The sequence below is a fragment of the Melanerpes formicivorus genome, unplaced genomic scaffold (assembly GCF_026170545.1).
Source record: "Melanerpes formicivorus ecotype bairdi unplaced genomic scaffold, bMelFor1.0.p_v2 SCAF_18, whole genome shotgun sequence".
NCBI lineage: Eukaryota > Metazoa > Chordata > Aves > Piciformes > Picidae > Melanerpes > Melanerpes formicivorus.
Window position 1 is genome coordinate 14,111,909 of NW_027142370.1, and position 71,323 is coordinate 14,183,231.

Here is a 71,323-nt window from a genome sequence, read left to right on the forward strand (position 1 = left end):
CCTCCTCTTTTCTCCCTTCCTCCCTCCCTCCCTATCTCCCTCCCTCCTTCCCTCTCTCCCTCCCTCCCTCCCTCCTCTCTCTTTTCTTCTTTCCTCCCTCCTCTCTCTTTTCTTCTTTCCTCCCTCCTCTTTTATCCCTCCCTCCCTCTCTCCTCTCTCCTCTTTTCCTCTTTCCTCCCTCCTCTTATCTCCCTCCCTCCCTCCTCTCTCCTCTTTTCCTCTTTCCTCCCTCCTCTTTTCTCCCTCCCCCCCCCTTTTCCTCTTTCCTCCCTCCTTCCCTCCCTCTTCTCTCCTCTTTTCCTCTTCCCTCCTTCTTCTCTCCTCTTTTCCTCTTCCCTCCCTCCCTCCCTCTTCTCTCCTCTTTTCCTCTTCCCTCCCTCTTCTCTCCTCTTTTCCTCTTCCCTCCCTCCCTCCTCTTTTCCTCTTCCCTCCCTCCTCTTTTATCCCTCCCTCCTCTCTCCTCTTTTCTTCCTCCCTCCCTCCCTCCCTCCCTCCATCCCTCATTCCCTCCGACCCTTTCCCCCCAGCCCCAGACGCAGGAGGGACTCACAGCAGCCTCGAGGCCAGGTCTGTGCATGTATTTGGTACAAAGAAACAAAAACCTGTGCATCCTGCTCCACAGAGCTTACATCAACCTGACAGGACTGGCATCACGAAACAGAAATACTCTGGCTAATAAATACATCTGGGGTGGGGAAAGGGGAGGGGGGAGGGGAAGGTGGGGGGCAGTAGGAGGAAGGGGATGAAAAATAAACCTCTATACATAAAAAATTCCCATGTCTGCTAAAGAAAATGTACACTTATATACACACTGTAAACAATAGTAATGCCCCCCAGCTGCAGCCCCGGGCAGCCTGGCAGGGACCTTCCTTCCCCCTTGCCCAGGGGACCTGCTGACACCAGCGCTGCTCTTCAGCACCCTCCGCGCCCGGCTCGTCGAAGCAGCCAGCTCTGACGGTGCAAAAGTGACACGGAGCCAGCGCAGGGGAGGTGCAGAGCCCTGGGGAACCCAGGCCCAGCTGCTTTGGGAAATGGTCTGCTTGGCACTGTTGGAGAAACGGGGCCATACCCTCAGCTGCTCACACCTGGTTGGTCCAAAGAAGTCAGTGGGGTCAGAGCAAGGTTACCTCCTGAAGGTCTGAACAGGCTTCTCCTGCCTTGGGAGAGCTTGGAGATTAAGAGACTCAGGGAGAAATGTGCAATTCTAGAGGCTTGGGTTGTAGTTCATACAACACTGCCCTTCCTCCCTGGCCGCCAAAGGCAGCCTGGGCTCCTCTGGTGATGCTCTACACAGAGAGACTCAGGGTCCAGTCCTGGCATTGCTGCTTCTGAGGCAAGATGCGAGGTGGAAGGGAGGGCCTTGCTGAGCTGAGAAACAAGCCTTTGGCCTGAGGGCTCTTCCAACCTTATTGATTCTATGACTGTATAATTCCCTGATCATCTACCCCAATCCCCTTGCTGTGGGCAGGGACACCTTCAGTGAGATCATGTTGCTCAGAGCCATGTCCAACACAGCTTTCAGCACTTTCAGAGCTCTTTGCCTCAAGCACAGCAGGGCTCAAGGCTTTCCTTCTGTGGTCTCCCTTGGGGCCCAGTCAAATGCAGCAAGGAAATGAGCCACAGTTTGGGCATCTAGGTGCCTGTATACACAGGCTCATACAATGCTTTGGGGTGGAGGAGACCTTGAAGAGCCATTTAGCACAAGTGCCCTGTAATCAGCAGTGACCATCTTCAACTACGTCCTTCTGCTGATCATCTACCATCAAACCTTCAGCTGCAGCAGGTTATACAGAGCCCCAACCAACCTGACCTGAAATGGTTCCAGGGATGGGACATCTGGAGGGTCCAAATGCAAACATTTCAAAGCTGGAGGGGGAAACAAAAATGAAAAGAAGAAGAAATAAATCTATTGAAAAGCTCAGGGAGAAACTGTGGGGGCCTCATCCCTGGAAGCATTCCAAGCCAGGCTGCATTAGGCTTGGAACAACCTGCTCTAGTGGAAGATGTCTTTGCCCATGGCAGGGAGGGTGCAACTAGGTGATCTTCACGGTGCCTTCCAACCCAAACCATTCTGTGGCTGTAAGTGTAGGCAATAATGTCAGCTCCTTTGTGGGAATGAACCCAGCAGCAGCTGCTAAAAGCCCCTGCACAGTCTGCACTGATAGGAGCATGCAGAATCATAGAATCAGCCAGCTTGGAAAAGACCTCAGAGATCATCAAGTCCAACCTGCTACCTAATACCTAACACCTCCTGACAACTAAACCACGGCTCCAAGTGCCACATCCAGGCCTTTTTGAACCCCTGCAGGGATGGTGACTCCACCACCTCCCTGGGCAGCACATCCCAGTGTCCAACTACTCTTTCTGGGAAGAACTTTCTCCTCACCTCCAGTCTAAACTTCCCCTGGCACAACTTGAGACTGTGTCCTCTTGTTCTGGTGCTGGCTGCCTGGGAGAAGAGACCAACCTTAACCTTGTCTCTAGTTGTGGTGCTGAGGGACATGTCCAAGTGGTGACCTGGCAGTGCTACTGGTTGGACTTGATGATCTTAGAGGACTCTCCTGACTAAAAGATTCCATGATTCCATGCCTAAGAGCCTTCCACCTTCCTCTGATAGCCACCCTGAGGAGGGTTAGCTAGATGTGCTGTAGGTACACTCAGGAAAGCCTTCTGGTGGGTTTGGGGGGCAGTGCTGATGTGGATGAGTTTCCATCCAGGACATGCTGAGTGTCATCTTTCCACCACTCCACTCCATGTTCCTGTTCTTTAGTCACCTGCCTTGAGACTCTCCACCTCAGACTTTGCCTCCATCACCTACAGGTCTCCTGTCTCTGCTCACAGCTTTATCTGATGGCCACTTCTTGTGGCCACTGCCTGTCTGAAACTTGACCAAACCTGCAGCACATGGCCAAGTAGAGTTTGGGTGACCATGGCCTCATCCCTGAAGGTGTTTGCAGCCAGGCTGGATGTGGCTGTGAGCAACCTGCTGCAGTGTGAGGTGTCCCTGCCCATGGCAGGGGGGTTGGAACTGGCTGAGCCTTGAGGTGCCTCCCAACCCTGACAATTCTATGATTGTTTGTTCTGAGCTGCAAAGCACAATCTGGGTGAGCCTAGCTGAGGTGTGCCTGCCATGGCTCCAACCTCCCTGAGCTCCCCAGAGGAGGCCATGGTGCCCTCCTGAGGGGAGCTCACCCTCTGGGGCTGTGAGCTGGGCAATAAAAAACCCCAACCCTCACTGACATTGCTGTTGACCATGCCAGCTGACACAGCTGAGCAAAATGGCAGCCACCCACCAAAGCCTTTGGTGTATCAGGTATGTGGAAAGCCACTGGGGAGAGTATTCATAGGTGTGACCCTGACTGGAAAGAAATTCCACCCAGCTCCATGTCAGCTCTGTTTCAGCTTTGGCTCCATGGGTAGTAGGAATGGGCCCCAAACAGCCATCCCACCTTCCCTGAGCCACAGCACAGGTTGACCATGGGCCTGAGTGAAGCTCCTGGGATGCATCTTTATTCTGTGTTGTTTGAGGGAGAGAACACCAAGAGGAAGAAGGGGACAGGATAGGGTGGGGATGAGTGAGACCAAAAGGAGCTGCTTTCTCTCTGTCTCAGACAGATGCACGCTGGAGCAAGATGGGCTGCAAGTGCTTCACTGCAAAGTGAAATGAGAAACCCATCACAGGCTGGAAACAGAGAAGGGAGACCTGCACACCCATTGGCACCTGTGAATGCATCTGAACTGCTCCTTTAGCCTAAACCCAGGCTGTGTGGAAGGGACAAAGCTGTGGTCACCGCAGACTTGATGGCTGAGAGGCAGAATCCCCCCTGCCCTGCTTGGGAATACTGCACTCTGCTTGCTCTCCGAAGCAAAGGAGGTCCAGTCCAGCCCTGTAGAGCTGCAAGCTCCCAACCCATGAGGCAAAGGATCAGCTGCCAGCTCCTGCTTGGCAGTATCCTTGCTGGCTGCTGCCTCTGGATGGGAAGATGAGCACAGGTACTAAGGCAGGCTCGGCACCTTTCAGGGCTTGACCTTTCCGTTAAGATTTGATGGCGGTCTTTTTAAGGCAAAGGAGACATCCTGGTTTCCCTTGGCTGCACAGCTCCTTCCCAAGGCAAACAGAGCCATCCACTGGAGGAAGCAGCTCTTGCCCTAGGGCCATATCCACCTCAGATCTTGCCCTGGTGCTGCAGCTCACTGAGATGGGGCTGTGCCGCTGGCTCTCACTTGCGGGACTCCCGATCCCACCGACGGGGCTGACCCTGGCGTAGGGCATGCTTGCCTGACCTTTGGGCAACTGCATTTTACACCTGCTCGCTGCTTCCAGCCTGCCTGCCCGCCCCCCAGCTGGCATCTCTTCCTGTTTCTGCTCAGACACCTCTGAGGGACCCCCAACAGCCCTCCCAGGGCCTTCAAATGTCGGTCTCGCGCAGCCTGCAGCAGTCTGTTAAGTCGTAGGTCTGATAGTCGATGGTCTCCGTGAAGTCCTGAGGGATCCCAATGGAGACAGACTCCACCTCAGTTTTGTAGGTGGCTGTCACCCCCCCTTTGCTGCCCCCCCCCCCGGATTTTGTTGGACAGGCTGTTCATCTTCTCCTTCAGCTGGCTGGACGCCGGCTTCTGGAAAGGAGTCAGCATTTTCCAGCCCTTGAAGCTGAGCGTTCTCCTCTTGCCGGCTCTCTCCTGGAAGGAGGAGTTAAATATGAAGGAGCTGTTCAGGGTGTTAATCCTGGGCCTCAGGTCTGTCTCAGAGTCTTGCACAGAGCTGCTCATGGAGGCACCTCTCCAGTGGTGGTCGTAGACACGCCAGAGGGGGCGTCTCCTGCGGTGGCACTGGCACTTGAGCAGCCTGATGAAGGCTCGCTTGAACTCCTTGCTGGAGCAGGGGTAGATGATGGGGTTCACGCAGCTGTTGAAGTATCCCAGCCAGAAGATCACCTTGAAGACGATTTCAGAGGGCTTCAGGGATGGGAAGAAAGAACCTTGGAAGAGATTAGAAGAAATAAGGTCAGAGGAAGGGACAGGGTATGGCGGCGCAGGGCAGCAAAGCAAAGGTGGCGGTCAGCTCAGTCTGCATGAGGCAAGACCTCCAGAACAGGCTGAAGGAGAGATTCTGCTGTTAGGTCACAGCATCACAGAAACATTCAGGTGTGAAAAGACCCTCAGGATCACCAACTCCAACCCAGAACCCTACTCTGTAAACTTCACCCCTAAACCATAGCCCCAAGCACCGCATCCAAACCACCTTCAAACACCTCCAGGGCTGGTGACTTCACCACCTCCCTGGGCAGCACATTCCAATGGGAGGTTCTCTTCCCTCTCTGTTCTGCCCTGGTGAGGATACATCTGGAGCATTTGGTCCAGTTCTGGGCTCCCCACTTCAAAAAGGAGACAGGGAATGAGAGAGGTACAGCAAAGTGTTGTGGAGATAATTAGGGGACTGGAACAAGAAAGATTTCTAGGTTTAGCCCTGGGGACTGACCTGAGCCAAACAGGATCTAAGGATCCCCCCTACTAACTCCTGACATTCCAAGCCTCCAAATTAAACAAGAAATAGCAAAGGGAATCAGTTCCAAAGGTGTACTCTGGGCTCAAACACTCCCACTGCCATTTATGTCCTTGAAAATACCTCCTCCCAAGATTCTAATCAGAATCACAGCATCACAGAAACACTCAGGTTGGAAAAGAGCCTCAGGATCACCAAGTCCAACCCAGATCCCTACTCTACAAGGTTCACCCCTAAACCAGAGCCCCAAGCACCGCATCCAAACCACCTTCAAACACCTCCAGGGCTGGTGACTCCACCACCTCCCTGGGCAGCACATTCCAGTCCCTGACCGCTCTTGCTGGGAACAAATTTTTTCCTACTGTCCAGTCTAAACCTCCCCAGTGGCAGCTTGAGGCCATTCCCTCTCGTTCTATCCCTAATAAACTGTAACTAATTAAATTGCATTTAATAATAGAGCCAAAGCCAAAGTTCCACGTGTAGGAACATGGGACACTTGCTGGCCTACCCCAACAGTTCTGCCTGAGCCCACTTCAAGGGTCCTCAGCAGCCCTTCGAAATCTGAACAGAGGATGTGCTGTGAGGATGATGAAGGGACCTGGAACGTCTTTGCAGGAGGTGTTCAAGAGGGGATTGGATGTGGCACTTGGTGCCATGGTTTAGTCATGAGGTCTGTGGTGACAGGTTGGACTTGATGAGCTTTGAGGTCTCTTCCAACCTTGGTGATTCTGTGTGATTCTGAGCCTCCTCTTCTCCAGGCTAAACAACCCCAGCTCTGTGTGATTCTGTGAAGAAAGGCTGAGAGCCCTGGGGCTGTTTAATCTGGAGAAGAGAAGGCTGAGAGGCATCTGATCAATGTCATAGAATCATAGGATCAACCAGGTTGGAAAATACCTCAGAGATCATCAAGTCCAACCTCTCACCCAACACCTCATGACTACTAAACCATGGCACCAAGTGCCACATCCAATCCCCTCTTGAACACCTCCAGGGACAGCGACTCCACCACCTCCCTGGGCAGCACATTCCAATGGCTAACAACTCTCTCTGGGAAGAACTTTCTCCTCACCTCCAGCCTAAACCTCCCCTGGCACAGCTTGAGACTGTGTCCTCTTGTTCTGGTGCTGGTTGCCTGGGAGAAGAGCCCAACTCCCACCTGGCTACAACCTCCCTTCAGGTAGTTGTAGAGAGCAATAAGGTCTCCCCTGCCCATGGCAGGGGGGTTGGAACTAGATGATCCTCGTGGTCCCTTCCAACCCTGACTGATTCTATGATACTACTATGGATTCCAGCTTGTACTTGTTGTTCCTTGTCCTATCACTGGGCACCACTGTAAAGAGCCTGGCACCTTCATCTTGACACCCACCCCTCAGATATTGATAGGACATTAAGACTCTTGAAGGTGTCCAGAGAAGGCCAACGAGGCTGGGGAGGGGTCTGGAGCACAGCCCTGTGAGGAGAGGCTGAGGGAGCTGGGGTTGCTTAGCCTGGAGAAGAGGAGGCTCAGAATCACACAGAATCACCAAGGTTGGAAGAGACCTCAAAGCTCATCAAGCTCACCTGTCACCCAACACCTCATGACTAAACCATGGCACCAAGTGCCACATCCAATCCCCTCTTGCACACCTCCTGCAAAGACGTTCCAAGTCCCTTCATCATCCTCGCAGCACATCCTCTGTTCAGATGTCGAAGGGCTGCTGAGGACCCTTGAAGTGGGCTCAGGCAGAACCCAGCCCTTTACCAGCTACCGGGAGACACTTTTGCCCGCCCCAACCCCTGCAGGCAAGTTTTCCTCAGGAGCCTCCCGAGGGTTTGTATGGTGAGAAAGCTCTCGGCAGCCAGGAGATGTCAGTGTTGCTCCCACGTGGCTTCGCCGCTCGGTGTTCCCCGCTCGGACCTGAAATAACTTTCTGACTCAGCCTTAATTTCTGTTAATTTTAGCTCCGGATGACAAATGCCGTCGCCATGTGAGTGAGCATTCATTTGTGTTTGAGTAAATATCATCAGCCCTGCAGAGCAGCATCATTCACCCTCTGCTCCACAGCCTGGTGTCAAAACACCACGACGGGTGCCAGAAGCCTGAGCTTTGGGGCTGACACGACAGAAAAAAACCTCCCCAGACTGTTTGCTGGAGGAAAACAAAACCCCCCCAAAGCCCATCAGCCAGGAACTCAGAGCCCTGGGGCCACCAGTGAAGCTTCCTTCCATCCTTCCCTCACATCTCCAGAAATCCCAGCCAGACTCAACATGAGGTACGTGGGATCCTCTGCCACGGGGACGTGGGAGAAGGCAGACAGAGCTCAGCCTAGTCTGATGGTTAGGCAGGGAAAGTACAGATGCAGCCTTGCAGCTTAAATACCAGCTGAAGGCCAGCCCAAGGCATAGGGCTGGAGTGGTGCTTGAGACCCCAGGATCCCAGTATGGAGGGGCTTGGAAGGGCCCTCTGGAGATCATCCAGTCCAAGCCCCCTGCTAAAGCACAGTCACCCACAGCAGCTTGCCTTGGATCACAGTGTCCAGGTGGGGTTGGGATCTCTCCACAGAAGGAGACTCCACAGCCTCTCTGAGCAGCCTGCTCCAGGGCTCCAGCACCCTCACACCAAAGAAATTCTTCCTCCTGTTCAGAAGGCCCCTCCTGGGTTGCAGTTTGTGCCTGTTACCCTATGCCTTGTACTGGGCACCAGTCACAAGAGTCTGGTCCAGCCTCTGGACTCCCACCTTGTAGATACTGATCAGCATTGATAAGATCCCCACACTGCCCACAGCAGCAGATGGTTCCTGTGGGTCCAAGGTTGGGGGCAGGGTGACCAGCTGTGGGTGAGCCTGGATTGGACTAGTGATGTGCACAGGGTCTCTTCCAACCCCCACCATGCTGGAATGTTGTGAATCTGTTATCCTGTGGGGCCGTGGTGGCTTTCCAGACCTGGTATCAATTCCTCTCCTCACTCTCAGGTCTCAGTGCATGGCTCTCTTTTCCTGCCCAGACGTCCACCTCTCCATTCTGCCTTCTACCCAGAGCCCTCCCTCTGTGCAAGACAATCCCTGGCTCTCAGCCCTAAGAGACTGCATCCAGCTGGACCCTGCCATAGCTCAGTGTGAACATCTGGGGCCAAGACAGGTGAAGGACTTCATTTAGCATCCAATCCAGCCCTGGCCCTTTGTGGGGAGAGGTTTGGTGCCTGAGTTTCACAGAATGCATCAGGTGGGAAGGGATCCTCAAAGGTCATCTTGTCCAGTCCCCTTGCAGTGAGCAGGCACAGCCCCAGCTAGATCAGATTGCTCAGAGCCCCATCAAGTTTGACCTTGAAGGTCTTCAGGGATGGGTCCTCTGCCCCATCTCTGGACAACCTGTTGCAGTATTTCACCACTGTCATTGTGAAGAGCTTCCTCCTTATGTTCAACCTAAACCTGTGAAATGTTGATGTTAGCACAAGCAGCCTTAGGTCTCCATTCAGTTCTTAGCACTGATGCTTTCATCCCTTCCCCTCTGGAGAAAAGGGGCTGATGACAGGCTCACAGGATGTCAGGGGTTGGAAGGGACCCAAAAAGATCATCCAGTCCAACCCCCCTGCCAGAGCAGGACCATACAATCTAGCTCAGGTCACACAGGAACACATCCAGACAGGCCTTGAAAGTATCCAGAGAAGGAGACTCCACAACCTCTCTGGGCAGCCTGTTCCAGTGCTCTGGGACCCTCACAGTAGAGAACTTCCCCCTTGTGTTGAAGTGGAATCTCCTGTGCTGCAGCTTGCATCCATTGCTGCTTGTCCTATCCCAGGGAGCAAGTGAGCAGAGCCTGTCCCCTCCCTCCTGACCCCCAGCCCTCAGATATTTATGAACATTGATTAAATCCCCTCTCAGTCTTCTCTTTTCCAGACTGAACAGCCCCAGGTCCCTCAGCCTCTCCTCCCCAGGCAGCGCTCCAGTCCTCTAATCATCCTGGTAGCCCTCCGCTGGACCCTCTCCAGCAGATCCCTGTCCCTCTTTCACAGTGTTGCTGGGAGCCCTGCTTGCAGTGGGTGTTGGGTTCTCAGCAGAGCTGCAGCTTTCTGTAGCATTTCAGAGAGAGGCAAAGAAGCCACAAAAGCTGTGGGAACAAAGCAAATCAAAGCAGGGTCTCTCAGAAATGAGCCTTGGCATCACTTCTTGAGCCAGGCTGCTTGATACCGGTGCCTGCACAAACAGCCTGAGGGCTGCTCAGCTCCTAGCCTCTATCCAGCGTGTCAGGGTTCATCACACCACCTCTGCACCACACACTTCATCTGTTCCATCCCATTAAAAGGAAAGTACAAATTGAAAGGAAAGAGAAGCTGTGAATTCCCCTGCTTTTCAGCGCTGGCTGGTTTTCACTCCCTAGAACCTTGTGTACATCTGAGGACAAGGGGCTCATTTCCATCCTCATTGCCATGCAAATGAGCCTGCCCCCCCTGGAAGAGCGCTGAGTGCAGCCATGGTTTCCTCATTTCATCACTCTGGGGTGAACAGAGCTAGGCAGGGAGTCCCCAGAGCAGGTCCTTGGCTGGCAACTTCCTGCATGCTAAAGCATCAGGCTCTCCTGGTAGCACAACAGAGAGAGTTGTTGGGACCTTGTGCAGAGAATGAGTAAAGGCTGAGAGAAATTAGCTCCTGCTTTCACACACACAAATGATCAGGGGGTTGGAGCACCTCTGCTATGAGGACAGGCTGAGGGAGCTGGGGGTGTGCAGCCTGGAGAAGAGGAGGCTCTGGGGAGACCTAATAGCAACTTTCCAGTATCTGAAAGAGGCCTAGAGGAAGGATGGGGAGAGTTTGTTTACAAAGGCCTGCAGTGACAGGATGAGGACCAATGGCTTCAAACTGGAGAAGAGCAGATTTAGATTGGATGTTAGAACCAAGTTCTTTACTATGAGGGTGGTGGAAGACTGGAACAGGTTGCCCAGGGAGGTGGTTGAGGCTCCTTCCCTGGAGATAGTCAAGGTAAGGCTCAGCAGGGCTCTGGGCAGCCTGATCTAGTTGAGGCTGTCCCTGCTGACTGCAGGGAGGTCAGAGTGGATGGCCTTTGAAGGTCCCTTCCAGCCTGGACCATTCCATGATTTTGAGAGAGGGAGAGTTTTGGGGCTGGGCTTTGTCTCAGCGACTGGACAGGATCATAGATCACAGTATCACACAGTATCACCAAGGTTGGAAGAGACCTCAAAGATCATCGAGTCCAACCTGTCACTAGACCATGGCACCAAGTGCCACATCCAATCCCCTCTTCAACACCTCCAGGGATGGTGACTCCACCACCTCCCTGGGCAGCACATTCCAATGGTGAATTACTCTCTCAGTGAAGAACTTTCTCCTCACCTCAAGCCCAAATGTTAGGAGGTGTAGGAGACAGTACACTTGAAGAACCATGGCAACACCTTCTGATGTGTCCAAGGTCAAGAAACAGAAAGTGGGAATAAACCATTAAATATAGCAAGAGAGACTGATGCACAAGGGCCTTTGCCCTGGGATCTCTGTGCAAAAGCAGTTTTTGATGCTCTGGCCCCAAAAGCATCAGAGCCAGAAGAGGGCAATATCAAAGCAGAGGAAGCCCAGGTGTTGTAGGACCTGTGGCATTGTTCAAGTTTGTGAAACCTGTTCTTGTTTGAAAGAGAAGCTCCTCTCACTTCAAATCAGCCCTCTGGCCACCTGTCTTGGGCATCCAGCTTCACACTTCATGGCAAAGCTTGCTGCATTTTCCACAGGGAGAGTTGCTGACACTCACCTTGAGGACACCCACCCATGGGATGGTCTTGGTGTGGTGAGTGGTGCAGTGTGTGTGCACTGTGATCCACTTATCCCTGCCATGATGGAGCACCTGAGACCCCAGACCCTCACCTAAAGAGTCAAGTGAAGACATGACTTGCCCTGCTTGGATGGGTCTGCTGCTCCTGGAGTAGTGCTCCCAGCAGGGAGGTCTCCATCCAACCCCACCCAATCCACTTGTGAAACACTGAGACAGCCTGGGGAGAAGTGACAAGCCTCTGAGGTGTCCCTTGTCCATCCTTACTGCCTACCCAGGGAGGTTCTTCCTCCTGGTGGATGGAGAATCCTGGGTGTGTCTCACTGTGGGATGCAGATGTGGAGGGATAGAGCTGCCTGACTGACAAGACTCTGCACTGGCTTATGAAGATCCTGCTGAGGACTTGGTCTTCTCCTAATAGGCACAGAGCTAATAATGATACTGCTGGGGGACTGAATGTCCTCTGGGGTCTTTATACCTTTCATCACTTAACAAAAGGCCATTCCACGTCTTGAAGAGTCTCAGTCTTGGTGATGGGGCTGAGTCTGAGCAAGCAGTGCAGGGCCTGTGTAACCCTAGAGAATTATCTTCAGGATCATTAAGAAATCATAGAATCATAGAATCAAAAAGGTTGGAAAAGACTTCAGAGATCATCAAGTCCAACCTGTCACCCAACACCTCCTGATTACTAAACCATGGCTCCAAGTGCCACATCCAATCCCCTCTTGAACACCTCCAGGGATGGTGACTCCACCACCTCCCTGGGCAGCACATTCCAATGGCCAGTCTCTCTCTCTGGGAAGAACTTTCTCCTCACCTCCAGCCTAAACCTCCCCTGGCACAGCTTGAGACTGTGTCCTCTTGTTCTGGTGCTGCTTGCCTGGGAGAAGAGACCAACCCCCACCTGGCTACAACCTCCCTTCAGGTAGTTGTAGACAGCACTAAGGTCTGCCCTGAGGCGTTTCTTCTCCAGGCTAAGCGACCCCAGCTCCCTCAGCCCCTTCTCTGGACAGGCTCAAGAGTCTCAATGTCCTTCTTAAACTGAGGGGCCCAGAACTGGACACAGGACTCAAGGTGTAGCCTAACCAGTTCTGAGTACAGGGGCAGAATGACTTCCCTGCTCCTGCTGGCCACACTGTTCCTGATGCAGGCCAGGATGCCATTGGCCTTCTTGGCCACAAATCAAGAAAGCTGCAGGCAAGCTCAGGGAAGATCTGTCCCCAAAGTGGCACTGTGTGTGCTACATGTTTCTCTCCTAAGTCATGTCATCCTGATCATATCTGGAGAAAAAAGCCCAGCTAGCTAAAAACTCCTGAAGCCATGACAGTGCTCCTCAAAGTGGTGACTCCCTCTATTGGGTGGCTAGTGGCTGCAATCACCCTTCTGCATATCCACACACATTGGGTTGCTCAGCCTGGAGAAGAGAAGGCTCTGGGGAGACATCAGAGCAGCATTTCAGTGTCTGAAGGAGTCCTATAAGAAGGCTGGGGAGGGAATGTTTAGAAGGGCAGGGGGTGATAGGGCAAGGGGTGATGGTTTGAACCTGGAGCAAGGGAGATTTAGGTTGGACATTAGGAGGAATTTCTTCACCATGAGGGTGATGAAATACTGGAACAGGTTGTCCAGAGAGGTGTTGGAGGCCCCATACCTGGAGGCAATCAAGGTCAGACTAGATGGGGTCCTGAGCAACTTGACCTAGTTGAAGATGTCCCTGCTAACTGCAAGGGGGTTAGACAAGATGACTTTTGAGGGCCCCTTCCAACCTGATGCATTCTGTGATTCTATGGTTCTGTGATTCTCTATTCCATTACTCTGAGGCTGTTTGAGAGAGCACAATCTCATGAGCTCTCCTTGCCTGCACTTCTCCACCCTGCCCTCTCCATGACTCACTGGAAGGTGATATCACTGAATTGTTAGGAGACTTGCTGGTCCCAGCATTCAGTACGCAACCACATAAATTAAAGCAAAACAAGGGGGGGGAAAAAAGAGGGAAAAGAAAAAAGAGAGAAAAAAAAAAAAAAGAGAGAAAAAATGAGGAAAAAAAGAGAAAGAAAAAAAAAGGAGAACTGCAGAACTGAAAGTGGACCCAGTCCAATCTACATTCTGGTCCTGCCTCCCAGTATGCAGGCAGAATCTGGGAGCAGCCTTGCTTTCTGCTGCAGTTGGCAGAGGCTTCTTTGCTTTAAAAGCATGTCCTGAATAGTCCCTTGCACAAGAAGTGCTGCAGATATGATAGCAGGTGGGGATAGAAAAGTGCCAGAGAATCATAGCATGGCTTAGCTTGGAAGGGATCTTAGAGACCATCTAATTTCAACCCCACTGCCACAGGCAGGGACACCTCTCAATTAGCCCGGGGTGCTGGAGGCCTCATCCAACCTGGCCTTGACCACCTGCAGGCAGGGGACATCCACAACCACTCTGAGCAACCTATTCCAGAGTCTCACCACCCTCAAACTGAAAAACTTCTTCCTAAGATCCAGTCTAACCCTGCTCTCACACACAGAATCACCAAGGTTGGAAGAGACTTCAAAGATCATCAAGTCCAGCCTGTCACCCAAGACCTCAGGACTAAACCATGGCACCAAGTGCCACCTCCAATCCCCTCTTGAACACCTCCAGGGATGGTGACTCCATCACCTCCCTGGGAATCACATTCCAATGGCCAATCTCTCTTGCTGGGAAGAATTTCTTCCTCACATCAAGCCTAAACCTCCCCTGGCACAGCTTGAGACTGTGTCCTCTTGTTCTGGTGCTGGTTGCCTGGGAGAAGAGACCAATCCCCACCTGGCCACAACCTCCCTTCAGGTAGTTATAGAGAGCAAGAAGGTCTCCCCTGAGCCTCCTCTTCTCCAGGCTACCCCAGCTCCCTCAGCCTCTCCTCACAGGGCTGTGCTCCAAACCCCTCCCCAGCTTTGTTGTCCTTCTCTGGACACCTTCCAGCAACTCAACCTCCTTCGTAAACTGAGGAGCCCAGAACTGGACACAGGGCTCAAGGTGTGGCCTAACCAGTGCAGTGTACAGGGGCACAATGACCTCCCTGCTCCTGCTGGCCACACTCTTCCTGATACAGGCCAGGATGCCATTGGCCTTCTTGACCATCTGGGCACACTGCTGGCTCCTGTTCAGCCTACCATCGACCAGTACCCCCAGGTCCCTCTCTGCCTGGCTGCTCTCAGCCACTCTGACCCCAGCCTGTAGCACTGCATGGGGTTGCTGTGGCCAATGTGCAGAACCTGGCACTTGGATGTGTTAAATCTCCTGCCCTTGGACTCTGCCCATCTGTCCGGCCTGGCAAGATCCCTCTGCAGAGCTCTCCAACCCTCTAACAGCTCAAGTCCTGCCCCCAGCTTGGTGTCATTTGCAAATTTACTGATGATGGGCTCCATTCCCTCACCCAGATCATCAATAAAGATATCAAAGAGCCTGGGGCGCAGCACTGACGCCTGGGGGACACCACTGGTGACGCGTCAGAGCAGCAAGCCAGGAGAATTCCAGCTGGTACAGAAAAACTGTGACACAGGAGGTACCACAGCTGCTGAAGCTCACTGTGGTCACTCCTGGCCAAGGAAAGAGTCAGTCTCTCTTTTTTTTTGTCTTTTTTTTCTGGCTCTCACAAAGCAAATTAATTAAACCTAGCCCAAAGCAATCAGGAGCTGCCATGTTCTGCTCATTGCTCAGCTTGCAGCCAGCCTTGACAGGCCCTTCCCAGGCTCCCTGAGATGGACAAACTGCCTGATGTGGCTGCCAAGCTTTGTGAAAGTGGGCTGGAGACCAGCAAGGGTTTCTGCTTATGTAGGAGAGTGAGTGTCTCAGCTTCTGACCAGTCTTTCCTGACCATCTCCTCCATCTGCTACCCACCATCTTCGGTGGGCCTTTGTTGGATGCCTAGAGGGTTAACACCTCCCTGCAGCTGGTGGTGTGCATTGGAGTGATGGAGGAGATCACTGCCATATGGCCCTGAGCACAGCCCTGTGAGGAGAGGCTGAGGGAGCTGGGGTTGTTTAGCCTGGAGAAGAGGAGGCTCAGGGGAGACCTCATTGTCCTCTACAACTACCTGAAGGGAGGTTGTAGCCAGGAAGGGGTTGGTCTCTTCTCCCAGGCAAGCAGCACCAGAACAAGAGGACACAGTCTCAAGCTGCACCAGGAGAGGTTTAGACTTGAGGTGAGGAGAAAGTTCTTCACCGAGCGAGTCATTCATCATTGGAATGTGCTGCCCAGGGAGGTGGTGGAGTCACCATCCCTGGAGGTGTTCAAGAGGGGATTGGATGTGGCACTTGGTGCCATGGTCTAGTCATGGGGTCTGTGTTGATAGGTTGGACTCGATGATCCTCGAGGTCTCTTCCAAGCTTAGTTATACTGTGATACTGTGATACTGTGACAGACCCAAGAGCTGCCAGGCACAGGCAGGAGGACACCATGTTCACAGTGGCTCCGGTGTCCTCCCTGGAGGATGATGGCACTGGGATATGGGATAAAATTCCTCATCAGGAGGAAGTTCTTCCCAGAGCGAGTTGTTAGCCATTGGAATGTGCTGCCCAGGGAGGTGGTGGATTCACCATCCCTGGAGGTGTTCAAGAGGGGATTGGACGTGGCACTTGAGGTCATGGTTTAGTTGTCATGAAGTCTTAGGTGACAGGTTGGACTTGAGGATCTTTGAGGCCTTTTTCAACCTTATTGATTCTATGATTCTATGATCATCTACTCCAATTCCTCTAGCCTAAACCTCCCCTGGTGCAGCTTGAGACTGTATCCTCTTGTTCTGGTGCTGGTTGCCTGGGAGAAGAGACCAACTCCCTCCTGGCCACAACTTCCCTTCAGGGAGTTGTAGAGAGCAAAAAGGTCTCCCCTGAGCCTCCTCTTCTCCAGGCTAAGCAACCCCAGCTCCCTCAGCCTCTCCTCACAGGGCTGTGCTCCAGACCCCTCCCCAGCTTTGTTGCCCTTCTCTGGACACCTTCCAGCAACTCAACCTCTTTCCTAAACTGAGGGGCCCAGAACTGGGCGCAGGACTCAAAGTGTAGTAGACACAGAATGTGGCTTCAGCTCACATCCAAGATAAAACTGTCCCTTTCTATCAAGCAGTGTCCTCCACTCTGCTCAGGCACATTTAGAGCGTAGATTTTTCCTCACTAAAAGCCCAGCTTGGGAAATCCTATAGAAAGGGAGTGGAGGGGATTGATTCTCAAGCAAATCATGTTGAGTCTTGGACAAACCACTGTGTTTGCTGGGTCAGAACTAAGGTTACTCTTTGTTTTTCCAACTCAGAACTTCTTTTCTCTGCACTTGGTCTCCTAAGCATGTGGACTCACCCACCCTGTCCTGTTTACAGGCCTGTAAATATGTAGATCAGATTTGGCTGCAGGGTAGGCCTTGGAAGGGCTGAATCCTGCCTGGAACACGTGGCATGCTATGCACACTCAGGCCAAACCTGAGCTGCACAAAGGAAGAAGGCAATTTTTCATGGGGGCCAACCCAACTCAAGGGTAAAAATGGTCTCCTAGAGCAAAATGCTTTAAAAGCATGTCCTGAATAGTCCCTTGCACAAGAAGTGCTGCAGATATGACAGCAGGTGGGGATAGAAAAGTGCCAGAGAATCACAGCATGGCTTAGCTGGGAAGGGATCTTAGAGACCATCTAATTTCAACCCCACTGCCACAGGCAGGGACACCTCTCAATTAGCCCAGGGTGCTGGAGGCCTCATCCAACCTGGCCTTGAACACCTGCAGGCAGGGGACATCCACAACCACTCTGAGCAACCTATTCCAGAGTCTCACCACCCTCAAACTGAAAAACTTCTTCCTAAGATCCAGTCTAACCCTGCTCTCACACACAGAATCACCAAGGTTGGAAGAGACCTCAAAGATCATCAAGTCCAACCTGTCACCCAAGACCTCATGACTAGGCTATGGCGCCAAGTGCCACCTCCAATCCCCTCTTGATCGCCTCCAGTGATGGTGACTCCATCACCTCCCTGGGAATCACATTTGATTTGCAGTGTGGGGGGAGCAGAACTCCCCTTGGGTAAGGGAGCAGAACTCCCCTTGGGTAGGTGAGCATCTCCTGGGTCCAAACAGAGATGGCCACATTGACATGGAAAGATGCTAGAGTGGAAGGTTAACTTCAGCTGGCTGCTGGCCGTGCTGGTGGCCCCAGGTCTGCAGGGCTTGCCAGTGGCGGGACGCCAGCGCTCAGAAAACACGCTCCCAAGGGGAGGTGTGGGAGCTTCCTCAGACTGTTTCCACCACACTGGTCCCCAGGACATTCTGTTTCTATCAGAACTGGGCAGACAGCACGTCACCAGCCAGGAGCCTGGCACCACAGCACCTCCCAGCCCCACTCCCAGGGTGGCTGGCTGCGAAGGATGCCGAACGGCATCCTCCAGAGCGCCGCGCCGCCGGACCCGGGCGCTGTGACGTCGCCGAGGAAAGGGTGGAGAAGAAAGGATGGGGGGAGGTTGATATTTGCAGTTCTGGTGAAAAATTGTGGCTGCCTTTGCGGGCTCAGGAGGGGTTATTCAAGACCAGCCAGCCAACTTCTTGTTCCTTTCCAGGCTGGGAGGGGAAAATCCTCCAACGCCTGCCCTGTTTCCGCCCCCAGCTCCAAGGCACAGCCCTTCTGGAAAAGTCTGCAGTGCCTAATCATTTGCCTTCTCTTCCCTTCTGAGAGGTTTTCGTGTGACAAGAAGGGAAGCTGGGGAAAAAATAATTAAAGAATATTTCCTTCTTCTCCCTCAGTGTGGAATTACTCAGGGGAGATAGCAGAGTGCTGCTGGGCCTCTCCCTGGCCCCTGAAGGGCAGCTTCCAGCTGATATCAAGCTCTAAAAACATTACAGTTCAGAAAGAGACCTTCCCCCCCTCACAGAAAACAATGGGTCAGTGTAACAGGGCTCCAAACATGCAAGAAGAATGGTGAGATAACAACATCCTCATCACTCTCAACAGTTCCTGAGGGCCTGAACTTGAAGGGATTGAGTCTCCTGTTTAATGCCACATCAGTTGCCTGCACAGGATCCCTCTTACTTGCTGCTTTCCCCTGCCTCCATGAGGAGAGTCTTGTCATGGCATGACATCCATTTCACACTATCAAATCACAGATTCAACCAGGCTGGAAGAGACCTCCAAGATCATCAAGGCCAACTGATCAGCCAGCCCCATCTAATCAACCAGACCATGGCACTAAGTGCCTCATCCAGGCTTTTCTTCACAGGATGTCAGGGGCTGCAAGGGACCTCTAGAGATCATCTCATCCAAACCCCCTGCAGAGCACACCTCCAGGGACCTCAACCCCACCACCTCCCTGGGCAGCACACTACCATGGCCGATCTCTCTTTCTGGGAAGAACTTCTTTCTAAGATCAGCCTAAACCTCCCCATGCACAGCTTGAGACTGTGTCCTCTTGTTCTGGTGCTGGGTGCCTGGGAGAAGAGACCAACCCCCTCCTGGCTACAACCTCCCTTCAGGTAGTTGTAGACAGCAAGAAGATCTCCCCTGATCTCCCCTGAGCCTCTTCTTCTCCAGGCTAAGCAACCCCAGCTCCCTCAGCCTCTCCTCACAGGGCTCTGCTCCAGACCCCTCCCCAGCCTCGTTGGCCTTCTCTGGACACCTTCCAGTGTCTCAATGTCCTTCTTAAATTGAGGAGCCCAGAAGTGGACACAGGACTCAAGGTGTGGCCTAACCAGTGCTGAGTACAGGGCACAATGACTTCCCTGCTCCTGCTGGCCACACTGCTCCTGATGCAGGCCAGGATGCCATTGGCTTCTTGGCCACCTGGACACACTGCTGGCTCATGTTCAGCCTACTATCAATCAGTACCCCCAGGTCCCTTTCTGCCTGGCTGCTCTCAGCCACTCTGACCCCAGCCTGTAACACTGCCTGGGGCTGTTGTGGCCAATGTATAGAACCTGGCACTTAGATTTTGGGCAGTGTGAGACTTGTGCAGGTTGCTCCAAGTTAGGAGAGGAGAGAGCTGGAGATATGTAGACTGGAACAGTCTCCAGCAGAGCTGGTGGCATGACAGACCCATGCAGAAGAGTTTTAGGACCTGTCAAAGGGCAGGGGTGACAAGCCCAGAAAACACAAACTGTTGATATATTTTTGTTGTTTGAGCAACCCCTCTGGATGTCATGGCTCAAGAGAAAGCAAAATAACCAAGGAGCAAAAACTGGTCTACCTGGTGGTCTTAGCCACAGGGACGACCCTGGGCCAAACAGGAAAGGACCAAGAAACAGATCAGAGTGGTTTTGTTTAGACTTGACAGCCACGTGGAGTTTCCAGGAGCTTATTTCAGGAGAGAGAGTGGAGGAAGCTTGCTGCCTTGCCTGGTTTAAATACCTGCACAAGGGCAATTGGATCTCTGCTGAGCTGAGTGTCTCAAAGTGCCTCATTATGGTGATGAGGCTCATTCTTCACTGACTTGCTTCCTGCTCCATTGCTGCCCTGCCTCTATTTCTGTTTTTTACCTCTCTGATCCTAGAGGGAAAAGATGGAAATTTGCATTTGATTTTCATGGCAGTTTGAGTGCAGCCCATGAGATACCTGCCTGCTCTCTCTCTCTCCTTTTCATTAGGTAAACAAGCCTTTTGCCTCCTGTGCTCTTCACTCACTGCTCAGAAGCAAAAGCCATGGGACAAGGTGCATTCCACCCTCCCTGTCCTGATGTGACCTTCACTCCTTATCAACTTTTGGATATGCTATCTTCACATCTTCCCTTCTCATTCCAGTGAAGTGACCCTAAGTCATTGTGCCCCTGTGCTCAGCACTGGTTAGGCCACACCTTGAGTCCTGTGTCCAGTTCTGGGCCACTCAGTTTAAGAAGGACATTGAGACTCTTGAATGTGTCCAGAGAAGGGCAACAAGGCTGGGGAGAGGCCTTGAGCACAGCCCTGTGAGGAGAGGCTGAGGGAGCTGGGGTTGTTTAGCCTGGAGAAGAGGAGGCTCAGGGGAGACCTCATTGCTCTCTACAACTACCTGAAGGGAGGTTGTAGCCTGGAGGAGGTTGGTCTCTTCTCCCAGGCAACCAGCACCAGAACAAGAGGACACAGTCTCAAGCTGTGCCAGGGGAGGTTTAGGCTGGATGTTAGGAAGAAATCCTTCCCAGAAAGAGAGATTGGCCATTGGAATGTGCTGCCCAGGGAGGTGGTGGAGTCACCATCACTGGAGGTGTTTGAGAAATGACTGGATGAGGCACTTGGTGCCATGGTTTACTTGATTAGACAGGTAGATTAGACAGGTAGGATGTGTTGCTCTCTGAGGTCTTTTTGCAGCCTTATTGCTTCTGTGATTGTCTGATTCAAAGTGGACTTTCCACCCCTCTTTAGGACTGTGCTGCTTTTGAGGACAGCTCCTGTGCAGACTGCTGTCAATCCACGTAACTGCTGTCTCCTCTTCTTCCATCTGGTGGTGGAATGTTTGATACTGATGGAGGCCCCAGCATTGGACACTTCTAAGCTTCAGCTGGACAGGGACTGAGCCATCTTGTCTAGACCATGCTTGTGCCAAGAAAGGTTGGAGCAGATAGAATAGAATAGAATAGAATAGAATAGAATAGAATAGAATAGAATAGAATAGAATAGAATAGAATAGAATAGAATAGAATAGAACTAGACTAGACTAGACTAGACTCAACCAGGTTGGAAAAGACCTTTGGGATCATTGAGTTCAACCTATTATCCAACACCATCTAATCAACTAAACCATGGCACTAAGTGCCTCATGCAGTCTCTTCCTAAACACCTCCAGTGATGGTGACTCCACCATCTCCCTGGGCAGCACATTCCAGTGGCCAGTCACCCTCTGTATGAAGACTTTCTTCCTCACCTCCAGCCTAAACCTCCCCTGGCACAGCTTGAGACTGTGTCCTCTTGTTCTGGTGCTGGTTACCTGGGAGAAGAGACCAACCCCCACCTGGCTACACCTTCCCTTCAGGTAGTTGTAGAGAGCAAGAAGGTCTCCCCTGAGCCTCCTCTTCTCCAGGCTAAGCAACCCCAACTCCCTCAGCCTCTCCTCATAGGTGATCATTAAGGTTCCTTCCAACTTGGGATTCTACAATTCTGTGATCTCTTTAGACAATTTCCAGCCCAAATGATCTCTATTTCTACAATGATTTCCGTGTGAGAAGATGGAATTGTCCAGGCTCAGTGCTCAGAGCGTGCTGATAGGTGGCTGGGAAGAGAGCTGCCTGCAGTCCAGAGGCCTGGGCTGTGGGAAATGTCAGTGTTTGGCTTTTTGTTTTCATTCAAACCCAGAGTGCAATAAAATAATTCATGAAAGTTTCCAATGGACTATAAATGTAAAGAGATGGATTCTAAGAACCTCCAGTGCACACTGCTGACTGAGAACTGATGTAACCCTGGAAACCTGACAACTGCCAGCTGATGTGGAAACACTGTTGATCCATGGAGAGAGCCATCACAAAGGTCAGCCCTCACTAGATGGATCTGTACTGTGAGGCATTTTCCTCCCTTGCCCTCTTCCCTCCCCAGTCACAGGATGCAGAAGATCACAGAATCACAGAACCACCAAGGTTGGAAGAGACCTCAGAGATCATCAAGTCCAACCTGTCAACCAACAGCTCATGACTACACCATGGCACCAAGTGCCACCTCCAGTCTCCTCTTGAACACCTCCAGGGATGGTGACTCCACCACCTCCCTGGGCAGCACATTCCAATGGCTAACAACTCTCTCTGGGAAGAACTTTCTCCTCACCTCCAGCCTAAACCTCCCCTGGCACAGCTTGAGACTGTTTCCTCTTTTTCTGGTGCTGGTTGCCTGAGAGAAGAGACCAACACCCTCCTGGCTACAACCTCCCTTCAGGGAGTTGTAGAGAGGAAGAAGGTCTCCCCTGAGCCTCCTCTTCTCCAGGCTAAACAACCCCAGATCCCTCAGCCTCTCCTCACAGGGCTGTGCTCAAGGCCTCTCCCCAGACTTGTTGCCCTTCTCTGGACACATTCAAGTGTCTCAATGTCCTTCTTAAACTGAGGAGCCCAGAACTGGACACAGGACTCAAGGTGTGGTTTAACCAGTGCTGAACACAGGGCACAATGACTTCCCTGCTCCTGCTGGCCACACTGTTCATTATACAGGCCAGGATGCCATTGGCCTTCTTGGCCACCTGGGCACACTGCTGGCTCATGTTTAGGCATCTGTCAATCAGCACCCCCAAGCCCTTAGCCAGCTACTTTTCTTGGGCTTTCATTGGGCTGAGCAGCAGAGGAGATCAGGCAATAGAAGTTCTAAGGTCCTTGGTATTTGTGAATCTCTGGGGCTGGAGTGTCTTGATGCCCCACAAATTAACAGCAGGAAGCCCTGGAGCATGAGCAAAGCCTTTCTGGAGCCAAGATGCTCAGGGCTTCCAGGTTACTTGCGGTGAATCCAGGAGGCAAACCCTGCCTTAGCACAGAGCTGCCAAGGTTTTGAAGCTGCTGGTTGCATGGCAAGAAAGCCATGGAAACTTGGCATGAAGGGGCTGCCTCAGAACTGTGAGCAGAGCTGAAGCAGAGGTTGTTAAACCTGGGACATTTCCGCTTGGTTTTCCAGCTGGGGTTTTCACCAGCCTCCAGACCTGCTACTGGGGAATCTTTGAAGCTCAGCATCTGCTTAAATACTTCACTTTGGGCCACTGCACCCAAGACTAGCACAAGTGACAGCTGGCTGAACATGAGCCTGCAGTGTGCCCAGGTGGCCAAGAAGGCCAATGGCATCCTGGTCTGCATCAGGAAGAGTGTGGCCAGCAGGAGCAGGGAGGTCATTGAGCCCTGTACTCAGCACTGGTTAGGCCACACCTTGAGTCCTGTGTCCAGTTCTGGGCCCCTCAGTTTAGGAAAGATGTTGAGTTGCTGGAAGGTGTCCAAAGAAGGGCAACAAGGCTGGGGAGAGGCCTTGAGCACAGCCCTGTGAGGAGAGGCTGAGGGAGCTGGGCTTGCTTAGCCTGGAGAAGAGGAGGCTCAGGGGAGACCTCATTGCCCTCTACAACTACCTGAAGGGAGGTTGTAGCCAGGTGAGGGTTGGTCTCTTCTCCCAGGTAACCAGCACCAGAACAAGAGGACACAGTCTCAAGCTGTGCCAGGGGAGGTTTAGGCTGGAGGTGAGGAGAAAGTTCTTCCCAGAGAGAGTTGTTAGCCATTGGAATGTGCTGCCCAGGGAGGTGGTGGAGTCACCATCCCTGGAAGTGTTCAAGAGGGGATTGGATGTGGCACTTGGTGCCATGGTATAGTAGTCATGAGGTGTTGGGTGACAGGTTGGACTTGATGATCTTTGAGGTCTCTCCCAACCTTGGTGATTCTGTGAGTCATCCCCCAGCCTGTACTGACCTCCTGTCCTGCCCTTGCACGAGGCTATTTAAAAATGAAGAGGGTGAAGTTGGGTGACATGAGACATTCCCTGGGGCTCTGGGTGACAAATGAGTCCAGATTCCAGTGTTGGACTCTGTTCTGAGAGAAAGGTAGGGAGGATTGTTGGAGTGACTGAAAGATTGCTCCCTGGAGGAGAGCCTGGGGTGAAAGTGGTCGCTGCCCTCCTCACGCTCTGGGACATCTGTACTCCTTTGCTCCTTCCTTTCAACCTCCCTTGGCTACTTCCCTCAAGAGACTTCCCTGAGGAATAATGAGCTCTGATATCAATTAGCTGCATGAGACATCTGCTTATAATCTGCTCTTTGATGTCCTGGCATGGAGAAATCCATGGATCTTTCTTCTGAGGGGGAGCAGCAGCCTGGCTTGTGGGTTGTCTCTGCAGACTGTCCAAGTGCTCCTGGTACCTAGCCTGGGAACTCCATGGTCACAGATCTGCCCTTGCTCCTCATGCCCTGTGGCACAGGAGGTCTGGCTAATACCATCTGTGCCCAGAGACCCAGGGAGGGATTTTCTGGTACCACAGGGAAGAATTTGGCTCTGTGGCTGAGCCTGACTTGGTGCCTGGCCCCCAGTGCTGCTCCCATGGCCAAGTGAGCCGACAGCTTGCAGGCCAGCAATGTCAAACTGACCTCTCCTGCCTGCATTTTGGGATGGCACAAGGGTGACATCCTTTCTTGCTCTCTGCCACTGCCAGCAGCCTCTGACTTTCCTTTCAAAGAGGCCACTTGCTCCCTTACAGTGGCTTTTGGGATATAGAGAGCCACCAGTGTGCATTTCAGCCTAGATTTAGTTCTGCAAAGGGAAACCTAAAGATGGATACAACCAGGAGATGCTGAATACAGAGTACAGAATTGACCAGGTTGGAAAAGACCTTTGGGATCATTGAGTACAATCTATCATCCAACACCATCTAATCAACTAAACCATGGCACCAAGTGCCTCATCCAGTCTCTCCCTAAACACCTCCAGGGATGGTGACTCCACCACCTCCCTGGGCAGCACATTCCAATGGCCAATCTCTTTCTGGGAAGAATTTCTTCCTAACATCCAGTCTGAACCTCCTCTGGCACAGCTTGAGACTGTGTCCTCTTGTTCTGGTGCTGGTTGTCTGGGAGAAGAGACCAACCTCCACCTGGCTACAACCTCCTTTCAGGTAGTTGCAGAGAGCAAGAAGGTCTCCCCTGAGCCTCCTCTTCTCCAGGCTAAGCAACCCCAGCTCCCTCAGCCTCTCCTCACAGGGCTGTGCTCCAGACCCCTCCTCAGCTTTGTTGCCCTTCTCTGGACACCTTCCAGCAACTCAACATCTTTCCTAAACTTCAGTATTTCAGTATTCCTAAGGTTGGAAGAGACCTCAAAGATCATCGAGTCCAACCTGTCACCACAGACCTCATGACTAGAGTAGATAGGACACTACTGCCTGCTGCAGGCTTGAACTCACGACCTTCCCATTAAGGGTCTGATGCGCTACCAACTGAGCCACCTGAGGGGGTCTGAGCCACCTAAGGAGCCCAGAAGTGGACACAGGACTCAAGATGTGGCCTAACCAGTGCTGATTACAGCACTGTACTGCTGGCTGTTCACAGCAGTAAGATGTTTCTGCTCTGTTATCCAACCTCCTTTACACATAGAGATTCCCCCAAGCTTTCCAGGCTCTCTCTCCTGACACCCTTCCCATACAGCCTGCCAGAATATAAAGCCATCCGGAGATACCAGAGAACCATAGAATTGTTTTGGTTGGAAGACACCTTTATGATCACTGAGTCCAACCTTCAACCTGAGAGCACCATGGCCATTAAACCATGTCCAGAAATGTCATGCCCACAATCCTGGGGCAAAACCCCACTGGTTGACTCTTTCATTGTCTGAAGAGGATACAGACTGGAGAGGACAAAGGCAAATGCTCATGTAGGACAAACTCATCAAATTATTTTGGCAGGTGAGAGGGAAAGAGAAAACAAATGCAAAGTTCCAACACTGACAAGGAGCAAGCCAGTGCCAAAGTACTTTGGGTTCAATGTTGCCTACATTTGTATTTATGAACCAAACTGAATCAAACCACAAAAGGCAATAGGACACTCTGGGTCAGCCTGAAAAAGAGTTTCATAGAATCATAGAATGGGTTGGGTTGGAAGGGACCTTAAAGATCATCCAGTTCCAACCCCCTTGCCATGGGGGAGGGACACCTCCCACCAGCCCAGGTTGCTCAAGGCCTCATCCAACCTGGCCTTGAATACCTCCAGGGAGGGAGAATCCACAACCACCCTGAGCAGCCTGTTCCAGTGTCTCACCACCCTCTCTGTCAAAAATTTATTCCTAATCTCCAGCCTCTATCTCCCCTCTTCCACCTCAAAGCCATTGCCCTTCATCCTATCACTACAAGCCCCTAAAGGGTTAGAACGTCCCTCCCCTTTCTTGCAGTTCCCATTCAGGTACTGGAAGGCTGCTCTAAGGTCTCCTTGGAGCCTTCTCTTCTCTAGGCTGAACAGACTCAGCTCCCTCAGCCTGTCCCCAATAGGGGAGGTTCTCCAGCCCTCTGATCACCTTTGTGGCCTCCTCTAGACCCTCCCCAGCAGTTTTATGTGCTTCCTGTGCTGGGGGCCCCAGAGCTGGAGGCAGTGCTGCAGGTGGGGTCTGAGCAGAGCAGAGGGGCAGAATCGCCTCCCTGTGCTGCTGCTCTCCCTGCTTTGGCTGCAGCCCAGCACACAGCTGCCTGCTGGGCTGCCAGGGACCATTGCTGGCTCATGCTGAGTTTCCCATCAACCAACACCCCCAAGTTTACTTTTCTTTTGCTGACCCAACAATTCTCTCCCTTCACTAGATCCTAAACCTGCTGCTGAAAGACCATTACCAGCCTTCTGGATCTCCCCTGGGTGACTCAGCAGCCTCATTATTCAGCTTTTCACTCACAACATGGACGTGTTCATGCTTGATATTCCTCTGTACCTCTGCTAGGGACCACTTGTGGCAGTCCTACAGCCTAAGGGTGCCCAGAGGTTAACAATTTTCACAGTGAGGCTCACAACCCCAGGGCAATAAAGTCCTCAGAGTGAGGGATTCCCATTTTCATGATGGGAACTCCAGCTCCTACACACATGCTCCTGGTTGTAACTGCAGTACAAAGAGGCCTTTGTCATAGCAGGAATAACAAATAATGACTTGTTCCCAAATGACCACATCCTTGCAGGCTCTGCTGCTTTGTTGTTTGGGGGCTGTTGTGGGTTTGGTTGGGTTTGTTTGATTTTGCTGCTTGCTAACAGCAATAAACAGCTCAGTTGGCTTTGCATTTGTAGGTCTTCCCTTGCAGGCTGTTGCAGGCATTCCCAAGTTGAATGGGAAACATCTGGCTAGTGGGAAGCTTCTTTGCTCTTGATCTGGAGTGACAGAGGGACAATTACTGCTTAGCTCTAAGGGTGGTTTCTGCCAAACTCTGCAGGAATCAAACTCCAGTGTGTTGAAACCTGTCACAGTGTTCAGGGAACGAAACAGAGCAACTGCAGTACTGGGGCACTGGTTTGAAACTGGAGCAGGGGACATCAGGAGGAAGTTCTGCAATGAGGGTGGTGGAATACTGCAACAGGCTGCCCAGAGATCTTCACAGGATGCACAGGATGTTAGGGGTTGGAAGGGTACCTCTGGAGATCCTGCCACAGCAGGAGCATAGTATCCAGGGTAGGTCACATAATGGACTTGAGGTAAATTCAGACTGGATGTTAGGAAGAAGTTCTTCCCCATGAGGGTGGTGAGAAACTGGCACAGGTTGCCCAGGGTGGTGGTGGAAGCCTCATCCCTGGAGGGTTTTTGCAGCCAGGCTGGATGTGGCTGTGAGCAACCTGCTGTAGTGTGAGGTGTCCCTGCCCATGGCAGGGGGGTTGGAACTGGATGACTCTTGAGGTCCCTTCCAACCCTAACAATTCTATGATGATTCAGGATTAGACTTGATGTGGCCCTGGGCAGTCTACTTGGAGGTGTCCCTGTTGACTGGGGGGGTTTGAACAAGATGACCTTTGAGGGTCCCTTCCAACCCAGTGCAATCTGTGAAGCTGTGAATGATAGCCTAGGAAAGGAGAAAATCAAGTGAAAAGTTGCTAGTGAGGAAACTTTTCTGAGTGACCAACCTTGCACCAGTGGAGATGGCTAAAAGAGGCATTCAGAATGGGATGGAGACCAACAGCCACAAAATGAGGGAGGATTCAACCTTGTGAAGGGAGGAAACAAGCTCTGAGTGCAAGGATCTGTGCAGAGAGAATAGAATAGAATAGAAGAATAGAGTAGAGTAAAGAAGAGTAGAGTAGAGTAGAGTAGAGTAGAGTAGAATAGAATAGAATAGAAATAACCAGGTTGGAAGACACCTTTGAGATCATCAAGTCCAACCCATCATCCAACACCACCTAATCAACTAACCCATGGCATCAAGCACCCTATCAAGTCTCCTCCTGAACACCTCCATGGATGGTGACTCCACCACCTTCCCGGGCAGCACATTCCAATGGCCAATCACTCTGTCTGCATAGAACTTCTTCATAACATTCAGCCTAAACCTCCCCTGGCACAGCTTGAGACTGTGTCCTCTTGTTCTGGTGCTGGTTGCCTGGGAGAAGAGACCAATCCCCACCTGGCCACAACCTCCCTTCAGGGAGTTGTAAAGAGCAATAAGGCCTCCCCTGAGCCTCCTCTTCCTCAGGTTAAGCAATCCCAGCTCCCTCAGCCTCTCCTCACAGGGCTGTGCTCCAGACCCCTCCCCAGCTTTGTTGCCCTTCTCTGGACACCTTCCAGCAACTCAACATCTTTCCTAAACTGAGGAGCCCAGAACTGGACACAGGACTCAAGGTGTGGCCTAACCAGTGCTGAGTACAGGGCAGAATGACCTCCCTGCTCCTGCTGGCCACACTGTTCCTGATGCAGGCCAGGATGCCATTGGCTCTCTTGGCCACCTGGGCACACTGCAGGCTCATGTTCAGCCTACTATGAACCAGTACCCCCAGGTCATTTTCTGCCTGGCTGCTCTCAACCACTCTGACCCCAGCCTGCAGCATTGCCTGGGGTTGTTGTGGCCAATGTGTAGAACCTGGCACTTGGATATGTTAAATCTCTAGGTACTGAGGTGCCAACACCTAAGTGCAGTATCTGTAGCAGGACACTGCCTAGATGGAGGAAAGGCTTGACTCGTCTGAGTCCCTTGGTGGAAAACTCCCAATCCTCCCAGGAGGTCACACTGTCCCCAGTGCTGCAGCACACTGAGGATCAGCCTGACTTAAATAAGTCCTAAATAAAATAGTACATGGTAGGATGTAGGACCAGATGCTTCCAGACAGAAAGAACAAACAGCAATGAAGATAAATCATATTTTGCTGAGCTTAATGACAATAAAGCTAAACCACAGCTTCTTCTGAATTTCAAATTGTAGCTTAGCAACAAATGGCTGAGGGTCAATCATGCTGGACTGTAAAAGCCCAGTCCCATCTTAGGGAAGGTGGGATCCTAACACCCTTCCCATGAAGTGTGTTTGAGTGTCCCTCCTTTGAGAGAGCAAATCCTGGCAGGGTGCAGAGTAGGTTGAGATCAGCCCTGAAGAAAGAGGCTTGAGGGTGTTGGTTGATGAGAAGCTCCCCAGGAGCCAGCAGTGCCTCATGCAGCCCAGCAGGCAGCTGTGTGCTGGGCTGCAGCCAGAGGAGTGTGGGCAGCAGGGCAAGAGAGGGGATTCTGCCCCTTGACCCTGCTCTGCTGAGACCCCACATTCAATCCTGCCTCCAGTTCTGGTGTCCCCAGCATAAGAAAGACACAGAGCTGTTGGAGTGAGTGTAGATGAGGCCACAAAGATGATCCAAGGGCTGGAGCACCTCTGCTATGAGCACAGGCTGAGGGGGCTGAGGTTGTGCAGCCTGGAGAAGAGAAGACTCCAGAGGGACCTTAGAGCTGCCTTCCAGTACCTAAAAGGATCCCACAGAGAATCACAGAATCAGCAAGGTTAGAAAATACCTCAAGGATCATCAACTCCAACCTGTCACCCAACACCTCATGACTAAACCATGGCACCAAGTGCCACATCCAATCCCCTCCTGAACACCTCCAGGGATGGTGACTCCACCACCTCCCTGGGCAGCACATTCCAATGGCGAACAACTCGCTCAGTGAAGAACTTCCTCCTCACCTCCAGCCTAAACTTCCCCTGGTGCAGCTTGAGACTGTGTCATGCAAGATGGTGATCTTCAGTGGCAGTCACTCCTCTCAGTGGTGCCAGCTGCCCATCATTGTTGCACACCAGAGCCAAAGAGAGGTACAAATGGAAGAAGAAACAGGGAGAGGAAGGAGAAGATGAAGATGGAATAGGTTGCCCAGGGATGTGTTGGAGTCACCATCCAAGAAATGTTTGGGTATGGCACTTCAGGACATGGTTTACTGGCCATGGTGTTGGGTCAGAACAAGAGGACACAGTCTCAAGCTGTGCCAGGGGAAGTTTAGGCTGGAGGTGAGGAGAAAGTTCTTCCCAGAGAGAGTTGTTAGCCTTTGGAATGTGCTGCCCAGGGAGGTGGTGGAGTCACCATCCCTGCAGGTGTTCATGAAGGGATTGGACGAGGCACTTGGTGCCATGGTTTAGTCATGAGGTCTGTGGTGACAGGTTGGACTTGATGATCTTTGAGGTCTCTTCCAACCTTGGTGATTCTGTGATTCTGTCAGTGATTGGAGCTGATGATCTTAGAGATCTTTCCCAACCAGAATGATCATGTGAAGAGCTATGGAGGAAGAAGACACTTGAGGGCCTGGCAGCGCACTTGGTGAGATGACAGGCACGATCATTTTGCAGCTCCATGTTGCTCCACAACGGCTGGTCTGAGCTCTGCTGTGAGTCACCCAGCTCCTCTGAGAGTGGGGAAGTGCTTGCTCTTGGAGCACATTATTTTTGTGCCGTACATTTGGCTGCTAATTTAATCACTTGCAAGTTAATCGCTGGCTGCTTCTCTAAGCGCCTGCGGACCGGCGTGCAGCGAGAGGACACGGGGGAAGGGAACAGACCTTCTCCAGCTGAACCTGTGGAATGGATCCTCAGAGGCCACACTCAGTATAAACAACCTCCACTCAACCCCCACCCTCTGGGCCTCCAACTGCCTCACAGTGGGAAAGTTCTGGGTTCAATGTCAACACTTTCCCTTGCCCTGTCACTGCAGCAGGAAAACGAAACCGCCCACGGCCCGGTTCCCCTGACCCTGAGGAGAAGTTCATGGGTCCTGTAGGGAAGCAGTAGCCATGCTGCCTGCTGGGGTCCTCAAAGGATGCTAATGAAGCCCAGGGGGAGGCTGCACATCACACGAGTCCTGCTGAGGGTTTCTGAGCTGGTTCTCACATCTCAGCACTAGCAGGCGGGCAAACAGCTAAAGCTGTGATGGGACAAGCTTCACCCATACAGGTTGGGCAGGGACTGCCTTGAGAGCAGCCCTGAAGAAAAGGACTTGGGGGTGCTGGGGGAGGAGAAGCTCAACAAGAACCAGCAGTGAGCACTTGCAGCCCAGATAGCCAAGCAGAGCCTGGGCTGCAGCAAGAGAAGCATAGCCAGCAGGGCCAGGAAGGGGATTCTGCCCCTCTGCTCCACTCTGGTGAGACCACAGCTGGAGCTCTGGGTCCAATTCTGGTGCTCCTATTACAGGAAGGATCTGGAGGTGCTGGAAGGTGTCCAGAAAAGGGCCATGAGGATGAGCAGAGGGCTGGAGCTGCTCTGCTATGAAGACAGACAGAAAGTTGGGGCTGTTCAATCTGGAGAAGAGAAGGCTCTAAGGAGACCTCATTGTGGCCTTCCAGTATCTGCAGGGGGCTACAAGAAAGCTGGGGAGGGACTTTTTTAGGGTGTCAGGGAGTGAAAGGACTGTGGGGAGTGAAACAAAACTAGAAATGGGTAGATTCAGATTAGATATTAGGAAGAAGTTCCTCCCCATGAGGGTGGTGAGACACAACTCCCTGAAAGGAGCTGGAGCCAGGTGGGGTTTGGTCTCTCCTCCCTAGTAACAAGTGACAGCACAAGAAGAAATGGCCTCAGATTGCACCAGAGGAAGTTTAGGTTGGACACTAGCAAAAATTTCCTGATAGGAAGCGTTGTCAAGGCCTGGCCCAGGCTGCCCATGGCAGTGGTGGAGTCCCCATCCCTGGAAGGGTTTCCAAGCTGTGTAGATGTGGTGCTGAAGGACATGGTGCAGTGGTGAGCTGGCAGTGCTGAGTTAATAGTTGGACTTCACAACCTTAAAGGTCTTTTCCAACCTAACCAATTCTATGATTCTGTGATTCTGAATGCTTTCACAAAGGTCTTGTTTGTGGCAGAAGACCTGGTCCAAGCTCCAGCACAGACTTTCCAGCAAAGGGAGGACTGCTCCCTGCTCAGCATTTGCATGACCCTTGCATAGGAGCTCTCTTGCTGGGCTTCCATATGTTGGGTTTTTTTTCCACATCATGGATATATGTGGGAGGATTTACACTTCTCAGTGCTTGCAGCCTTGCCTTACAACAGTCATGCAGGGGCATGCAGCCAGGGACCCCTCCAGGACATCAGGCCCAAAGCCTCCTGTGATCTGCTCCAGACTTCGCCTCACCAAGGGGAACTGAGATCCCATTAACTGTGATAAATACCCAAAGTGCTGCACAGAAAAGGCACAGGTCTGATTCCAGGTCCTGGCACCAACCTCCTCACATTCACACTGCTCCAGGCACACCTCTTGGGCAGGCTGGTGTTGGAGAGAGCTGTCTGGGGCCAGTCCAGCACCTGCCATCTCCTGCTGCTCTTCCTTTACTGACTGCCATCCGTGTGCCCACTGCAGGCAGTGGCTTGGACTTGTCTGGGACAGAGATTCCTCCCAGGAGGGGGGAGGTTTTTTCAGCTGCTAGAGGGGGTGAAATTAGAACTTGCATTGCAGGGGCCTGAGTGACTGAGCTCTGAATTACCTCGGGTTGGAAACTTCCTGAGAGGAGGAAATGGCCTCCCTTCAGCCTTTGGTTTTCTGCCACAGGACCTGGTGGTTTTCTGGCTCAGCTCTAAACACATTAGCTGAGGAGCCCTGTTAGAGAAAGGCTATTCATTAGGAGTAGCTGGAAAGCCACATCCTGTTCCAGCCACTCCAGCAAATCCATCCTTGGGCTCATTGCACCCATAAATTAAGGCACAGGGAGAAGTGCAGCCCCCTGCTTCCACCTGACAGCTTTACACAGCACCCACACAGAGACAGCAGCACAGGCTGCTGTGGTAGCAAACACCTGGGGAGCTTCCAAGAGAGCACAGGTCACAGGAGCTACCAAGTGCCTCAGTTTCCCTAGAGAAAAATCATAGAATTGCAGGAATGTGTCCAGCAGACCAAGGGAGGTTCTCCTCCCCCTCTGCTCCGCCCTGGTGAGGCCACACCTGGAATATCACATCTGGTTCTGGTCTCCCCAGTTTAAGAGGGCAGGGATCTGCTGAAGAGGGTCCAGCAGAGGGCTACCAGGATGATGAAGGGACTGGAGAACTGCTTGGTGAGGAGAGGTTGAGAGCCCTGGGGCTGCTCAGTCTGGAGAAGAGAAGGCTGAGAGGGGATTTGATAAAAGCTTATAGATATCTGAGGGCTGGAGGTCAAGAGGGAGGGCACAGGCTCTGCTCAGTTGCTCCCTGGGATAAGACAAGGAGCAATGGATGTAAGCTGCAGCACAGGAGGTTCCACCTCAACATGAGGAGGAACTTCTTCACTGGGAGGGTCACAGAGCACTGGAGCAGGCTGCCCAGAGAGGTTGTGGAGACTCCTTCTCTGGAGACTTTCCAGCCCCATCTGGATGTGTTCCTGTGTGACCTGTGCTGGATTCTATGGTTATGTGATCCTGCTCTGGTAGGGGGGTTGGACTTGAGGATCTCCATAGGTCCCTTCCAACCCCTCACATCCTGGGATCCTGTAATTGTTTTAGTTGGAAGAGACCTCTGAGACCATTGGGTCCACCCATCAACCTAACACCACCATGGCCATTAAACAAAAGTCCCAGAGTGCCACATCCACACATTTCTTGAGCACCTCCAGGGATGGTGACCCCACCACCTGGTGATAAAGAGTGTTGAAAGGCAGAATTTCTGCCTCCCTGATGACATTTGTGTGCATTCCCTTTCTTTCTACTCAGTCCTTTGACTTCAGGAGCTGGCAGCACTGGGATAAGTCTGTCCTCAGCCCACGTCATGTGGGCCACTCAGGCAGGTTTCCTCATCAGCTTGGACAGCAGGTAGTTGATGCAACAAATCAATACCTACCAGAGACTTCATTTGTGGTGGCTGAAACTTGCCTGGGAGGAAGGGGGACGATGAGGAAACTGGGAGGGGTGTGCTCAGGCACAGGAGCAGAGGGCTGAGAGGTCTCTGGATGGAATTTGCTTGCAAAGGCAAAGCCTTCAGAAGGAAGAGCTCATCACTCAGTGTTCCTAACAGCATTTTTAAGGCAACATTTACAGCAAATAAGACTGGCAATCAACTGCCAAGTTGGAAAGCAGCCCTTTTGTGAAAGGAGTCAGCTGCTGGACTTTTAATATTGAAGCTACTCATGATCCACCCCAAACACTTTCAACCACAACCAAGTTAAGAGCAGGGGAGTAAACAAAACCAAACCCCAAACACATGGTTGATCCTTGGAATCAGGCTTTCCAGGGAAAAGGTTTGATCAGAGGACAAAGTGGATTCACAGCCTGCAGAGCATCCACTCAGCACAGGGAGGGTGAAATTATTCTGGAAGAATCATAGAGTTTTTAGGGTTGGAAGGGACCTCAAGGATCATCCAGTTCCAACCCCCCCCCCCCCCCCCCCCCCTTTGATCCCCAAAGTTAGAGACCTCAGGAAAAGTTTGAATTCTTGTGTGTGAAAAAACAATCAGGAGGTGGAAGAACTTGGATTGGACAAATATGTCTAAACACCTAGCAGATGAGCCACACAGATTCCCAGAGTGCATTGGTTTAGAAGGGACTCTCAGAGGTTATCTTGCCCAAACCCAATGCACTCAGCAGGGACACCTCCAACCAGATCAGGCTGCCCAGGGACACAAGTAGTCTGATCTTGAATGTCTCCAGGGATGGAGCCTCAACTACCCCTCTGGGAAGCCTGTCCCAGTATTTTAGCACTTTCATTGTGAAGAACTTTCTCCTAATGTCCAACTGAAATCATACAATCATAGAAATGATGAGGTTGGAAAAGACCTCAAAGATCATCAAGTCCAACCTGTCACCCAACACCTCATGACTACTAAACCATGGCACCAAGTATCACAGTATCACAGTATAACTAAGGTTGGAAGAGACCTCGAGGATCATCGAGTCCAACCTATCAACACAGACCCCATGACTAGACCATGGCACCAAGTGCCACATCCAATCCCCTCTTGAACACCTCCAGGGATGGAGGGGGTCAGAGTGGCTGGAGAGCAGCCAGGCAGAAAGGGACCTGGGGGTCCTGGTTGACAATAGGCTGAACATGAACCAGCAGTGGGCAGGGGGCCAAGAAGGCCAATGGCATCCTGGCCTGCATCAGGAACAGTGTGGCCAGCAGGAGCAGGGAAGTCGTTATGCCCCTGTGCACTGCACTGGTTAGGCCACACCTCGAGTCCTGTGTCCAGTTCTGGGCTCCTCAGTTTAGGAAAGATGTTGAGTTGCTGGAGCGTGTCCAGAGAAGGACAACAAAGCTGGGGAGGGGTCTGGAGCACAGCCCTGTGAGGAGAGGCTGAGGGAGCTGGGGTTGCTTAGCCTGGAGAAGAGGAGGCTCAGGGGAGACCTTCTTGCTCTCTACAACAACCTGAAGGGAGGCTGTAGCCAGGTGGGGATTAGTCTCTATGACCTATGACAAAACAAGAGGACACAGTCTCAAGCTGCACCAGGGGAGGTTTAGACTGGATGTTAGGAAGAAATTCTTTATAGAGAGAGTGATTGCCCATTGGAATGTGCTGGAGGAGGTGGAGTTGCCATCACTGGAGGTGTTTAGGAAGAGACTGGATGGGGTGCTTGGTGCTATGGTTTAGTTGATTAGATGGTGTTGGGTGATAGGTTGGACTTGATGATCTCGAAGGTCTTTTCCAACCCGGTCTATTCTGTTCTATTCTATTCTATTCTATTCTATTCTATTCTATTCTATTCTATTCTATTCTATTCTATTCTATTCTATTCTATTCTATTCTATTCTATTCTATTCTATTCTATTCTATTCCATTCCATTCCATTCCATTCCATTCCATTCCACTCCACTCCATTCCATTCCATTGCATTCCATTGCCTTGATTCACTGAAGTCACTGGGAATGAGTTGCTGAGGATCATGCTTAAGCACCAGGCTTGGCAGAGTAAAGGATGGTTGGATTCCATGATTCATAGCTTCACAGATTCATAGATTGATAGAATACCAGGCTGGAGGGCACCTCAAGGCTCACCTGGTCCAACCTGTCAGGGTAAGAACACCGCTGAAATGTTCTGGCCCAGCACCCTGGCGAGCTGGGCCCTGAGACTGTCTGATGATCTCAAAGACCTTTTCAACCCCCAATGATTCTGTGATTATTTTTCTCTTCTCTGAATAGGACCCAGATCTCCCATGACCTGTGCATGGGATTATTTTGCTTCCAGTCCACCCACCACACCACCACATAAAACTATTTAAAGGCCAATGTCTCTTTTTATATCCCCGGGCCTTTGACGCATCTGGAGACAGTTGCTAGAATGGATCTACCACAAACAGGGGAAAAAATAGATCCTGAAAAAAAAACCCCTCCAAAGCTACTGTGGGTAAAAACCTCATAAAAATCTCCCCACAGGAGGTTTTGGAAGCAAGAGCAAAGCTGCAGCACATCATCACATCACATCACAGCAGAACCCCATCTCCATTCAGCTGGGCCCGAGGTTTTATTGTGCTTGCACACACAGAGCTTTGTGCTGGCTTCTTCTGGGAAGGAGCTTTTAATTAGCCTCATCTATCTTCATTAATTTCTGTTTGGGTAAATACTTCCCCATTCATTCTGGTAATGTGGTTAATGAGATTCTACAAAGATTGAGTGGAAGGGCTGGGGATGCTCTGTGGTGAGCTCATGCCAGGTGGTTGTTTGTGCTCTTGTCACCAGCTTGGTTGGAATTGGTTTTGTCACCACAAGCAGCAGGAGCTGGAGACCAGCAGCTGTGTCCTGTTAGCTGCTGGGGTTGCTCAGACTGGAGGAGAGAAGGCTTCAGCAAGACCTTACTGTGGCCTTTCAGCACTTAAGCAGGGCTTACAAGAATGATAGAGAGGGGCTCTTGATCATGGAGTGCAGTAACAGAACAAGAGAAGATGGTTATAAACTGAGAGAGGGGAGATTTAGATTAGGTACAAAAAAGAAATGCTTTACAGTGAGGGTAGTGAGACCCTGGAGCAGGCTGCCCAAAGCAGTTGTGGATGCTTCAGCTGTGGAAGTGTTTAAGACCAGGTTTGATGGGGCTCTGAGCAACCTCCTCAGATTGCCAATGTCCCTGCTGACTGCAAAGGGGTTAGACTAGAGGACCTTTAGGATAGGATAGGATAGGATAGGATAGGATAGGATAGGATAGGATAGGATAGGATAGGATAGGATAGGATAGGATAGGAATGGAATGGAATGGAATGGAATGGAATGGAATGGAATGGGATAGGATAGAATAGAATAGAATAGACTAGACTAGACTAGACTAGACTAGACTAGACTAGAATAGAATAGAATAGAATAGAATAGAATAGAATAGAATAGAATAGAATAGAATAGAATAGAATAGAATAGAATTAACCAGGTTGGAAAAGGCCTTTGAGATCATCAAGCCCAACCTGTCACCCAACACCTCATGACTAAACCATGGCACCAAGCACCCCATCCAGTCCCTTCCTAAACACCTCCAGGGATGGGGACTCCACCACCTCCCTGGGCAGCACATCCCAATGGCTAACAACTCTCTCTGGGAAGAACTTTCTCCTCACCACCAGCCTAAATACAAGAAACCAAAGTTTTGCAGATGTGGTTTTCATCTTGACCTTGTCAGTCTTGTGAGTCACAGGATCACACTGGATCACAGGATGTTAGGGGTTGGAAGGGACCTCTGGAGATCCTCAAGTCCAACCCCCCTGCCAGAGCAGGATCACATAACCACAGAATCCAGTGCAGGTCACACAGGAACACATCCAGATGGGGCTGGAAAGTCTCCAGAGGAAACTCCACAACCTCTCTGGGCAGCCTGCTTCAGTTCTCTGTGACCCTCCCAGTGAAGAAGTTCCTCCTCATGTTGAGGTGGAACCTCCTGTGCTGTAGTTTATATCCATTGCCCCTTGTCCTATCTCAGGGAGCAAGTGAGCAGAGCCTGTCCCCTCCCTCCTGACCCCCAGCCCTCAGATATTTATAAACATTTATCAAATCCCCTCTCAGCCTTCTCTTCTCCAGACTGAGCAGCCCCAGGGCTCTCAGGCCCTCCTCATCAGGCAGTGCTCCAGTCCCTTCAGCATCCTGATAGCCCTCCCTTGGACTTCCTCCAGCAGATCCCTGTCCCTCTTGAACTGGGGAGCCCAAAACTGCACACAGTATTCCAGATGTGGCCTCACCAGGGCAGAGTAGAGGGGAAGGAGAGCCTCCCTGGATCTGCTGGACACACTCCTCTTACCTGACTTCCTTAGTGCTCCTTTGGCATGGGCTGCAGTGTAACCTGTCTGCCAGTCATTGTTTGCCCAGCAGAACTCAGTGCTCACCACAGCAGCAGAGTCAAACAGGACAATGTTTAACACATCACCCCCACTGCAAAGCTGAGAACCTGGGAATCTGTTAAAATATTTGTTCTCTGCAGGACAAAACCACATCTTGACCACAGCTGAAGTCCAGCATCAGCTGTTGGCCAAGGCTGGGATTTACACCTCCCATGGGCAGCAGTCATCTTTCCAAGGACACTGGTGGGATTTTGAGTGGTGCCTGCAGCAATGTCTGCTTTTAAATATCAGCTCTTAACTGCAAGTGGCTGATAAGGGCCAGAAGCTGCCTGAGCAATCAGGGAAGGTTCTTGGAAAGTTCTCTTTCCCCATAATTTCAGATCAGGAAAATACCACACTAGCCCTGGGTATTTCTTTCTGGTGCCTGGCATCAGTGGATAGCTCTCTCTTACCATTATTCCCCTTTAGATGGTGATCCTCCTAACTGCTCTGCATGTCCTCAGATACCCACTGGTACCCACTTAGCCAAGACACAAGTGTGAGCCTAGGTTGTGTCATGGGTTGTACCATCCTCTAGACAGGCAGTCATAGGAAAGCAACTGAACTGCCACTCTCAGAAGCATGGCATTGTCATGGGAATGGGAAATATGTCTGGGTTGGTTTGCTTGAAATTAGGATAGGATAGGATAGGATAGGATAGGATAGGATAGGATAGGATAGGATAGGATAGGATAGGATAGGATAGGATAGGATGGGATAGGATAAATAGAATAGAATGAAATGGAATGGAATGGAATGGAATGGAATGGAATGGAATGGAATGGAATGGAATGGAATGGAATGGAATGGAATTGACCAGGTTGGAAAAGACTTTTGAGATCATCAAGTCCAACCTATCACCCAGCACCATCTAATCAACTAAACCATGGCACCAAGTGCCTCATCCAGTCTCTTCCTAAACACCTCCAGTGATGGTGACTCCACCACCTCCCTGGGCATCACATTCCAATGGCCAATCTCTCTCTCTATGAAGAACTTCTTCCTCACCTCCAGCCTAAACCTCCCCTGGCACAGCTTGAGACTGTGTTCTCATGTTCTGGTGCTGGTTTTCTGGGAGAAGAGACCAACCCCCACCTGGCTACAACCTCCCTTCAGGTAGTTGGAGACAGCAATAAGGTTTCCCCTGAGCCTTCTCTTCTCTAGGCTACTTTGGGCAAAACAATGTTGTACAGAGCTTCTGATATTAAATCTATGGCATGGAATATCCAACTAATAGAGCATAGAATCAGTCATGCAATGTCAGGTTGGAAAGAACCTTGAAGATGATGATCAAAGGGCTGGAGCACCTCTCCTATGAAGACAAGCTGGAAGATTCAGGGCTGTTCAGCCTGGAGAAGGAGAAGCCTGTAGTGCTGCATGGGGTTGTGGCCAATGTGCAGAGCCCAGATGGACCAGATGATCCTTGAGGTCCCTTCCAGCCTGGTGTTCTATGAATCTGTGAATCATGGAGTCCAACCATTCTTTACCAAGCCTGGTGCTAACCATGTCCCTCAGCACTTCATTCCCAGTGGCTTCAGTGAATCAAGGCATTAATTTGGGACCAGATGATCCTTGAGGTCCCCTCCAGCCTGGTGTTCTATGAGTCTATGAATCATGGAGTCTAACCATTCTTTACTCCACCAAGCCTGGTGCTAAACCATGTCCCTGAGCCCCTCATTCCCAGTGGCTTCAGTGAATCAAGGCATTAATTTGGGACCAGATGATCCTTGAGGTCCCTTCCAGCCTGGTGTTCTATGAAGCTGGAATCTGGTTCTATGAATCTGGAATCTGGTGTTCTATGAATCATGGAGTCTAACCATTCTTTACTCCACCAAGCCTGGTGCTAACCATGTCCCTCAGCACCTCATTCTCAGTGGCCTCCGTGAATCAAGGCATTATTTTGGGACCAGATGATCCTTGAGGTCCCCTCCAGCCTGGTGTTCTATGAATCTATGAAGCTATGAATCATGGAGTCCAACCATTCTTTACCAAGCCTGGTGCTAAACCATGTCCCTCAGCACCTCATTCCCAGTGGCCTCCGTGAATCAAGGCAATAATTTGGGACCAGATGATCCTTGAGGTCCCCTCCAGCCTGGTGTTCTATGAAGCTGGAATCTGGTTCTATGAATCTGGAATCTGGTGTTCTATGAATCATGGAGTCTAACCATTCTTTACTCCACCAAGCCTGGTGCTAAACCATGTCCCTCAGCCCCTCATTCCCAGTGGCTTCAGTGAATCAAGGCATTAATTTGGGACCAGATGATCCTTGAGGTCCCCTCCAGCCTGGTGTTCTATGAATCTGTGAATCATGGAGTCCAACCATTCTTTACCAAGCCTGGTGCTAAACCATGTCCCTGAGCCCCTCATTCCCAGTGGCCTCAGTGAATCAAGGCAATAATTTGGGACCTGATGATCCTTGAGGTCCCTTCCAGCCTGGTGTTCTATGAGTCTGGGATCTGGTTCTATGAATCTGGAATCTGGTGTTCTATGAATCATGGAGTCTAACCATTCTTTACTCCACCAAGCCTGGTGCTAAACCATGACCCTGAGCCACTCATTCCCAGTGGCCTCCGTGAATCAAGGCATTAATTTGGGACCAGATGATCCTTGAGGTCCCTTCCAGCCTGGTGTTCTATGAATCTGTGAATCATGGAGTCCAACCATTCTTTACCAAACCTGGTGCTAAACCATGTCCCTGAGCCCCTCATTCCCAGTGGCCTCAGTGAATCAAGGCATTATTTTGGGACAGGCATGTGTTCAGATCTCAGTGCCCAAATGATTATCTGAGGTCCAGTGTGCTGCAGCTCTTACAGCAGCATTCTCTGGCCCTCAGCAGAGGGTAGTGGGTAGGAAGGGAACCACACACACTCCCTTGGGTTCCAATTAATTGGGGTTTGGTGGCTATTTCCAAACACACCCAGGCTGTTTCCCTGGTGCTCTGCACTCTGGTGCCTGCTGCTCTAGGGCACCAGGAGGGAACAAACCCTTGTCAAATGCTTTAGCTGCATAATTTGCTCGTGGGCTCGTTATCCATGTGTCTACTTGTAATTCTCTCCTGTGCCCTTCTACAGGATGTTGACATGTCCTCCCTGGAGAGAAACCCAGCTCACAGCTGCTTTTCCACAGTATTCTCTCTAGACAGACACAACCAATGCAGCTGATTCCCAGCCAGGTCCCCTGTGCCTGGACTGCTCCTGCAGTGGGCTGTAGACACCCATCTGTTCCTGCACCATGCCCACCATCTATGTCCCTGCTGTCATGTCCTAGGAGTGACATTCTGGTGGGCTGCAACACAGCCCTGATGTCATTGCAGAAACTCTGAGCTGGAAAAAGAGAAGCAGAAATCACAACTGAGGGCAGCTTAAGCAACAGTATAACTTGCTCAGGAAAGCAAAGCCTCTTCCTGCACTGCACTGCCATGAGATTAGTCTGGCAAAACAGGCCAGGGATGGTTTGGGGCCAAGTGAGCATCCCCTGAAAAAGGGAGGTGGGGTGCAAGACCCATCCCTCCCCTGTGATTTCAATGAATTCATGCTAATTTGGCATGGACCTGTTGGATGGAAACACCATCCAATCGTAGACTGCTTTAGGTGGGAAGGGACCTCTAAAGGTCACCTGGTCTGAAACAGTCCTGCAGTCAGCAGGCACATCTGCAGCTAGAGCAGGCTGCTCTGAGCCCCAGACAATCTGACCTGGAATGCTTCCAGGGATGGGCATCTCCCACCTCTCTGGGCAACCTGGGACAGGGTCTCACCACCCTCAGCATAAACAATTACTGCCCTCTCTGAGTTTCAATCCATCACCCCTTGTTCTGCCACAGCAGGCTCTGCTAGGAGTCTGTCCCCAGCTTTCTGACTGGCCCCTTTAAGCACTGAAAGGCCACCTGAAGGTCTCCCTGGAGACTTCTCTTCTCCAGGCTGGACAATCCCAGCTTTCTCAGCCTGGCCTCACAGAAGAGGGCTTCCAGCCCTCCCATCACTGTAAGTGCTCAGTGATGGCTCATCTGGGAACAGAATAGAATAGAATGGAATGGAATGGAATGGAATAGAATAGAATAGAATAGAATAGAATAGAATAGAATAGAATAGAATAGAATAGAATAGAATAGAATAGAATAGAATAGAATAGGACTAGACCAGGTTGGAAGAGACCTTCAAGATCATCACATTCAGCGTTTCACCCACCAGCACCCCCATGTCCTTCTCCACAGGGCTGCTCCCCATCTCTTCATCCTCCAGCCTGTGTTGATACCAGGGATTGCCTCAACCCATGTGCAGCACCTTGCACTTGGCCTTATTGACCCTCATGATGCTCACAAGGGCTCACTTCTCAGGCTTGCTCAGGTGTCCTGTGGTACAAGGCAGAAGAGAAGAATCTTGCCCCTTACCTCTGTGATGCCAAATGAATCAAACTGGAGCCTGGTACCTAGAAGCTCTTGAGATTCCATGGCTTTGCTGGCATTCTTAGTGGGTGTGTGGTTCCTGTGGGTGAGGATCAATAGGGGATGTGTGGCAGACAGAACAGTCCACTGCAGTTGTTTTTGATCCAGCTTGATCTGATGCTCTGTTGCCCATTCCTTTTTCCATGCTAATCCTGCCACTGCCACCATGACTCAGAACATTTCAGGAGACAATGTGACTGCCCTGACAACCAGAGTGACTGCATGGTCCATCTTTCATCCCCCTCCTTTTAAATCACATGTTTGATCAGGGCCTTCTGTGCATAATGAACCTAAGGAAGTTTGGTTTTCTGTGGTGCTGTGATGGATTTTCAGTGATCATTTTCTGATGACTAACCAAGGGCTGAACTCACTCTGAAGCCTTCCTTCTGTGGGGGGGAGTAGAGAAGTTCCCTCTCCTTCACCATCTTCCCATGTCTGTAGGAAGCTGGTCTATTGAGGACTTGTAGCACTTCCTCAGATGTGATTGAGATTGATAAAAGAATTCTGGTTTGGGTCCAACCTAAGCTTCCCCTGGGTCACTTTCAGGTCATTTCCTCCTGTCCTCTCACATTGCTTGGGAGAAGAGACAAACCCTTTCAGGGAGCTGTAGAGACCCAGAAGGTTTCCCCTCAGATGCTTTTTCTTCAGGCTGAACAGCCCCAGTTCCCTCAGCTGCTCCTCACCAGCCCTGTTCTCCAGACCTTCCCCAGCTTTGTTGCCCTTCTCTGGACCTACTCCAGCACCTCAGTGTCCTTCTCTGGTGAGGGGCCCAAAACTGAGCCCAGGATTAGAGGTGTGGCCTCACCAGTACTGAGCATGGGGAAATAATCACTGCCCTGCTTCTGCTACTGAGCAGAGGGAAACAATCCCTGCCCTGCTCCTGCTAGGATCCAGTCTGGGGTCCCACATTTTCACAAAATCACCAAGGTTGGAAGAGACCTCAAAGATCATTGAGTCCAACCTGTCCCCACAGACCTCATGACTAAACCATGGCACCAAGTGCCACATCCAATCCCCTCCGGAACACCTCGAGGGATGGGGACTCCACCACCTCCCTGGGCAGCACATCCCAATGGCTAACAATTCTCTCTGGGAAGAACTTTCTCCTCACCTCCAGCCTAAACTTCCCCTGGTGCAGCTTGAGACTGTGTCCTCTTGTTCTGGTGCTGGTTGCCTGGGAGAAGAGACCAACCCCCACCTGGCTACAACCTCCCTTCAGGTAGTTGGAGACAGCAATGAGATCTCCCCTGAGCCTCCTCTTTTTCAAACTAACCATCCCCAGCTCCCTCATCATTCTTCATCAGATTTATTCTCTAGGCCCTTTCCCAGCTTCCTTGCCCTCCTCTGCCCTGGCTCCAGCACCTCCACATGTCTCTAGTGTTGAGGTTCCCAAAACTGGACACAATACTTGAGGTGTGGCTTGGGGACACATGTCACAGCCAGGAGAGAGCTAAATCCTGCCGCTGATGAACAGACTGTGGAGGTAGAATAGAACAGAATAGAATAGAATAGAATAGAGAATAGAGAATAGAGAATAGAGAATAGAGAATAGAGAATAGAGAATAGAGAATAGAGAATAGAGTTAACCAGGTTGGAAGAGACCTTTGAGATCACCGAGTCGAACCTATCACCCAACACCATCTAATCAACTAACCCATGGCACCAAGCACCCCATCCAGTCTCTTCCTAAACACCTCCAGTGATGGTAACTCCACCACCTCCCTGGGCAGCACATTCCAATGGCCAATCTCTCTCTCTATGAAAAATTTCTTCCTAACATCCAGTCTAAACCTCCCCTGGCACAGCTTGAGACTGTGTCCTCTTGTTCTGGTTCTGGTTGCCTGTACTGGGGATACTGTGCAGTTCAAGCTGGTTTAAAGGACCTTTGTAGATTATTCAACACAGAGCCATGGTGGTTGCCAGCATTTGGCAGGTACAGGGATCCTGCAATCTAAAATTATTGCCTATTTCAGCTCCTCAACGCTGAATAAATTACTCCTGAAAATAGGACTCCTGTGTAACCAAGGTGGAAACTATTCTGGACATACAAAGATGAATGCAAGCTCCCAGCACCACTGGTAGCAGAGCCCCTGCAGAAGTTTCTGATTGCTAAGTCAGTGCCAAGTAGAGCTGGGGGTTTTCTTCCAGCTAACAATTTTACTTATCACAGTCCCAGGTAGGAAGGGACCTGCAGACATCATCAAGTCCAACCCCTTGCCATGGAAGATTCAGCCAAGGAAGGTCACACAGGAACACATCCAGGTGGGTTTTTAATGTCTCCAGAGATGGAGACTCCACCATCTCCCTGGGTAGCCTCTTCCAGTGCTCCACCACCCTTATTAAAGTTCCTTCTCATGTTTAGATGGAACTTCCTATCAGAGAGTCATAGAATCAGTAAGGTTGGAAAGGACTTCAAGAATCATCAAGTCCAACCTGTCACCTAACACCTCATGACTACTAAACCATGGCACTAAGCACCCCATCCAGTCTCTTCCTAAGCACCTCCAGGGATGGTGACTCCACCACCTCCCTGGGCAGCACATTCCAATGGCTAACAACTCTCAATGAAGAACTTTCTCCTCACCTCCAGCCTAAACCTCCCCTGGCACAGCCTGAGACTGTGCCCTCTTGTTCTGGTGCTGGTTGCCTGGGAGAAGAGACCAACCCCCACCTGGCTACAACCTCCCTTCAGGGAGTTGTAGAGAGAAATGAGGTCTCCCCTGAGCCTCCTCTTCTCCAGGCTAAGCAACCCCAGCTCCCTCAGCCTCTCCTCTTAGGGCTGTGCTCAAGGCCTCTCCCCAGACTCCTTGCCCTTCTCTATGTCCAAGTCTGTGCCTTTCACCCTTTGTACTGTCACTGGGCACCACTGAGAACAGCCTGGTCCCATCCTGACACCCACCCTTTAAGTATTGATCAGCATTGATGAGATCCTCCCCCTCAGTCCTCTCTTCTCCAGACTAAACCCCCCGCAATTCTCTGAGCCTTTCCACATAAGAGATGTTTCAGTCCCCTCAGCAGCTTTGTAGCTCTTCTCCCTAAAGAAGTCTAATGAGACAACAGTCAGCCAGCAGTGTGAATCAACCATAACCTCTGGCAAGCTCACATCAGAGAGAAAAACAGAAAGGGTTTTGGGGTATTTTCAGAAGAAACTAGATGACCTGATTGTTTCACTCTAATGAGACAGCTCATTCTGAAACCCACCTGAGCACTCACTTCTCCCTGATCTTCCACTCATTCTTAAATTGCAGCAAGGTATTTCACTTCAGTTGATTTGTGTTTCTCAGAAGTGGTTTGCTTTCATCTTAAACCAGGTGTCCAGAGCGTTTCCAGTCGGCCCCCAACCATTTCACAGAACTTGGCTCTAACAAATAAATCCCAAAGCTGCTCACTTAACCCTTTCCAGTCTCCTTGTCACGCATTCACAGAATCTCAGATTGCAGTGGGTTGGAAGGGACCCACAAAGCTCAGCTTGTCCAACCCCCCTGCAGTCAGCAGGGACACCTCCCCCCTAGAGCAGGCTGCCCAGGGACACATCCAGTTTGATCTTGAATGTCTCCAGGGATGGGGCCTCAACCACATCCCTCTGCAGCCTGTTGCAGTGTTTCACCACTCTTATTGTAAACAACTTTTCCCTGTGTCCAACCTAAACCTCCCCTGCTCCAGTTTCAAACCATTGCTCCTTGTCCTATCCCCACAGGCCCTTCTGAACAGTCCCTCCCCACCCTTCCTCTAGGTCCCCTGCAGATACTGAAATGCAGCTCTACGGCCTCCCTGGAGCCTTCTCTTCTCCAGGCTGAACAATCCCCACTCTCCTAGCCTGTCTTCACAGCAGAGGTTCTCCAGCCCTCTGATCATCTTTGTGGCCCTCTTCTGGACCCTCTCCATCAGGTCCACGTCTCTCTTGTGTTGGGGACCCTAGAGCTGGACAGAGTACTCCCGGTGAGGTCTCACCAGAGCAGAGCAGGGGGTCAGAATTTCCCTCTCTCCTTCTGCTGGCCACACTTCTTTAGATGAAGCCCAGGATGCTATCAGCCTTCCGGGCTGCAAGTGTCCAGCTCATGTCCAGCTTCTCATCCACCAGCACCCCCAAGTCCTTTTCTGCAGGGCTGCTCTCAGTCTCATCACTCCCCAGCCTGGATTGATAGCAAGGGTTGCCCCAACCTAGGTGCAGGAAGGACCTTGCACTTTGCTATTCTGTTCTATTCTATTCTATTCTGTCCTATTCTATTCTATTCTATTCTATTCTATTCTATTCTATTCTATTCTGTTCTGTTTCCTTTCCATTCCATTCCATTCCATTCCATTCCATTCCATTCCATTCCATTCCATTCCATTCCATTCATGAGATTCTCCTCAGCCACCTCTCCAGCCTGCCCAGCTCCCTCTGGATGGCACCTCAGCTTGTCCTTCAGCCTTTTCAAGGAGAAATGTTTCAGTTTGTGGATCCCTGGTGAACTTTGCTGATTTCTCTTCCTCCTGAGCTGTAAAATTGGAGACCAGAGCTTGCAGCAGTTCCTGTTCTCCTTGCATTTAGTGCTGAATGTCTCTCAGATTTGAGTAGGAAAAGGCAATTAATAAAAAGGAGGGGGGGGTGGGAGAAGGGGAAGGGAGACGGGAGAAGGGGAGGGGGGTGAGACCACAGGCAGCATGTTTTGTAGTCATAAAACAAATGAACTTGTGCTGTGTTTATGTTGTAGGTAGAATACAGCAGGAAGCCTCCTTCAAAGCCTTGTTTATAGGGAACTTGGCAAGGGGTGTGCATGGGGGTGGTAAATGGCTTTGTGGGAGGTGCTAAAGGCATGAAGTTTGGGTTTTCAGCTGGTGGAAATCAGTGTGTTTCCTTTCACTTCAGTGAGTTACAGCAGTGGAGGAGCTGCTTCAAGGGTTTCAAGGGAGAACACGTACAGTACAATGAAATAAAATAGTTTGGGCTTTTTTTCCCTTGCTGGTATTTGCCTGATGTTTGCTCTCCATCTACAAGTACCAGGAACAACTCAGAGGAGCAGGATCCCAACTCCCAGTTTCCCTCTTGCTGTAAGTATTAAAGGGGTGAGTGAGGTTTGGAGCTGGTTCCTGCCCTGCTGATCAGGCAAGGAGGCCAGTGTCAAACTGGGGCTGCTCAGCCTTTGAAGCCTGGCACCTCCCAGGGCCAGACAATTCCCAAACTCTTCACTTGCAGGCTACAAACATCCCCCAATGCACCTGATTAATGACAGGGAAGCTGAGGCACGGTCAGCCAGGACAATTCATCCTGGGTCCTCCAGAGAGTGAAGCTCACTGCAGCCTGTCTGCTCCCTGCTGAGCCCTATCATGAACTTCCCTGCTCACACAGAAGGAAGACTCTTCAGAGCAGCAATTTCACCCCCACAGAGAACTGAGAGAAACTCACCCACCACTGCCCTCACCCAGAGAAAGAAACTGAAGCAAAGAGCTACCAGACAGCAGTGTGGTGGGACCAGACACCCTCCAACCCTGATCCACCACATCAGGGACACCTCAGCTCTCAAGGCAGCATCAGTCCTGGGGAACTATCCTATCCCACTGGTGGGGATTGAGTGACCTTAATGGGTGTCTAACAGTCTTGGGCTCCAGCTGACCCCAGGGGGATAGGCACAGAGCTGGAGTGAGATCAAAACCTCAGCAGGTCAAAACCAGCCCTGTGATCAGGATGCTGTTTTTACTGACTCAAGAGGCAGCCTCGAGTGAGAGGATTGGAAAGATCCTGAGAGAAAGTGCAGACCTTGCTGTAAGGATTCTCTGGCTGCAGGGCTGGCTGGACATGTGTCCCTGGTGGGTCCCACCCAGCAGAGGGTTTGACAGACCTCTCTGCTTCGCTGAACTTTGCACAAAGGTCAAGCTGCTGAAGCTCTTTTAACCTCTGCTTCCCACCCTAGGTTTAGCTGCACCTCTCCAAAGGGTGAATCAGGCCCTCTGAGCTGGGTCCTGTTGTTAGATGAGGTGATGATGAAGAGGCTTTCCTGCACCAGCAGCCCTGCACTCCATGGGCCACGGGTAGTACTGGTGCTGGAAGGGGATCCTGCTTTGGACATCACACTTCCCTGCTGGGCTCTGTGCCCACTCAGCCACCTCTGCACGCAGGAGGCTGCATCGTTTCCACCCACACAAGCTGCCAAACTTCAGAGTACAAGCCATCAGACTAGTCCAAATGAGCAGCCAGTGACACAAGTACCATGGCAGCCTTAGGAGCTGAGCACATAACTCCTGGGGGGAGGTTGGATCACACCTGGGAAATCACCTAGGACTATCACCCTTGTAGAGGAGACCTGGTTTTGCTCCTGGTCCCTGCACAGCATTGACAGCTCAGGAAGTCAGTGAGACTTAAGCTTCAGACTCTGACAAGCTCCCTGGAGGGCATCAGACCTCACTGATCTCCAACATCATCACCAGCTGGCAACAGGGGTGAGAGCCCTGAGCCCACAGAGGCAGATCTGGGTGCCCTTCCCCCAGGCTGGGAGGAAGGGAGGCAGAGAAGAAGGCTGGCAAAGCTGTTTGGAGACCACTGTGCATAATTACAGCCTGCTTGAAACGGAGCTGCTGCCTCCTTAGCCTGAACTTCATTAATTAAACTGCTGTGTGCAGAACGAATTAATTAAACCAATTATTATGCTGCGAGTTTATTCATTTGCTGTTTACTTTGGCTGATTACTTGACTCTGATTAATAAATATTGGAAAACCTGGTAATTAATTGAATTAATTCACCACTGCCTTGTTCACTGATCAGTTACCTATCCCTCACCCCCACGGCTTCACTTGTGCCCTGCAAGTCCGGCCCAAGGAGCAGGTCTCCAGGGGCTCAACCCTGGGCAGTGGGGCAGGGAATAGAACAGAATTAACCCGGCTGGAAGAGACCTTTGAGATCATCGAGTCCAACCTATCACCCAACACCATCTGATCAACTAAACCATGGCACCAAGCACCCCATCCAGGCTCTTCCTAAACACCTCCAGTGATGGTATCACAGTATCACCAAGGTTGGAAGAGACCTCAAAGACCATCAAGTCCAACCTGTCACCCAACACCTCATGATTAGACCATGGCACCGAGTGCCACATCCAATCCCCTCTTGAACACCTCCAGGGATGGTGACTCCACCACCTCCCTGGGCAGCACATTCCAATGGCCAATTACTCTTTCTGGGAAGAACTTTCTCCTCACCTCCAGCCTAAACATCCAGCCTAAACCTCCCCTGGTGTAGCTTGAGACTGTGTCCTCTTGTTCTGGTGCTGGTTGCCTGGGAGAAGAGACCAACCCCCACCTGGCCACAACCTCCCTTCAGGTAGTTGTAGAGGGCAATAAGGTCTCCCCTGAGCCTCCTCTTCTGCAGGCTAAGGGATTGGGGATGGGGGTCACTCACCAAAAGGCAGGACAAAGAAGAAGGGGAACCAGCAGAGGATGAACACCCCAACGACGATGGCGAGGGTCTTGGCTGCTTTTTTCTCACGGGAGAACTTGAGGAGCCGCACGGAGAGGGAACTCCTGAAGTTGTTGCCCTTGCTGCGGCTGCTGGAGAGCGGGTCCTCCAGCACGCTGCGGCAGTGGATGCGCAGTACCACCTCCATGGACTTGTTCCTCTCCTTCTTGACCCCTGCCTCCAAGCTCCGGGTGGTCCGCCTGGCCACCACGTAGATCCTGAAGTACATCACCAGGATGACCATGAGGGGCAGGTAGAAGGAGAAGAGGGAGGAGAAGAGGGCATAGCCTGGCTCCTCCGTGATGCTGCAGATGCTCTCATCCGGCGGTGGCGGCTCCTTCCAGCCCAGCAGCGGCCCGATGGAGATGACCATGGAGGACAGCCAGACCACCACGAGGATGACTCCCGCCTTCCTCTCGGTCATGATCGTGGGGTACTTGAGGGAGTACTTGACGCCGATGTAGCGGTCCACGGAGATGATGCAGAGGCTCATGATGGAGGCGGAGCAGCACAGCACGTCCACTGCTGCCCAGATGTTGCAGAAGATGCGCCCAAACACCCAGAAGCCCAGCACCTCCAAGGTGGCCGAGAAGGGCAGCACCGTGGTGCTGAGCAGCAGGTCGGCGATGGCCAGGTTGACGATGAAGTAGTTGGTGACCGTCTGCAGGTGCCGGTTGCAAGCCACCGAGAGGATGACCAGGATGTTCCCCACGATGGCCGAGAGGATGAAGACGGCCAGGAAGACCCCGACGCCCACTGCCTGCACGTCCAAGGCGAAAGTCAACGTGGTGCTGTTGTCCTCAGGGATCTCCTCACCTTGCAGCCCCCAGGACCGGTTGGCGCCGCTCTGGCTGCCTTGTCCTGTCCGGTTCCCACTCAAGCTGCCATTGCTCAGCTCAGGGAAAGTCATTGTAGAGAAAGTCCGGGCTCCATGGAGGGCGAGGAGAAAGCGATGCCGAGGTGCAGACCCCCCGGCATGATCCCTGCAGCCCCCTCCAAGACTCGTTCGGCACCTTGTGGGGCAAGTCTGGGTCCTCCCCAGCCGGGATGGAGGGCAGGAATGTTTCTCACCCCAGCCGGGATGGAGAGCAGGAATGTTTCTCACCCCAGCCGGGATGGAGAGCAGGAAGGTTTCTCGCCCCAGCCGGGATGGAGAGCAGGAAGGTTTCTCACTCCAGCCGGGATGGAGAGCAGGAATGTTTCTCACCCCAGCCGGGATGGAGAGCAGGAAGGTTCCTCACTTCAGCTGGGATGGAAGACAGGCAGCTCCTCACCCCCCCGCCAGCCCTCTTCACACCGGCCAGCCCCGCTGCATCCTTCCCCGCCACTGCCTCAGCCCCGCCGCCGGCCCGCCCCGGCGGGCAGCGAGCTGGGTCCCCCCCGCCGCTGCCTTCGCATGCTCCGGGGGGGCTGCGCTGGGCAGCGGCCGGCAGCGCTCGGCTGCTCCCTTCCTCTTCCCGCTCCTCCGGGAGAGCTCCGGGAGGGGCCAGGGAAGGGCGGGCAGGAGGGAGGGGTGAGCCGGGCTGTGGTGGGGGGGTGCTGGGAGCAGCGGGCGTCAGGTGCCGCGGGAAGAGGAGAAGGAGGCAGCTCTGCTTTGCGGGACGAGACGAGCCCGGGGCAGGGTGAAAACGCAGCAGCACCGAGCTGGGGAGGAGAAGCGATGCGGCGGGGACGGGGGGCAGGCAGGCACTTGCGGGGCAGGCATGGCTTTGGGGAGCAGGCACCCACTCGGGGACATGGTGGGGAGCAGGCACAACTTGAAGGTTCGGGAGGCGACGGAGGGGGCTGGCAGCTACTGGAGGGGAGCAGCAACCCCAGGGGAGGAGAAGCAGCCACTGTGAGCTGGGGCACAGGCAGCGCTGGGGTGCAGGCACCCTGGATTGATGGGGGGGTGTGGGGGTGTGCGTGGGAAGATTCCCCCGGGGGTGCAGCCGCCGCTCCGTCCGCAGCCGGCAGAGGGCAGCAGAGCGCAGGGTTTGCGGGACCGTGAGACACCCGTGGGGGGCTGCAGGTGCGGTGGTGGGGGACAGGCTGCAGAGGGAGGTGTGCTGGGAGAGGGACAGGCTGGAGAGGGAGGTGTGCTGGGAGAGGGACAGGCTACAGATGGAGGTGTGCTGGGAGAGGGAGAGGCTACAGATGGAGGTGTGCTGGGAGAGGGACAGGCTACAGAGGGAGGTGTGCTGGGAGAGGGACAGGCTGGAGAGGGAGGTGTGCTGGGAGAGGGACAGGCTGGAGATGGAGGTGTGCTGGGAGAGGGACAGGCTGGAGAGGGAGGTGTGCTGGGAGAGGGACAGGCTGGAGATGGAGGTGTGCTGGGAGAGGGACAGGCTACAGAGGGAGGTGTGCTGGGAGAGGGACAGGCTGGAGAGGGAGGTGTGCTGGGAGAGGGACAGGCTGGAGATGGAGGTGTGCTGGGAGAGGGACAGGCTACAGAGGGAGGTGTGCTGGGAGAGGGACAGGCTGGAGAGGGAGGTGTGCTGGGAGAGGGACAGGCTGGAGATGGAGGTGTGCTGGGAGAGGGACAGGCTGGAGATGGAGGTGTGCTGGGAGAGGGACAGGCTACAGAGGGAGGTGTGCTGGGAGAGGGACAGGTTGGAGATGGAGGTGTGCTGGGAGAGGGACAGGCTACAGAGGGAGGTGTGCTGGGAGAGGGACAGGCTGGAGATGGAGGTGTGCTGGGAGAGGGACAGGCTACAGATGGAGGTGTGCTGAGAGAGGGACAGGCTGGAGATGGAGGTGTGCTGGGAGAGGGAGAGGCTGGAGATGGAGGTGTGCTGGGAGAGGGAGAGGCTGGAGATGGAGGTGTGCTGGGAGAAGGACAGGCTGGAGATGGAGGTGTGCTGGGAGAGGGAGAGGCTGGAGATGGAGGTGTGCTGGGAGAGGGACAGGCTGGAGATGGAGGTGTGCTGGGAGAGGGACAGGCTGGAGATGGAGGTGTGCTGGGAGAGGGACAGGCTGGAGATGGAGGTGTGCTGGGAGAGGGACAGGCTGGAGATGGAGGTGTGCTGGGAGAAGGATAGTCCAGAGATGGGGCTGTGTTGTGAGGCTGCCATGTACTCACAGACCCAGCATCCCATGAGGAGTATGCCCTGCAATGCTGGTAGATCTCCTCAGCCCTAGCATCCCATAAGGAGGGATGTCCTTCAAGGCTAGCAGGTCCCTACCAGCCCCAGCATCACCCCAGGAGGGATGTCCTGCAGGGCTGGCAGGTCCCTTCCAGACCCAGTATTCCACCAGAAGAATGCTCTGCAAGATCTCCCCTCTTTCCCCACATCCAGGGCTTCCAGCTAACCCTTTCCATGCTAACCCTGCTCCTCCTGTCCTGCCACTCCAACCCAGGCATCCTTCTCAGGCTGCCAGCATGGGCTGCCCCTCCAGCAGTTCGTTCCAAAAGCAGAAGGGTCACCCAGCCTCTCGTGTTCAGGGACAGGATGTGATGGGCAGCTCCACGTCTGGGACTCAGCCCTGCTGCAAGGCTTGGAGAAGGCAGCTCGAGACTAAAACATATAGGCACATATTTCTGCCTAATTTAAACAGGCTTGGTTCTTTTTCCCACTGATAAAGGCAGATCCTGTTTACACTGGTTTCCTCCCAGTGACCCTACTCTGCAGCCTCCATACGTTGCAGTGGGGACTGACCACAGGGTCTCTCCCTCAGCTCCTTCTGACTGTACACAGGAAATGTTTCCTTGGGGTTTGTTTATCCCTGCTTTTTTCAACTTCCAGTGTTGCTAAAATGCTTTGAAAAGGGCAGTGCAAGTGGACAGTGAGGTGGTTTCACTTGGGCTCTCTGAGAGCTTGGGAGGTCTGTTGGTTCACTGAATATGAGAGTTAACAGCAACAAGAAGAAAATATGTATAGAAAATTGTACATTTATCAACTTCTTTCCCTTGACATCCTCACAGGAAATGACACAGTTTAGATCTTCCTTAGGGCTTTCTCTCTTCCTTGAGATTTCACCCTCCTTCCCAGAGCTGGGTTTGTGACCCTGCAGGGAGAAAGCAAAGCAGAGCAACAAGCAAACAGGAATGAGTAGAATAGAGTGGAATAGAGTAGAGTAGAGTGGAGTAGAGTAGAGTAGAATAGAGTAGAGTAGAGTAGAGTAGAGTAGAGTAGAGTAGAGTAGAGTAGAATAGAGTAGAATGGAATAGAACTGAATAGAATAGAATAGAGTAGAATAGAATAGAATAGAATAGAATAGAATAGAATAGAATAGAATAGAATAGAATAGAATTGAATTAACCAGGTTGGAAAAGACCTTAGAGATCATCGAGTCCAACCTATCACCCAACACCATCTGATCAACTAAACCATGGCACCAAGTGCCTCATCCAGTCTCTTCCTAAACACCTCCAGTGATGGTATCACAGAATCACAGTATCACCAAGGTTGGAAGAGACCTTCAAGATCATCAAGTTCAACCTGTCACCCAACACCTCATGACTAAACCATGGCAATGAGTGCCATGTCCAATCCCCTCTTGAACACCTCCAGGGATGGTGACTCCACCACCTCCCTGGGCAGCACATTCCAATGGGCAATCTCTCTTTCTATGAAGAACTTCTCCCTAACATCCAGCCTAAATCTCCCCTGGCACAGCTTGAGACTGTGTCCTCATGTTCTGGTGCTGGTTGCCTAGGAGAAGAGACCAACCCCCTCCTGGCTACAGCCTCCCTTCAGGGAGTTGCAGAGAGCAATGAGGTCTCCCCTGAGCCTCCTCTTCTCCAGGCTAAGCAACCCCAGCTCCCTCAGCCTCTCCTCACAGGGCTGTGCTCCAGACCCCTCCCCAGCTTTGTTGCCCTTCCCTGGACACCTTCCAGCAACTCAACATCTTTCCTAAACTGAGGAGCCCAGAACTGGACGCAGGACTCAAGGTGTGGCAAGGGAAATGCTCAATAGGATGATTTTGCTTTACAAAAAAGACCCCCAACCCTCACCCACCAAACCCTTTAATTACTCTTTTAATGTAAATCAAATAAAAACCCAAACCAAAAGCAAGCAACCAAAAACCTGAACACCCAACAGTGGAAGTCAAATTACTCCTTTGCCTTCTGTTTGGCTGAAAATGTGTCAACCACCCAGATGAAGAATCACTTCTTCCTGGGCTGCTAAACTCAGCGTGGGATGATCTCAAGCCCTGGGATTTTGTAGCTGTGTCTTTGCAGCTCCACAGATCTCTGTCTAGATAAATAGATCTCCTCTAATCTGGCCACTGACAATGGAGATAAAGAAAACATGTGCCTTTTCCCCAAAGTCAATGCTGGCATCTGCTTCATATGCACCCTGGGATTGCAACCACCTTTTTGGTCAGATAAGGGAGATGTCTTCCAAATGACATGGTAGGAGATGCTGTGAAGATTGCTTCTGCCCTGCCTCTTGCCCTCCCTGCATAAGCTCTCCTCCTCTCTTGATGTCCCCAAAGACAACTGCAGCTGGGTCAGGGCAATCCCAAGCACTGGTATAGGCTGGGCAGGGACTGGCTTGAGAGAAGCCCTGAAGAAAAAGACTTGGGAGTGCTGGTGGATGAGAAGCTCAATATGAGCCAGCAGTGAGCACTTGCAGCCCAGAGAGCAAATCACATCCTGGGCTGCAGCAAGAGAAGTGTGGCCAGCAGGGCCAGGGAGGTGATTCTACCCCTCTGCTCCACTGTGGTGAGACCAAACCTGGAGTACTGACTCCAGTTCTGGAACTACTATTACAAAAAGGATACTGACACGCTGGAAGGTGTCCAGAGAAGGGCCAGGAGGATGAGCAGAGGGCTGGAGCTGCTCTGCTATGAGGACAGACTGAGAGAGTTGGGGCTGTTCAGTCTGGAGAAGAGAAGGCTCCAAGGAGACCTTATTGTGGCCTTCCACTGCCCTCACATGGAAGATTCTTCTCAATATCTGACTTAAATCTTCCCTCTTTCAGTTTAAATGCATCACCCTTTCTCCTATAACGATGCTCCCTGATCAAGAGTCCCTTCCTTTCTTTCCTTTAGGCCCTTTTTAAATACTGAGTCTCAGGGGAGACCTTATTGCTGTCTACAACTACCTGAAAGGTGGCTGTATCCAGGAGGGGGTTGGCAACCAGCATCAGAACAAGAGAACACAGTCTCAAGCTGTGCCAGGGGAGGTTTAGGCTGAAGGTGAGGAGAAAGTTCTTCCCAGAGAGAGTTGTTGGCCATTGGAATGTGCTGCCCAGGGAGGTGGTGGAGTCACCATCCCTGGAGGTGTTCAAGAGGGGATTGTTTGTGGCACTTGTTGCCATGGTTTAGTAGTCATGAGGTGTTGGGTGACAGGTTGGACTTGATGATCTCTGAGGTCTTTTCCAACCTTATTGATTCTATGATTCTATGAAAGAAGTTCTTCCTGGAGCCTTCTCCAGGCTGAACAACCTCAACTCTCCCAACCTGTCCTCACAGCAGAGGGGTTCCAGCCACCTGATCATTTTTGTGGGCCTCCTCTGGACCCACTTGATGGGATAGCTGAGGTGAGGATGCACCTTTTGGTGCAGCTAAGGTTGGGATCTGCCTTCTCATGAGCTGCTCAGGACTGATGGACCTGCCCTGGCCTTGCAGAAAACCTTAGAGACCATCCTGATGCCTTTCATCCTCTAACCAGTGCAGAGAGACTGTGTTGTCAGGGCAGCTCAGCTAATGACCATCAGCTCATTACCACCCAGCTACCTCATTGCTTTGCATCTGTCTCCTTCCTTCAGTCTAAGCCAGGTCTATTATGGTTAATTTAGGCTAATGAGGAACAGGTTTAGCTTAATATACTTAAATAAAAGTGTTTGGGTAGGTCTGTGAGGAGGAATTGAAGGGCCTGAAGTGAACACCCACAGAGATGTGTGAGCACCTGGGACCTTGCCAGTCTGTAGGGTATGAGCTGGAAGGAGGTACAGCTCCTGCCCCTCTGAGAATCATACAATCACAGAGTGGTTTGTGTTGGAAGGGACCTTTAAAAAGGTCATCTTGCCCCTGCAGCCAGCAGGGACATCCCCAGCTAGAGCAGGTTGCTCAGAGCCCCAAACTGCCTGGCCTGGAATTGTTCCAGGGATGGGACATCTCCCACCTCTCTGGGCAACCTGGGCCAGGGTCTCACCACCCTCAGGGTAAAACATTTCTTTCTTCTCTCCAGTCTGAACCTCCTTCTTTTAATTTAATCCAACCCTCCTCTGTGCTACTGAAGAAGATATGAAACATCTCTGGTCCCTCTTGAAATCTTGAATCTCTCTCCTCCCTCTTTTTCACTCTTCTGGGGCAGAGTTTGCCTTAGGACTTGGGCAGCACCAAACCCATGGGAGACACATACACCTGGTGAGCAGTTTGTCACACTGTAATTCCATGCTGCTTCTGAGGCTTGAAAAGGGAAGGGAATTCTTCAGTGCAGAAGATCACAGCTTAGAGAATTTTGACCAGCCTCTGAAGTGCTCCAGCTTTCTAAGAAGGAGAGTGGTGCCCTGGGTGCACCCTTGCTCTGCAAAGAAAGGTCAGCTGTGGGGCAGCTGCCTGCAGCATCTCCTGATCTGGAGCTGGGGAGCTGGATCCTGATTGTGTTGACTGTAGAACAGTGCTGAAATCACAGAATCACCTTGGTTGGAAAAGACCTTAACATCATCAGGCCCAACCACCACCTAACATCTCCCTGTACACAACTCTTACACCATGGTCCCAAGCTCCTCATCCAAACATCTTTTAAACACCTCCAGGGATGGTGACTCACAGAATCACAGAATCACCAAGGTTGGAAGAGACCTCAGAGATCATCAAGTCCAACCTGTCACCACAGACCTCATGACTAAACCATGACACCAAGTGCCACATCCAATCCCCAATGCTTAATGAATGATCATATTTAAGTGGCTGTAAAGATGGCCTTGCCTTGTCTTGGCCAGGACAACTAAACATCCTCTGGGAAGTCAGGATAGGTCATTGCTGCATGCCCTTCTGAGGCTGTCTCCAGCTTGGGCCTCCTGTGTCCAGCTGACCCCAGGTCTTCAAGTATACTGGCTGACAGCAGCTGAACAGGAGCCAGCAGTGTGCCCAGGTGGCCAAGAAGGCCAATGGCATCCTGGCCTGCATCAGGAATAGTGTGGCCAGAGGAGCAGGGAGGTCATTCTGCCCTGTACTCAGCACTGGTTAGGCCACACCTTGAGTCCTGTGTCCAGTTCTGGGCTCCTCAGTTTAAGAAGGACATTGAGACACTTGAGCATCTTCAGAGAAGGGCAACAAGGCTGGGGAGAGGTCTGGAGCACAGCCCTGTGAGGAGAGGCTGAGGGAGCTGGGGTTGCTTAGCCTGGAGGAGGCTCAGGGGAGACCTTCTTGCTGTCTACAACTCCCTGAAGGGAAGTTGTAGCCAGGAGGGGGTTGGTCTCTTCTCCCAGGCAACCAGCACCAGAACAAGAGGACACAGTCTCAAGCTGCACCAGGGGAAGTTTAGGTTGGAGGTGAGGAGAAATTTCTTCCCAGAAAGAGAGATTGCCCATTGGAATGTGCTGCCCAGGGAGGTGGTGGAGTCACCATCCCTATAGGTGTTCAAAAAGGGCTGGATGTGGCACTTGGAGCCATGGTTTAGTTGTCAGGAGGTGTTAAGTATTAGGTAATAGGTTGGACTTGATGATCTCTGATGTCTTTTCCAACCTTATTGATTCTGTGATTTTAAGCATATTAAAATATGGTCTAGAAGTGATTGCAAAGGAGGATTCAAACCTCTATTCCTGTCTCTTGAGGTGCCCAGTGTGGGACTCTTGGAAATTCCAGATGAGAACCACAACTGGGAGAGGTAAAAGGCAAAACACTGACTGGCTCTTGTCACAGAGCATTGGAATTTGGGGGAATTTCACTTTGAATCGTGGTTAAGGGATGAGAGGTGGGAAGGTCCATTAATTGTCCACCTGTGTTGGTGTTGTGTTGATGTTATTTTGACTTTGGGGTGGGGAATACTTTTCTTTTTGGTGGTGTTGATGTAAAACAAGTCTGTGAAAATCGGTGATGGAAATGCATTTTGCTGATATTGTTGTCATGTTATTTGAAGTTTAGGCAAAACCAGGCTATGTTTTGAATGTTTATGCCTTAATTAATGAGGCAAGAAGCATCAGGAGAGGAAATAGCTTTTATTAGCTGATTGAGAGTGGCAGAGGCAAAGAAAATCAGTCAGTCCTCCTATGACATCTACCTGAAATTGCCCAGGCTAGTCTGTGATTCTATGACAGCAGCTGAACAGGAGCCAGCAGTGTGCCCAGGTGGCCAAGAAGGCCAATGGCATCCTGGCATACATCAGGAACAGTGTGGCCAGCAGGAGCAGGGAGGTCATTGTGCCCTGTGCTCAGCACTGGTTAGGCCACACCTTGAGTCCTGTGTCCAGTTCTGGGCTCCTCAATTTAAGAAGGACATTGAGACTCTTGAATGTGTCCAGAGAAGGGCAATGAGGCTGGGGAGAGGCCTTGAACACAGCCCTGTGAGGAGAGGCTGAGGGAGCTGGGGTTGCTTAGCCTGGAGAAGAGGAGGTTCAGGGGAGAGATTATTGCTAGCCAGGTGGGGGTTGGTCTCTTCTCCCATGCAATCAGCACCAGAACAAGAGGACACAGTCTCAAGCTGTGCCACGGGAGGTTTAGGCTGGAGGTGACGAAAAAGTTCTTCACTGAGAGAGTTGTTAGCCATTGGAATGTGCTGCCCAGGGAGGTGGTGGAGTTCCCATCCCTGGAGGTGTTCAAGAGGGGATTGGACATGGCACTTGGAGCCATGGTTTAGTAGTCATGAGGTGTTGGGTGACAGGCTGGACTTGATCTCTGATGTCTTTTCCAACCTTATTGATTCTATGATTCTATGACATGCCTGTGAAATGAGCATTTCAGGAGGAGCAAACCTCCACCCCAGAGCAGCCTAAGGCAGTGGACAGGGGCCGAGGAGAGAGGCTGGATGGGATTGTTTGTGTGTGCAGAGACCAGCCCTGAGTGCCACTCCGGTAGCTGGGCAGCCAAGGCAGGTGGGATGGGTAGATAGAACAAGCACTGAAGCGTGGTTTATAGGGCTGGTTGGAGATGTTTGTTATTTCAGTGGGGATGTTGATGTGTTCAAAATGAAGCATTCCTCAGGGATCTTCTTTTCTTTTGTTCTTCTTTTTTTTTTCATTCACTGTATCTTTTGCTCTGTTAGGAGCTTCATGATAAAATGCTTCAACATCATAGAATCATAGAATCAACCAGGTTGGAAAAGACCTCAGAGATCATCAAGTCCAACCTATTACCTAATATCTAACACCTCCTGACATGTAAACCATGGCACCAAGTGCCACATCCAATCCCTTTTTGAACACCTCCAGGGATGGTGACTCCACCACCTCCCTGGGCAGCACATTCCAATGGCTAACAACTCTCTCTGGGAAGAACTTTCTCCTCACCTCCAGCCTAAACCTCCCCTGGCACAACTTGAGACTGTGTCCTCTTGTTCTGGTGCTGGTTGTCTGGGAGAAGAGACCAACCCCCACCTGGCTACAACCTCCCTTCAGGGAGTTGTAGACAGCAAGAAGGTCTCCCCTGAGCCTCCTCTTCTCCAGGCTAAGCAACCCCAGCTCCCTCAGCCTCTCCTCACAGGGCTCTGCTCCAGACCCCTCCCCAGCTTTGTTGCCCTTCTTTGGACACCTTCCAGCAACTCAACATCTTTCCTAAACTGTGGGGCCCAGAACTGGACACAGGACTCAAGGTGTGGCCTAACCAGTGCTGAGCACAGGGCACAATGACCTCCCTGCTCCCCTGGCCACACTGTACCTGATGCAGGCCAGGATACCATTGGCCTTCTTGGCCACCTGGGCACACTGCTGGCTCCTCTTCAGCTGCTGTCACCCAGTACCCCCAGGTCCCTCTCTACCTGGCTGCTCTCCAGCCACTCTGACCCCAGCCTGTAGCACTGCATGGGGTTTTTGTGGCCAATGTGCAGAACCTGACACTTGGATGTGTTCAATCTCCTGCCCTTGGACTCTGCCCATCTGTCTAGCCTGGCAAGGTCCCTCTGCAGAGCTCTCCTACTCTCCAACAAACCAACACCTGTCCCGAGCTTGGTGTCATCTGCAAGCAGAACATTTCAGGTCCACATTCCTATATATATATATATATATATATATATATATGTATATTTATTTTCAAGTCCAAATAAGTAAAAGATAAGGCAAATCACTAGGAGAGTTAACAATTAGCAGAAGAACTGCTAAGGGTGATGTCAAAAGGAGCAGCCACTGCTGTACAGAAGGAAACAGAGTGGAGCACAAAAGATAAATCACAGCATGACCAAATACAGAAATGAAAATGCTCCCAAAGGTCAACACTGCAACAAAAGGTTCCTCTGTTATCACAGGGAAATGTTTCTATTGGCACTTTTGCTTCTTGGGGCAATTTCACTTCCCCCAAGCATCAGTATTTATTTGCCAGTACTGTCTTTTGTTTCCTACCACTCAGAAGCTCAGACCCTCAGCTGCTCAGGTGTGGCTAAAGCCCTGAATTTTGCTTCCTGAGTGTCTGCTCCTCAGCTACCTGTGGGCAAGGACATGTGGTGGTGCAGGTAAAGCATGACCTAAGGATGGCTCAAGGTGGAAAGCTCACCTGGAAGAACCTTCCTCTTGCATTAATATCATCACCCAACAACTTTGTTTCTCCTCACATGCAGCGAGTTGAGCCAAGGGAGGATCAGGCTGGAGATTAGGAAAAGTTCCTTCCCAGAAAGGGTTCTCAGGCACTGGAGCAGGCTGCCCAGAGGGGTGGTGGAGTCCCCAGCCCTGGAGGAATTTAAAAGGCACATGGATGTGGTGCATAGAATAGAATTAACCAGGTTGGAAAAGACCTTTGAGATCATCAAGTCCATCCTATCACCCAACACTGGCACCAAGCACCCCATGCAGTCTCTTCCTAAACACCTCCAGGGATGGTGACTCCACCACCTCCCTGGGCAGCACATTCCAATGGGAAATCACTCTTGCTGTGAAGAACTTCTTCCTAACACCCAGCCTAAACCTCCCCTGGCACAGCTTGAGGTTGTGTCTTCTTCTTCTGTTGGTGGTTGCCTTAGGGATACGGTTTAGTGGTAGTAGGATTGCAAGACCTCACCTGGAGTACTGTGTCCAGCTCTGGAAAAGGATGTGGACCTGATGGAGTAGATCCATAGGAGGGCTACAAACATGCTCAGAGGGCTGGAGAACCTCTGCTGTGAAGGCAAGCTAAAAGATTTGGGGATGTTCAGCCTATAGAAGAGAAGGCTCCAGGGACCTTACAGCGGTACTTCAATATCTGAAGGGGATCTACAGGAAGGCTGGGGAGGGACTGTTTAGAAGGGCCTGGAGTGATAGAGTGAGGAGCAATGAGTGATAGAGTGAGGAGCAATGAGTGATAGAGTGAGGAGCATGAAACTAGAGCAGGGGAGATTTCAGTTGGACATTAGGAGGAAGTTTTTTACCATGAGGGTGGTGAAATACTGAAACAGGTTGCCCAGGGAGGTAATTGTGACCTCACCCTGGAGACAGTTAAGGTCAAACTTAAGAGGGCTTTGAGCAATCTGCTCCTATTGGAGGTGTCCCTGCTGGCTGCAGTGGGGTTGGACAAGATGACCTTGGAGGCTCCTTTCCAACCTGCTGCATTCTGTGACTCTATGAAATAGCCAAAGTTATTAAAAGAAGAGAATAATCTCTCCAGCTGCTGGGCTAAATGTTGCAGTCTAATCTGACCTACAGAGTTAAAAGTGATCATGAATGTAGCAGGAGGCACAGCAATGGGTGTGCAAAAGCATTAGCCAGATGTTTGCTTTTAGCATGACACATGCAGGCTAGGCTTGTTCTCTTCCCCCTGGCTCTAAAGTGACTGCATGACTGCCTTCTGATGTGGAGGCCAGAAGGGAACATCAGCTTCATCTTGGCTGCTGAAAGTGAGAGGACATTGCTGAGAGCTCTCTAGTTTGAAGGTGAACTAGGTCAAAGGATCCCCACAAAGAGGTTTTGCTGCAAGAATGACCTGGTTGCAATGGCAGCATCAGGTTCTTATTAGTTGTTCCCAAGTGATTTTATGCTGCTTTGTCACTGCAGGCAGTGACCTTGGCCTTCCAGGCCAGAGCTTTCTGTTAGCAAGCAGAGCTAGGGAGGAGAACAGGTAGGGATAAACCTTTGCTTGGGACTCCAGAGCTTGAAAGAAGCAGCTGGGGCACCCAGTGACCACGTGCAGTTGTGTTTACCAGGGGAATGCCCATCCAAGGATGGCACATCCACAGGATGTCCTTCCTAGACCATCCCTGGAGGTGTTCAAGAGGGGATTGGACCTGGCAGTTGGTGCCATGGTCTAGTCGTGAGGTCTGTGGTGACAGGTTGGACTTGGTGATCTTTGAGGTCTCTTCCAGCCTTGGTGATTCTGTGATTGTGTGACTTGAAGCAGGCTTCTCTGTTCTCTGTGAGGATCTCTCTTCAGAAGGGAAAAGGACATGAGCAGGCAGTGTGAGCTTGCAGCCCAGAAGGCAGATCACATCCTGGGCTGCACTGAAAACAGTGTTGCCAGCAGAGCCAGAGGTGATTCTGCCACTTTGTTCTGGTGAGACCTCACCTGGAGCACTTCATCCATCTCTGGAACCCTCAATACAGTAAGGACATGGACCTGATGGAGCAGGTCCAGAGGAAGGCCAAGAAAATGATCAGGGGGTTGGAGCATCTCTGCTATGAGCACAGGCTGAGGGAGCTGGGGGTGTGCAGCCTGGAGAAGAGGAGGCTCTGGGGAGACCTAATAGCAGCCTGGCAGTACCTGAAGGAAGCTACAAGAAGGAAGGAGAGATGCTGTTTGCAAAGGCCTGCAGGGACAGGACCAGGGGCAATGGCTTCAAATGAGAGAAGGGCAAATTTAGATTGGATATCAGGAGGAAGTTCTTCATTATGAACGTTTTGGAACACTTGAAGAGGTTGCCCAGGGAGGTGGTTGAGGCTCCTTCCCTGGAGATATTCAAGGTGAGGCTGGAGGAGGCCCTAGGCAGCCTGATCCAGTTGGGGATGTCCCTGCTGACTGCAGGCAGGTCAGAGTGGATGACCATTGGAGGTCCCTTCTGGCCTGGACCATTCTATGAGTCTATAAAACGGTAGAGAGCTGCAGTTCCCACATTGCTTCACTGGTGACTTTGCCCCTCAGTATGAGCCCTTTCTCTCCAGCTGAATTTCCATGGGGTTTGGAAACCTTCCATGTGGTTCCCAAGCCCCATGGGAGTTCAGCAACCTTACCAGTAACTGTGACACCTGGATGCTGTAGAGAAGAGGAGGTGATCATCTCTTCTGTGCCACTCCAAGGTGCTTTAGACAATGCTCTAGGGTGAACTTTTTGCTGTGCTACTTCTGAAGCTGGAACATTCTGAGCTGCCACCTGGTAATTGCAGTATATATCTGATGTCCTGATCTTGCAGGAAGGAGAGTGGGAGATCCAACCCCCAAATGTACAGTCAGGTCCCTGTTCCCACTTGTGAAGGGCTCACCTCATTTCCTGTGTCATTCCAGTTGCACATCCCAGCTGGAAGGACTGGTGAGGAACACATTTCAGAAAGCTCTGACATGTTATCCTCAGTTAAAGACAAGGAAACAAAGGTATTAACCAAGATCCTTCAAGGAAAGGAGCCAAATTTTCTGTCTCCACTGTTAGGCTTCCCAGATCACCATGGTCCCTGGTGACCTGGGCTCAGTTGCCCCCCAAAAGCCTGCGGGCTGCAAAGGCTGAGAGAGTTGAACTTCATTCCGAGGACATCTTGGCAACATCCACTGTGCAAACAGCCACCCTTGCACCCTTTGCTTAGGGCTATCTCATGTGGCTTATCCCTTCTTCCTTTCTGAGTGTTTCCTTGGCTATCAGAGGGTCCTTTTGGTGGGGACACTGGCAGAAGGTTGTCACACAGCATGCCAGCAACTTGCCAGGTGTCCAAATAAATATTCCAGAACGCTTTGCAGGGTTGTCTGTATGCACTGCTGCCTCCCCGGAGCAGCTCAGGGCTGACATGCAAGTCAGCAGCAAACTCCCAGAAGGTTCTATCCAGCTCGGTCTTCCTCATCTTGGATGTTAGCGATCCTGAAATCTAATGAATCAGTCAGACATGACTCCCAAAGACTCATGGAAATGACTTTGGAGAAGACAATGAATAATTCTTGTGCGTCAGGCTGGCTAGAAAGCTAAATCAGGTCGAGGGAGATCAGTCATTATTCAAGCCACCAGCAGTATTTTTAGGAGGGACTAGAATACACAGAGAGGAAAAGGAGAAAAATACACATCCAGAAGAGTGTGTGTTGTGAGCAGCTTGGCAACCAGTGGGAGAAAATGGCACAGACTGCAGTGGCAGCAATCTGGAAAAGAACAGAACAGAACAGAACAGCATAGAATAGAATAGAATAGAATAGAATAGAATAGAATAGAATAGAATAGAATAGAATAGAACAGATTGGAAAAGACCTTTGAGGTCATTAAGTATTTTCCAACCTTATTGATTCTAAGTCCAACCTATCACCCAACACCACCTAATCAACTAAACCGTGGCACCAAGCACCCCATCAAGTCTTCTGTTAAACACCTCCAGGGATGGTGACTCCACCACCTTCCTGGGCAGCACATTCCAATGGCCAATCTCTCTTTCTCTGAAGAATTTCTTCCTAACATCCAGCCTAAACCTCCCCTGGTGCAGCCTGAGACTGTGTCCTCTTGTTCTGGTGCTGGTTGCCTGGGAGAAGAGACCAACCCCCACCTGCCTACAACCTCCCTTCAGGTAGTTGTAGAGAGCAAAAAGGTCTCCCCTGAGCCTTCTCTTCTCCAGGCTAAGCAACCCCAGCTCCCTCAGCCTCTCCTCACAGGGCTGTGCTCCAGACCCCTCCCCAGCCTCATTGCTCTTCTCTGGACACCTTCCAGCAACTCAACATCTTTCCTAAACTGAGGAGCCCAGAACTGGACACAGCACTCAAGGTGTGGCCTAACCAGTGCTGAGTACAGGGCACAATGACTTCCCTGCTCCTGCTGGCCACACTATTCCTGATACAGGCCAGGATGCCATTGGCCCTCTTGGCCACCTGGGCACACTGCTGGCTCCTGTTCAGCTGCTGTCAACCAGCACCCTCCAGGTCCTTTTCTGCCTGACTGCTCTCAGCCACTCTGACCCCAGCCTGTAGCACTGCCTGGGGTTGTTGTGGCCAATGTGTAGAACCTGGCACTTGGATGTATTAAATCTCCTGCCCTTGGACTCTGCCCATCTGTCCAGCCTGGCAAGGTCCCTCTGCAGAGCTCTCCAACCCTCTAACAGATCAACTTCTGCCCCCAGCTTGATGTCATCAGCAAATTTACTGATGATGGACTCAATGCCCTCATCCAGATCATCAATAAAGATATTGAACAGGATGGGTCCCAGCACTGATCCCTGGGGGACACCACTAGTGCCTGGCTGCCAGCTGGATGTGGCACCATTCACCACCACTCTCTGGGCTGAGTCCTCCAGTCAGTTCCTAACTCAGTGAAACTGAGGCAGAGCCAGATTGGTAAAGACACATTTAAAACATTAGGAATCCATTGCAGACATTTCCTCATCTCTCTTCCAGGAAGGAAACAGGATTTACTGTTTGCTGTGCAAGTGTTTGGATGAAGAAGCATCCCTGAGACCCCCAAAGATGTCTGCTGCAGAAGTGACGTCGCAGCTGGGGGAGGCCTGGGATGGTTTTGATGGCTGCAGCTGCTTCCAGCTCCTGGGGTGGAGAGGTGGCTGATTGCACACCATGGTGCAGGAGGGGAAAAGGAAAGTGCAGTAATCCAATCCAGATGTTTCAGCAGTCAGTGAATCCTTGGGTTTGACAGCAGTCCTCTGGCATTCAGGAAGTTACTGTGGTCAGAGATTCATGCTTTCTGCTGCTCCAGTTTCCTTCCAGGATGAGGGAAAATGAAGCATGAAAAATGAAGGCAGAAGTGATCAACAGCTGAGAGGTGGTCTTTGAGCTTGGGTCTCCCCCCCTGTGTTTACAGCCGTAATTGCTGGAGAAAGTTGGAGAAGCAAACGCTTGCCTTAGGCTGTATTTGTTTGTGAAGAACAGAACAGCCACTGGCAAAGACCAGAACTCCATCCAGGGGTGCCTCCTAAGTCCAAAAAATTCCATGTGATGGGAATAACTTAGTACAGCAGTGTGGGGGCAGGAGAGAGCATGAGCATGTGCACAGAATCACAGAATCATAGAATCACTGAATCATAGAATCACAGAAGCATGGAATCATAGAAGCATGGAATCACAGAACCAGAGAATTACAGAATCATAGAACCACAGAACCACAGAATCACAGAATCTGAGTCACAGAGCCACAGAGTCACAGAATCACAGAACCACAGAGCCACAGAATCACAGAGCCACAGAATCAGAGTCACAGAGCCACAGAGCCACAGAATCACAGAGTCACAGAGCCACAGAGTCACAGAACCGCAGAGTCACAGAGCCACAGACTCAGAGTCACAGAGCCACAGAATCACAGTCACAGAATCACAGAGTCACAGAGTCACAGAGCCACAGAACCACAGAGTCACAGAATCACAGAGTCACAGAGTCACAGAGCCACAGAGCCACAGAGTCACAGAGCCACAGAACCACAGTCACAGAATCACAGAGTCACAGAATCACACAGAATCACAGAACCACAGAGTCACAGAGCCACAGAGTCACAGAGACACAGAGCCACAGTCACAGAATCACAGAACCACAGAACCACAGAAACACAGTCACAGAATCACAGAGTCACAGAGCCACAGAGTCACAGTGCCACAGAACCACAGAGTCACAGAGCCACAGAACCACAGAGTCACAGAATCACAGAGTCACAGAATCACAGTCACAGAATCACAGAACCACAGAGTCACAGAGCCACAGAGTCACAGAGCCACAGAGCCACAGTCACAGAATCACAGAACCACAGAGCCACAGAACCACAGAATCACAGTCACAGAATCACAGTCACAGTCACAAAGCCACAGAATCACAGAGCCACAGAATCACAGAGTCACAGAGCCACAGAGCCACAGAATCCCAGAGTCACAGAGCCACAGAGCCACAGAATCACAGAGTCACAGAGCCACAGAGCCACAGAATCACAGAGTCACAGAGCCACAGAGCCACAGAATCCCAGAGTCACAGAGCCACAGAATCCCAGAGTCACAGAGCCACAGAGTCACAGAACCGCAGAGTCGCAGAGTCACAGAGCCACAGAGCCACAGAGCCACAGAATCACAGAGTCACAGAGCCACAGAACCACAGAATCACAGAGTCACAGAGCCACAGAACCACAGAATCAGAGTCACAGAGTCACAGAGTCACAGAACCGCAGAGTCACAGAGTCACAGAACCACAGTCACAGAGTCACAGAGTCACAGAGTCACAGAGCCACAGAGTCACAGAGTCACAGAGCCACAGTCACAGAATCACAGAGTCACAGAGTCACAGAGCCACAGAATCAGAGTCACAGAATCACAGTCACAGAATCACAGAACCACAGAGTCACAGAGCCACAGAGCCACAGAACCACAGAGTCACAGAATCAGAGTCACAGAGCCACAGAACCACAGTCACAGAGTCACAGAGTCACAGAGTCACAGAGCCACAGAGTCACAGAATCACAGTCACAGAGCCACAGAACCACAGTCACAGAGCCACAGAGTCACAGAACCACAGAGTCACAGAATCACAGTCACAGAGTCACAGAACCACAGAGTCACAGAGCCACAGAGCCACAGAACCACAGAGTCACAGAATCACAGTCACAGAGCCACAGAACCACAGTCACAGAGCCACAGAGTCACAGAACCACAGAGTCACAGAATCACAGAGTCACAGAATCACAGAATCACAGTCACAGAATCACAGAACCACAGAGTCACAGAACCACAGTCACAGAATCACAGAATCACAGTCACAGAATCACAGAACCACAGAGTCACAGAACCACAGAGTCACAGTCACAGAATCACAGAGCCACAGAGTCACAAAGTCACAGAGCCACAGAGCCACAGTCACAGAATCACAGTCACAGAGCCACAGAACCACAGAATCACAGTCACAGAATCACAGAACCACAGAGTCACAGAACCACAGAGTCACAGAATCATAGAATCACAGAATCAGAGAATCACAGAATCAGAGAATCAGAATCATAGCATGGTTTGGGTAAGTTAGAAAAGACCTTTGAGAACAACCAAATCCAACCATTAACCCATCACTGCCAGGTCACCACTGAACCATTGTCCCTCAGCACCACATCCTCAGGGGTTTGAAACCCCTCCAAAGGAGGAGAACTCTCCCACCGCCCTAGGCAGCCTCTTCCAGGGCTTGACAACCTGAATGAATGCTCTGGATGCCAAAAGCTTGTTAAATGCTAGCAAAGTAATTTGTTGAGGAGAGTTGTTAGCACCCATCCCTGTGGGTTCAGCATGAGAATGTATGCAACCCACCTCTTTGAAGCAATGCAACGGGCTTTGCTGCCAGAGCATGCTGTGGTAGAGGAAGCTCACAAGGCTCCTGAAAGAGCTTGCACAACTATTTGAAGAAATTGGTTACTAAAGGAGAAAATCCTGTCAGATGTGGGAATTCTGAGCTGAAAGCAGTGGTAGACAGAGGGGAATGCAGGAGGAAAGTGTCACGTTTTCATGCCATGTTCTGACTCTCCCTGACCCTGCACAAGGCTGACAATTTTAAAGCCAGGTGCAGGAACATCACCAGCAGAGTCCTTCTCAACTAAAGGCACATCTTTAGTACTTCTCTGTCACACTGGAGAACCACCTACCATGGGTAGATTCAGATTGGATGCTAGGAAGAAGTTGTTCCCCATGAGGGGATTGAGACACTGGCACAGGTTGCCCAGGGAGGTGGTGGAAGCCTCATCCCTGGAGGTTTTTGCAGCCAGGCTGGATGTGGCTGTGAGCAACCTGCTGTAGTGTGGGGTGCCCCTCCCCATGGCAGGGAGGTTGGAACTGGCTGATCCTTGAGGTCACTTCCAACCTTAACAATGCTATGGTTCTGTGTTGTTACTCTCAGCAGCCTGTGAGGCTGATGTGCCTCACTAACCTGCAGTACCCCATCCATGCCCCGATCTACCTCAAAGAGTAGTCCAGGGCAAGAGCAATGGGCTCATGTTGTAGGGTTAAGGTTTGTCTCCTTCCCCCAGACTGTACCAGCTTAGTGCTGTGAGTCTGTGGGAGCCAGCAGGGACAGAAGGAGAGGTGGATTTGCCATCATACTGACAGACTCAGTGGGTGCTCAGCTCTATATGCCAAGTGATGGAGATGGGGAGGATTTGGAGCACTGCTGGGAAGCAGCCTTCAAGAGCAGACACACAACTAAGGCAAAGGGTGTAAAGCTCTTCTCTGAAACCTGCCTTGGTCATCCTCCCTTTTCTGGCTGTAAGTGTGATAATTTCCCATGCTGACTGGTTCAGCATCACCAGACTGGTTAATGAACTGGAACAATGTCATAAGAGATGAACTCAGTCTGGAGTTCAGCCAAGAAACACAAATGCTTCAAGTACCTGATTAGGAGATGAGCTTAAGCCAATTTGCAAGCACAAGCAAGGTCTGTGGGATTTAAGTCAGTTCTTATCATGGTCATCATCTCAGGACACGAAATGGAAGAGAGATGAGTCCCCATGTGGTTGGCAAAGAGGAGAAAATGTGTTGTTTCCTTCTCATATGATAGACTTAATTCCTAAGTATCTGCTGGACAGCTTGAGTGCATTCTTTGCAGTGCTGACTTTCCCAAAGCCATGCTGTAGCCTTCAAAACAATGTACTCAAAGCCACATGTTCCTGTTAAGACAAAAAAACCACACCAAAGAGCTGAGATATTTGCTTAATTGGAGCTTGTTTTCAGGAACTAGGTCAGCTCCCCAGTAGCAAATCACAGCGGTGGTCATTTCACTGAGCTGGGCAGCCAAAGCCAGGCATGCCAGGCAAGAGCTGTGCAGGGTGTGAGCCTCATTCAGGTTTCTGGGACACTCATCCAAATGACTGAACAAGCTGACCAGCCCTCAATTTGCTGATTAGTATTGTACATTTCCATTGAATGCTTGCCTCCAACTCCTGGCAAATCATCACAGACGGAATCACACAACCACACAACTCATAGATTCCTGGAATCCCAGCATGGGAGAGTTGGAAGGGGCCTCTGGACATCTTCCA

The 71,323-nt window shown here is 51.4% G+C and overlaps 1 protein-coding gene across 1 annotated transcript; it reads right to left on the bottom strand.

Annotated features, from left to right (window-relative positions):
- Nucleotides 1–550: 550 nt before the first annotated feature.
- On the bottom strand, nt 551–51,425 carry ADRA1D (adrenoceptor alpha 1D). The gene is given in 3 exon segments (XM_068149688.1): nt 551–4,559; nt 4,561–4,979; nt 50,109–51,425. Coding segments are annotated over 3 exon segments (1,536 nt in total). The 5' UTR covers nt 51,076–51,425; the 3' UTR covers nt 551–4,409.
- Between the last annotated feature and the right edge of the window lie 19,898 nt (nt 51,426–71,323).